Source organism: Pinus tabuliformis, chromosome Q (assembly GCF_031772625.1).
Source record: "Pinus tabuliformis cultivar Carrire ecotype Pingquan chromosome Q, CPIR1, whole genome shotgun sequence".
Lineage (NCBI taxonomy): Eukaryota > Viridiplantae > Streptophyta > Pinopsida > Pinales > Pinaceae > Pinus > Pinus tabuliformis.
Genome location: NC_142296.1, coordinates 80,601,078 through 80,673,166, shown reverse-complemented (window position 1 = coordinate 80,673,166; position 72,089 = coordinate 80,601,078). Strand labels below are relative to the sequence as shown.

General features: G+C 40.0%; 1 protein-coding gene across 1 annotated transcript; it reads right to left on the bottom strand.

Moving 5' to 3' along the window:
- Nucleotides 1–13,014: 13,014 nt before the first annotated feature.
- Nucleotides 13,015–64,872, bottom strand: LOC149218359 (brefeldin A-inhibited guanine nucleotide-exchange protein 2-like). Its single transcript, XM_089383915.1, is given in 12 exon segments — nucleotides 13,015–14,222; nucleotides 37,311–37,987; nucleotides 38,125–38,497; nucleotides 38,660–38,981; nucleotides 39,084–39,589; nucleotides 59,658–59,931; nucleotides 60,026–60,200; nucleotides 60,203–60,317; nucleotides 60,436–60,858; nucleotides 60,986–61,325; nucleotides 61,627–61,944; nucleotides 63,307–64,872. Coding segments are annotated over 12 exon segments (5,316 nt in total). The 5' UTR covers nucleotides 64,488–64,872; the 3' UTR covers nucleotides 13,015–13,610.
- Nucleotides 64,873–72,089: the final 7,217 nt, after the last annotated feature.

Here is a 72,089-nt window from a genome sequence, read left to right as displayed (position 1 = left end):
CTTATCCACATCATTATTACATTTACCATCCTCAATTACATAGGTGAAAACATCATTTTCTGAGATGAAAGTCAAAATTACAGTGAAAATTCAAAAATATCAGCAAATGGTCAAGTCTACCATTTTTCTGCCAAGTGCGCCCTCACAGTGTCAAGTGTTCCCTCGCTAGTGCAAGCTGATTTTGACTGAGTTGTAGGTGTCCAAATTAGGCTCAATATGGCTTGTTGGAAATCCCTTCAAGTCTAATTTATGAATATGCCTCCAGTTTGCAAAATGAAGCTGATTTGACCCCTCAAAACTTCATTCTCCCAAGACTTCTCAGTGCGCAGCGCCTAGGCCAAAATTGAGGCAGAAACATGATTTTTTGCTTTTTTTTCCCTTTTTACCTGTTAGTTTTGCAAACTAAGGCTGGGAAAGTGGTTTTCTTAGATATATTGGTCATTTGGCATCCACTAGTGGTCTTCATTTTCTCAAAAAGTGACTCAAAAAAGTGTGCAACGCTAAGGGTGTTGCGTGTTTGACCATTTTGTTGATATAGCGTTGTCCAGGAACACAGAAAAAGACAGAACTTGCAAAAAATGATCCAAAATGCTTCAAAATTGGTGAAGTGGTTGATGATGGTGTGGCTAGGCTTGGAGTGAAGCCTCTGCAAGTATATCAAGTTTCTTTTTCTTTTCTTGGTGAGTTAGGGCTTCAATCTTTGCATTTGCTGCCTTGAGCTTTGCCCTTGCATTTCTTTCTCTTTTGGCATAGTGTTTGGCCATTCTCCTTTGAATGTTGTTGTCCTTTTTAGATTTCTTCAACAACTTCTCCAAGTGATCATTGATGGCCTGAAGCCAACCTTCCTTGTCTTCTTTGATCATATCCAAGAATTGATCATCAAGCATAGCTTCATCAACTATCTCTCTTTGCCTTTGCCTTTCAAGTTCCAAGGCTCTTTTCAAACCTCTGGTTCTAGGCCTGCCTCTTGGTGCTTGTTCATCTTGCTCTTCAAGCAAACCATGCTTCTCAAGTGTCTCTACTAACAATACCTTGGATTTTTCTACCTCCCTTTGAGCTATGATGTATTTTACCTCATCAATGAATTGCTTGGTCTTCAATTGCTTATTCACCTACTCAAGGAAGTTTATGACAAATTTGGCCCTGTCAAGATTAGTTTGGAGTTCTCTAACCTTGGCATCCTTTCCTTTCATGACTATACTAATGTTCTCATCATCATCATGCTCACTTAGGTCAACAAGCTCAAAATCCTATTTAGTCTCATGGAGGTCCTCCTCATGTCTGATTTCTGCCTCAATCTGTGCCTCAGTCACCTTTTGTTTGCCTTTGTCTACTTTCTTTGCTGATGTAGAAGGTAAGACCCTTCCCACTACGTGTGGAGAAAACACATGCTTGTGACCTTTCTGGTATGTTCTTGCCAATGGCTCAACCTCAGCCACATTAGCCCTCTTAGGCTTACTGACCTCAATCCTGCTAGGTGATCCAATTTCATGATGAAAAGGTGATGAGGGTGGTGAATTTGGTGAAGGAGACTGATCTAATGAAGATGAATGTGATGTGGGCTAAGATGGGGGAATGGAAGTGAAAGGGTGAGATGATGATGAAGGAAGATTTTGTGCATGATGAACAGATGGCTTGGTTAATATCTCATTGGCTATTAAGGTACTCCATCCAATGTTCAATTCTTTGAGATGATAGAGGACTATGATTTTGATGAGGTAATGATGGAAAAGACTTCTCATTTGATGTTCATACTCTCTTTTATGGACAATAAATTCCATCTTATCAATGCTCCGGAAAAGGTAGTAGGGTATGTTGAGCATCTTTACCCTAGTGAAATGCATTAAGAGTTGGATGTGATAGGTATAAAGTCTAGAAAATCTACCTTCGCATAAAAAGTAAGATAATCTTCATCATTGGGGCATATCCGTCCATGAGGTAAGAAAAAGGAAAAAACCTCTTTTTCTCATTCTTGTACCTTGGTTTTATGAAAGATTCATAGTAATGTTCCTCCAGTTCACTTTTCTTGAACCATTTCTCCCCAACATTTGGGATCCCGATGGTAGCTTATATAATGGCAGTGGATATAGTAAAAGTGACACCAGCGAGAGTAACTTGGTTGTCATGGAGGTTAGATATGAAAAGTCTGGTCAACATGGCATGGTGTTGGACTTTTTGAATTTGCTCACAGAATTCATAACAACCAACATTTTTTAAACATGTCACAGCCATAGGAGATGCCAAGAGTTCCCTAATATTTGTTGGCTCAAATCTTAGTATTATCCCGCCTTTGTGTGGTCTCTTCACCTTTGTTTCTTCTCCCTCACTGTATGGTTTGTTTTCTTCTTCTTCCATGGTGTCTTAATGTCAAAACCCTAGGGAGGTATGATGTTGGTGGAATGTGGTTTTTAGGAATAAGGAATGGGGAAGGGAAATTGAGGGAGATGGTGCTAGGGAAATGCAATTTGGGAATTGAGAGTGCAATGGTGATTTGAGGGAGATACTAGGGTTAGAAATGAGTAAAACACCAAATCTTTAATGAAACTTTCAAAATACCATAAGGAATGATTGTAGGAGGAAGAAGAATGATATATTTAACTATCACTCACTTGTTAGAGGTTGAAGGCAACGTTGTTGAAGCTTTGGAGGCAATTTGTCGAAGTCTCGAAGCGTTTCTAGCATGGGCGAGTGCGCAGCGCCACAAGCAAACATGCCCTCTCTTTGGTAGGTGTGCAGCGCCAGAAGCAAGTGCACAGCACCACAAGCAAACGTGCCCTCCCTTTGGAAAACGCACAATGCTTGCTCTATTTTTTTTTTGCAATTTCACCCAGGAACTTGAAAAATGCTCTCTTGGAGTTTGCTCAACGATGGTAGGAGACAAATGAAGTTGAATTTGATGCTATGAAGGCTCTTATAGTTAGTGAATTTGATTTTTTTATTTTAAAACCCACTTTCTAATGTTTCAATTCATCTTTGAAATTTTGCTAATTACCCTTTACACTTTGATTTTCTTCTTTGCAGATTGATGATGCTGGAGTTTGGCACTCTTTACATTTGACTTTGCTTTGATGAAGTTGGCATATAGAGTTTGAGTTGGCAGCTTAGGAACAGTACTTATTACATATAGTGAACATAAAATTACATTAAAAAAAAATACATCTCTTTTTTGAATGAAATTACACTTTGGTATGAGAATCATACTTTGAAACCAAAATTACAACTTTTGAAAACCATTTTTACATACTAAAAAATCTTCTTCAGATGATAAAGAAATATTATTTCAATCACTCTCACACTTTCGCTAACCTTATGAGATGAAATGGAATATTATTGAACCTTGGAAAATGAAACCTAGTGACCTCATGGGACCTTGAATGCCCAGAGTCCATGTTGACTTGACTGACATAAAGACAACATGAAATGAGCTTCTGATTGATGTATGCTCAGTAAGACATGAAGGTGGGCCAACAAGTATTGATTTTTTAGGAAGAGTGAGGTTTTTTTGAAATGAGGACCTAGATGGAATGACAAAAATTTCCGAGTGAGACCCTAATATGAATATGAAAAGAGGAGTTTTGATCACTAATGGCAATATGCAAATACTGACTCTAATAGTGTCTACAAAAGTTTCAATTAGAGCTAATAAACTTGTTTTTACTCTTTATATTTTAAGAAAAGAAAGTGATTTTCTCCGAGTGATAAATTTTTTGCGTTCATGTGTTCACATGTGCTCAATCTCGAAAGGTTAATTTTGTGATTTGTTGATGGTTAAAAATTGGTAAATTGACTAAATATTGATTCACCCCTCCCCACTTTATGTATTTCCAACAATTTACTCAAGGTATAAGGCATTGAAGGTTTGACTATTATTATTTTTCATGGACATCTCTTCGCTTATGTCAAAGCAACAGGTAGTGATCTCCCAGGATTTTTCATTGAACCTTTAAATTGGTAAGTTATCTCTTCCATGTTGTTTTCTTAATCTTTGGTGCTCTCCCTCAACGCATCCTTCGGGTGTCGTTGGCTTTGTTATCACTTTCATATGTTGGTATGTTCTAGTGCTCCTTACTTGGCCCGCTCAAATGGGTGGACACTGGTTTATCCCTCCTATATCGATTTTTCTCATAGCAACTTCATCCCTTCACATCTTTCTTTGGTTATTTCTTGCTTTCCTAGAAGCTCTCGTGGCCTGAACTCCTATTCACCTTTCCTCTTACTCAAGTTTTTGCACCCCTTTCCTCTTACTTCCACCACTATCATATTGCCTCTTGAGGAACCTTTTCCTTCCCCTGTTGTTGATAACAATGCCTAGACAGAGTGCTAGAATTGGGAGACAGGTAGGTTACTACAAAGGTCATGGAGGTTTGCACACCCAACAATGAGTAGAATCTTAGGCACACATACTGCACTCAAATACCCTAGCGTATACAGCATGAAATTGTTGAAACATAACAAGACATTGCAAGTAAGCATGGTTATCTGACTAACTCGGAGGTTTCCAGAAAGGCTACAAACTAGCTGCCTATAACAAGGCATAGGAAAAGAAGACTCAATCAAGACATGCACACCATAGACATGTATTGGCATATGAAAAAAATTATGGGAAGAGTCTTATTGGATAGAAATGAAGCCAAGAAGGAAATCCTCCAATCCTCCTCATATAAGCTGACTTGTAGTTATCCCTAAAAGCTTTGGATAGACACGTGAAACTTATTGATGATCCAAAATAGATTTTGGATAGACTTCTAAGTCCAAGTGTTCCTCACAGAGGAAAATGAAAGTCCAAGGATTCTCCTGGAAATAGTCACATTGCGTAGATATTTTCATTCTGAATCTACTGCAATTTGAATGGGCTAAAATGGACTTCGGATGCAGAAGTTATCACAAAAAGAAGGTTGTCTTTGTCCTTTGAAAAAGGAGGCATTTCTCCTAAAAATGGCATAAAAAGCTTTATAAAGGAAAATCGCATCGGAAGGGTCAAGCAGAGGACTTAAGGGAAGGGCGGAAGGAACCTCCGATTGCGACCTCCGACTTATCGCATCAGAGGTAGGCCTTCGCCCGATGTCGGGACCCTGAGCTATGCGATATGCGATTTCCGATATCGACGTCGGCGTATGCCATAAGGGAAGGACCCTTGGGCCAATACGACATGCGATTGCCGATTATCGCATCAAAGGATCGGCGTCGGCGTATGACATATGAAAAGACCCGGGCCATAGCGAATGCGATATGCGATAAAGCAATCCGCGGCATGCGATCTCAGCCGTCGGATCGGAAAAGGAGATCAACGACTAGGACTTAATCGGCTGTGGGGAGATCGATGATCCCTGACACAAAGGATTGATGCAATAGCGATATGCGATGCGATATGGATCGTCCGATCAGGGATCAAATCAACGGTTCAGATTTAATCAGTGATCCCCGATAATAGGGCCAATGCAATTGCGATAGCGATAAGTGATAAAAGGCCGGACCCGACGAGATTATAGACCCGATTCTATAATTTTTGAAGTCCAGGAAATTCGGATTTTTCAATGTATTCCTGTGTATTTGGGGTTTTGGCCAATCCACCTATGCGATGCGATATGCGACTAATGGCGGACCCGATAAGGTTTATAGGAATGATTTAATGGAATTTGAAGTCTGGATTTCACGCCCGATAGTGTATTTTCCGAAAAATCTCTGTGTATTGGAATTTTTGTCCATTTTCGGGTCTTTGCCTAGAAAAAGGCCCCGATCCCTTTGTAACAACCCCTAATCATTGAGCCACGCTGCAAGCGGGAATTTTGCAGACAATGATGCATTTGGGAACGTGCAAAGCCACAGAGCTAGATGGCCAGTCGAAGAGACAGAGAGCAGAGAAGCCGCAGAGTCACAGAGGGATGATTACACGCAGAGAAACGGCTGGGGAAGCCATAGAGCCGGGAAAATGCCTCAAAGGAGTCAGAGAGCTCAATTGACGAGGTCGTGGAAGATTGTTGTAGCTAACGTGCAGAGAACTGGAGGTCGCTAAAGGAGAGTTGTTAGCTGAGAGAGAGCGAAAAGCCAGAGAGCACGATTGACTGGCAGCAAAGCTGCTAAAGGTCGCTGGAAGGTTGCAAAAGGTTGCTTGGAGGTTGAGCAAACCATTGATGCACGCAGAGGCCGAGAGAGAGCTCAGAGAAGCCAGAGCCGAGAGCCAGAGCCAGAGCCAAAAAGCCGAGAGCTTCAGAGCCAGGGATGAGATGGTGTTCTAAGCCCATTGTGTTCTGTGTAAACCAGTGGAGTTGAGCGTGGAGCTTGTAAAAGAATTGTTGCCATAATCCCAGAGAGCCTAGTCGAGTTGACTAGAGCTCAAGGAGACGTAGCCCAAGAGTTTTGGGTGAACTCCAAATTAATATTGTTGTTATGTGTGTTGTTTTATTGCTGCATCTTGCTGCTATGCGTGTGTTTCTTATTTGTTGCTTTACTTACTGTCATATGTATTTTATACTAGCATAAGAAAGTGAACTTACAGCACATAACGGTTTTAAAACAAATATAAGCATACACCTATGTTCAAGCACATTATTAATTCCACATTGGTTAATCAATAAATCTTGGGAATATTTAAACTTTGGAAATGGGAGAGGTTCTTGTAAGCTCACAAGAAGCCTTTAGTGCCCCATTTTCATATCAGGTGGTATCGGAGCCTGAGATTGATTAACCTCACCTTCAGGAAGGTGATATCAACGCTGATTATACCAGAGCAAGTGGTATTGGATCAGAATGCTTGATTGACAGAGCAAAGATTGCTTCTCCGAAAGGTGTTTAAACAGTCAGAGGTTGATTGTATTCTTGTTTGCAAACTGACTATTATTTGAGTTTGCAGAGGTGAAGGGAAAGCTATTGATAGCTCAGTCCAGGAAGGACAAGAAGGAAGAAGCGCTGAAGGCATTCTTCCATTCCAAAGGACCTAAAGGCAATCCTTGAAGCACAAGAGGTTTGTTGCAAAAGGTTGCTGAATAAGCTCTTTATTAATCTTGTTTGAAGTTATTTTGTTCATTGGCATAATGACAACTTCTACAAGTGAGTCCTCAAATTCCTCTTTCGTCACAAGATTATTTGATGAAGACATGAAGCAAGACTTGTTCATCATGATGGACAAGGTGAGAGAAATGTATGAGGATGAAAGGAAGAGCAACATACTTGGAGAGCAGTTGAATTCCGTGGAGGAAGAGAAGCAGTGGCTTTCTGACAAATTGCAGGAAATGGAGAGGCAACTTGATATTGCAAATATGAACCTGAGAATGATGCATGAGTTGGAGTCACAGCGTTTTGTTGCCAAAGAAGCCTTAGTCAAGTATCAGCTTAAAGAAGAGGTAAACCATTCATGTTTGTCTTCAAATTCTTCTAAGAATGCTTGTATTGGTTCTTTTGAAAAACACACCAGAGGGATAGGTTCCAAGCTAATGTCCAAGATGGGCTATGAAGGAAAGGGCTTGGTCAAACATGCACAAGGTATTGTTGAGCCAATAATAGTTGAGGAAAGGCCTAAGTATTTGGGTCTTGGCTATTAACAGTCTTATGGAGAGAGTTCCAAAGCTGCCATGAAGACCATTGAAACAGCTCCAAAAAGGAGTTGCATTGCAAGTCTTCTACCTCAAGAGTGTGAAGATTGTATTCAGAAGGAATGCAATAGCTTGAAACATCATTTGCAGGATGCAAGGTGTTCATAAGCATGCACTCGAACCAGAGAGTTGCGGAAACTCTGAGAGCCTTGAAGAGATTGATGGTGTTGCAAAGGTAGCCACTTCTTCATTTGATTCACCTCCTCATGAAGGCAATAAAGGTAAAAGAGAAAGGTATAAATCTGGTTCTAAACATTTTCCTTTTGATTATGTTCAGCTTGATAAATTCCCATGTAAGCATTGGAAAAGAATTGCATGTTCATTTTGTGGTTTGGATAACCATAACGTTTCTAAATGTTGGAAGAGAATGGCCACATACAAGAAACTTTTGAAGGAAAGGAAACAAGAAGCCAAAGGTCCATTGGGCAAGGCAAGTCATGATGTCAAGAGGATGCACATGTAGTGCACTCACTGTCATAAGCAAGAACATCTTGCTGTAAAGTGTTGGACTCTGAATCCAACAATGCTTCCAGAAAAGCTAAAGAAAGTGGAAAGAGAAGATGGCAGAAATGGAAAGAAAGTTTCCATGGATGATGTGTTTCAGGATGATTCACATGTTGATGTTGATGTGCAAACAAAGGCAAGACCTTTGAAATGGATTGGTAAGAAATGGTTTGAGTTCTTATCCAATTAAGATTGCATGTCTATTGATGCATCTATTTGCATTTCTTTGTCAATGGAATGCAAGTTGCAGTATTTTACCAAGAAGGTGAATGGAAAAGTTGAGTAGGAGACTCACTTTATTGTTGCAACATTATATTTCATTTCAGCTTCGAAAGTACAGTATGCTTAAGCGAAGGTTGAAGGATGAAATGCATGCATGAGAATGATATGCATGAACACAGGGATGTTGATGATTTCCTTGTATTTGAACATGTATGTGTAATTAACTTGAAGAGATGGTTGCTTTGGCATGCATATAATGTTGACTTGGGAAAAGTTAGCTTGGTCTCCAAGATGGAGATGATGATGAAGTGGTTCATCTTTTGAAAAAGAGTCCTAGAGGTCTTTTTCTACATGCTTGACTTGAAGGGTCATTTATTGTAAAGGCATGTTTTGTGGGCTTGGTATCTAGTCCATCATTTGTATGCAGATATAGGACATGAAGGTGTTCACAAGATGTGAAAATTTGTTTCTTTTGTTGAAGCAGGAGTTTAGGCCATCCAGTTGTTGTCTGTATTTCTGTTGTTGTTAACAGTTATTGTTGACGGCTTGTCAAACAGTGACAAATGAAAATTTTGTGAAGCAGATGTCACTTCACATTTGTTTGAAACACCTTGGATCAATGATCAACGCAGAGAAATTCAAACTACCTTATGTGACCATTTCAATAGGAGTTTTGCATGAAGTCAAGGAGGAAGACAGTTCTTCCTAGGAGAACAAGCACATCCAGGAAGGGAGTGTACAAAGGTTTTGGTTCAGAGGCACTAGCCATGCAAGCAAGTGTATGAAGGTTGAAAGAAGAGAGTGTTATACTCTCATCTACTGTTCAGATCAGTGTATCAAACTTTTGGGGACCAAAAATTCTTTTAGTGGGAAAGCGTGATCCAAAATGAATTTTGGATAGACTTCTAAGTCTAAGTGTTCCTCACAGAGGAAAATGAAAGTCCAAGGATGCTCCTACAAATAGTCTCATTGCGTAGATCTTTTCATTCTAAATCTACTGCAATTTGAATGGGCTAAAATGGACTTCGGATGCAGAGATTATCGCAGAAAGAAGATTGCCTTTGTCCTTTGAAAAATGAGACATTTTTCCTAAATATGGCATAAAAGGCTTTATAAAGGAAAATCGCATCGAAAGGGTCGAGCGGAGGACTTAAGGCAAGGGCGGAAGGAACCTCTGATTGCGACCTTCGACTTATCGCATCGAATGTAGGCCTTCGCCCGATGTCGGGACCCCAGGCTATGCGATATGCGATTGTCGATATCGGCGTCGGCGGATCGACGTCAACGTATGCCATAAGGGAAGGACCCTCGAGCCAATGCGACATGAGATTATCGATTATCGGTGTCGGCGAAGCGGCGTCGACGTATGACATATGAACAGACCCAGGCCGTAGCGAATGCGATATGCGATAAAGCGATCCGTGACGTGCGATCTCAGCTGTCGGATCGGGAAAAGAGATCAATGGCCAGGATTTAATCGATGGTCAAGAGATCGATGATCCCCGACACAAAGAGCCGATGTGATAGCAATATGGACTGTCCGATCGAGGATCAGATCAACGGTCCAGATTTAATCGGCGATCGGTGATCCCTGATAATAGGGCCAATGGGATTGTGATAGCGATTGCGATAAGTGATAAAAGGCCAGACCCGACGGAATTATAGACCCAATTCTATAATTTTTGAAGTCCGGGAATTCGGATTTTTCAATTTATTCTCGTGTATTTGTGGTTTTGGCCAATCCACCTATGCGATGCGATATGCGACTAATGGCGGATCCGATAGGGTTTATAGAGGTGATTTAAGGGAATTTGAAGTCCGAATTTCACACCTGATAGTGTATTTTTCAGAAAATCTATGTATTGGAATTTTTGTCCATTTTCGGGTTTTTCCCTGGAAAAAGGCCCCGATCCCTTTGTAACAGCTCCTAATCACTGTGCCATGTTGCAAGCGGGCATTTTGCAGACAATGATGAGTTTGGGAACGTGCAGAGCCACAGAGCCAGATGGCCAGTTGAAGAGACAAAGAGCAGAGACACCACAGATCCGGAGAGGGATGATTACACGCAGAGAAACGGTTGGGGAAGCCGCAAAGCCAGAAAAATGCCTCAAAGGAGTCAGAGAGCTCAATTGATGAGGTCACTGAAGATTGTTGTAGCTAACGTGCAGAGAGCTGGAGGTCGCTGAAGGAGAGTTGTTAGCTGAGAGAGAGCGAAAAGCCAGAGAGCACAATTGACTGGCAGCAAAGCTGCTAAAGGTCGCTGGAAGGTTGCAAAAGGTCACTTGGAAGTCAAGCGAACCATTGATGCATGCAGACGCCGAGAGAGAGCTCAAAGAAGCCAGAGCTGAGAGCCAGAGCCAGAAAGCCGAGAGCTTCAGAGACAGGGATGAGATGGTGTTCTAAGCCCATTGTGTTTTGTGTAAACCAGTGGAGTTGAGTGTGGAGCTTGTAAAAAAACTACTACCATAATCCCAGAGATCCTAGTCGAGTTGACTAGAGCTCAAGGAGACGTAACCCAAGAGTTTTGGGTGAACTCCAAATTAATATTGTTATGTGTGTTGTTTTATTGTTGCATCTTGCTGCTATGCGCGTTGCTTATTTGCTGCTTTACTTACTGTCATATGTATTTTATACCAGCATAAGCAAGTGAACTTACAGCACATAACGGTTTTAAAACAAATATAAGCATACACCTTTGTTCAAACACATATTAATTCCGCATTGGTTAATCAATAAATCTTGGGAATATTTAAGCTTTGGAAGTGGGAGAGGTTCTTGTAAGCTCACAAGAAGTCTTTAGTACTCCATTTTCAGATCAATTGAAAACCACCTCGATCTACCTCTGGTTCAAAGAAGTTCACGTGACAACAGCAAGCTATCGATCATTGGGAACTGATCAAATTCCTCATGTGCATGACTAGTCATAGTTGTTCTGGCTACTTTAGTTCTCTCTATTGGTCTTTTAGTTTACATGTTAGATAATAAAATTACGATGTATGGGCCTACAAGCCAACAGTTTTTTTGATATATTTTTTGAACTGCATGTTTGGATGTTAAAGAAATTACGATTTTGTCACTGGCTTGGTTTTCCAAATGGCAGAATAAAGCAAACTAGAACTAATTATAATATATCTTGTTAATGAATGAATAGAAATGAACACAAAATCCAGAATGGAGACAGGATCCAGATAATAACCAGTTTAGTTGTTAACTACCACAATTTCTATAAGTAACAAAGATCAATCACATCATTTGTCGAGTAATATTTTTGCTTGCACAATATCTTTATAAGTGTACAAAATAAAGAGAAGATAGGCTTCGTCCACTAAAATAGACAAATATTAACCACTATAGTAATAATTAGTTTATTTTTATTAGCATTTCGTTATGTTAAAAAAAAATCAGGGGCAAAACATTTACAATTATAGCCCTCTATTTTTGCCCAGGCTCATCAAACTAGCCAATTTCCAAGATCGTACCAAGTTATTAAATGTATACTTAGGACTGAATATTTATAATTATAGCTCTCTACTTATACCAGGTTGTAGGGTCATGACGCTAGTTACATATACCAGGTTGTAGAGTTCATGACACTAGTTACTTATACCAGGTTGTAGGGTTCATGACAGTAGTTAATTTCCTAGCTTATATCATTTTATCCTAGATTAATATTACGATGAACAATAATACTACTACATGATAAATAAACATATCTCCTAGATTTGGTGATTCGACTTTTGAAGTTTTCATTCACAAAGGTAACGTATTTTTCAGAGTGCAATAATAATACACGTAAATTGGGCATCATGTGTCAAATTCATTGCTCGGCCAGCATATTATTTTAATATTTCCCACAATCGTTACAGATGGCCAGAGTTATGACCACTAAAAATTTATAATTTTACATAGCAGAAAGCTTGTGATAGATATCTGAAATAACTAATGAACGGCCTTTCCTGAATGTTTTGGTATTGCATTCTTGAGTGTCTCTATATTGTTCAACTGTTAGATGTTGGCAAAGGGGCAAATTTAAGGAATCATAACGCCTCAAGTACACATAAAAGCACTCTATTCCTTCCCAGTAAATTTGCACGTGTTCTGCTGCAGATATGCCTATATTCTTTTGACCGAATTATTACAGCCAAATGAAATGAGAAATGAAAATAATTTCCTGAACCAAATTTTGAGCTTCAAAGATAGCGAAACATGCCATTTCAAATTTGAACATTGTTTCAGAGATATAACCACTGAAAATTTACAACTTACATAGCAGAAAACATGTGATAGATACCTTATGATTTCTATATAAGATAACTAATGAATGCCCTTTTCTAAACGTTTTAGCGTGGTATTCTTGAATATAACTATGTTGTTCAAGTGTAGGGTACGACATTATATCACAGGTCCCTGAATAATAAATCTTAGCAAAGGGGAAGAATTATGTGGTTATATCACCTCAATACAAAATTTGAATTGTTCAATGCTTTGTTGCAGATATGCCTAGATATTTTTACCAAATTATTACAGCCTAATGAAGCAGATATAAGAAAATTGATATTATTTCCTTACAACCAAATTTTGAGCTTAATAGATTAGAAATTGCAAGCTACAGATCACCTTTAAACTGAAAATTGAAAGAATCCACAAAATTTGGGAGAGAATATACTGTTTACACCCCCTCGAGATTGTCACTCAAGTATATGATAAAAATTTGCAAAACCATGTTTTGCATAGTACTGTAAATTAAAGTAACCACCATCAAGTTCATTCAAAACAAATGCGAAGATCTTATGCAAGTAAAGTGAAATCCATTGAGAAAATAGTGATGGATACTTGAGAAGATTCAAAAACCGTTCAGCCTATACCCAAGATGGAGTACAAAGAATAAACATTCAGTAACCCTACAGCAGACTCTCATTTACTACGACCGAATTGCAATTCCATATTAATCGGATTCACATATACGATCTACTGAGAGAACAACAAAAACATAAAACAAAATTACATGCAACTTTAAAATGTGCAAAAATGAGAACTATCATACACGAAAATGATGAACTCAAAGATCCAATTTGTCGACTCCTGCTCCAAATAGCTCAACACAATCTGAAACAAATATCAGGTATAATCAGGAGCTGCCTGCAATCCTCTAGTATGTACCATATGGCCAAGAAAAATGCTTATCAATAGCCAAATCCTCTTCAGAATTTAAAACTAAGTTGAGAATAACCATCAATTCCCCACCTAACTGGTTCAACACTAGTGGTACAAATGCTTACTTGTTATAGATATCCATCAAGCTTTAAGCAAAATTGGGCCCACCCAAGAACTCAACATGTCACTCAAGGCTAGTTGCACTTCTCTTGACCCATGTTCACAACTGATTAAATTTGCCATGAGTGGAAAAAATCGAGATAAGGATCTCTCAAATGAAGAGTCCTTCAATCCACTAATAGCTTGTAAAGAGGCAACAACTAAAGGAGCACGTGAGGCTAATTCCCTCCTCTTTGCAGAACCTAATGGTATTATCCAATGTGGCTTTGACTGTTCACTATGAGATTCAGGAAGTGCTCCAGTGCTCGCAGTTTCTAAATATACAAGCAAAACTTCTTCACACAATTCTACAAGACGGGCCTCTATTTCAACCTCTTTATTATGTATAGATTTATCAACTATCAAGTTCTGCAGCAAATTCAGGGAGGCCTGGTAGGACTCGCTCTCCAGTCGCAGTAGAGGGGGATCTGGCATTTGTGATATGGTACCAAGTTCTTGAAGCTTTGACCGAAGAGCATGATCACTATTTATTCTATGTGCATGGCTTCCAATAGAATGAAGAGACTCCACAAGTACCATCGTGTTAGCTACTGACAGCTGTTCTCTGTGCATATTATAGACCTCCATAATAGACTGCAAAAAACGAAAACAAATATGACATAGTGAGAAGCACCTTTTAGAGTCAATCCATATGGACTTGTATACTATACATTACCTGAAGAAGGTTTAAACAAACTTCTAAACAATCTGCTAGCATATACAAATGAGTTTGCAACTGGATGTGCAACAGGTTTGTCTCCCTGCATTTAATTTTCAATTCATATGGAGTTCAGAAGACACCCACTGAATATAACCCCCTTACATCCATTCAAAATGATCCATGGTACACAAAAAAAGAACACTTCCATTAAGGGTTTCTTCCATCACATCATTCATAATGGACATTCTCTGCCTCTGTTAGATAACAAACAACTACTTCCGAAATCCATAATCAACTAAATGATCTGAACAAAACATGTGGAAAATAGCCACTCATTGTATATCAATAAGATGTCATTTTTTACAGAAGATTATCCGCAACATGACAGGTAAAAATGCAGGAAGGCATTAACTAAAGAGATGCAACAATAAGAACACCCCAAAAATAACATGTAATCAATGTAAATTCTCTATATGAATTAAGCTTGCATTCTAGGCGATTGTTTGGATAAGCCCTTTTAATTCAACCAACATCGGAGAAAAGGGTACATCTACTTTCGGTGCAAATTCCATCACAGTACAAGTTCATTTTATCACAATCCCTGCATTCATTCTTTTGCAGATTATACCGAAAATAGTGGAATTTGATCTAATTGTTTCTTCTATCACATCATTCATGATAGGAGATTCTCTGATTCTGTCAGCAGACATTATTTTTACATCATAATTAATTAAACTGACCTGAACTGAATATGTTGATAATAGCCACTCTTTGTAAATCACCATGATGTCATTTTCAACAGCATGTGATCTGCTACAAGAGATGCCTTGTATAAATACCTCAAAATTCAAAACCTCCACCAAGATGATTTGAAGATCAACCTCTAGACAACAGTTTCCGTAAACCATTGACAGTCAACAAACACCATTGGAAATGGTATGTATACATGATTAAGTGCAAACTTATTAATGTACATTGCATTTACTTAACTGCAACCTCTGCATTTGATTTTTTACAGCCTTTACCCAGCTCATACAAATATTCATATTAAACCATAACTTTTCACATTAAAGGGACACAACCACACCTGACAGAAATTTATTTTAGCTTTATGCTCATGGAATTGCTAAAACGATTCAAAAGGTTAAGTAGAAAAATATGTGGTATTAGAAAACCAAGTTAAACTATAATACTGCCACAATGAACAGAGTAGAGATAGTTCTGAATAAAGCAGTAACTGTTAGGATTTTAGGTACAAGAGTCGATCCAAGCATTCCCTCTCTGACTCTGTCACATCTGCTGCTTGTCGTCTCACATTGACTTGCCCACCAGCTTTGGCACAAGGAAATAAGGGAGACTTAAGTGGCTACTGCTATGCCCAATAGTGGATCTGGCAATCCATCTATTGTGCTAGTTCAGCTTTCTGGAATTGAACTGTGTATAAAGTTCAATTCCAGAAAGCTAAACTAGCATGATGACTGACTGTGAAAACCTACATACTCGAGTCCATCAATTGTTGGAAATGGCAGCAAGAACCCTGTGCCTGATAGCAGTGGTTCCACCCAAGGCATCAAGGGAATTCATCCCCAGTGTCTATCACAACCTAATCTTGACATTGAGGAAACACCTATTGATAGTTCTATTTCTGAGTATGAAAATGTATGTTATGCATTTCTTTAGGTATTTTTGTGAGTAGGATTCCCCCCACCTATCAAGTTTCCCATTAGGACGAGTTAAGGAGGTTTGGGAACCCATGGGTGGTGTTACTCCTCTTTCAGCATGGGCACATATATGCACTTTTCATTTTTGACAGCACCATTGTAAGCCTAGAGAATCCATGTCAAAGCCTTGTAGGCCATGTGGAGCCTATGTATTATGGTATCCTAGGCCTGTCATGGTCAGGCATGGCTGGTTCCATTAGTACCCACTCTTAAACTCCTTTCATCCTGGATATGATTGAAGGACTTGGGGTGGATCTCAAGGGACTCACGGTTTAGTGGAGCCGTTGGTTTTGTAGTGGTGATCACACTTTGTAGGGCCAATCCAGCCCATGTCTTGAGAGCACCTATGTCACACATCATAGTCATGGCAGTCTCACATTTTCCAACATTTCACATTTCCCAAGGAATTTTACAGATTCCAATGCACAAGATCCCAAGGGTCAAAAGTCAACCAAGAATAGATTGTTAATTTCTCCCTGCCATGCCAAGTAGAAATTTTGTCAAACTGTCAAGGCATCCAGGAGATATCCTCAGTCAAAGTGTACTTGTTCTCTTTTTGTGGCATGTGTGGACTCCTTTTGAACATGTCAGGGTCGATCCTTTGTCAAATGAGGCATGTGAATATCAAAATTCATCTACAATTCTTTTTCAAGCAAACGCATATGTTCAAAATGGCAAATCAATCAAGGCATTGGAGACCCAATTTTCTGGTTCATTGAATTGGAGACCCAAAGCCTACAGGTGTGAGGCTTTGGAGGGCTCTCCAAAGGGTTAAAAGTGATTGTTGGCCATGTAAATGAAAGAAACGTTAGATTACTCAATTGAAAAACCATGTGATCAAGCTAAAGGGTGAAAAATCATCTCAAAATAAATCAAAGGACCAAGTCGACCTCATAAAACAAGTTGTGGGTCATCTCAAGTGAGAATTTGAGGGTTTTAAGGCCAAGTCAAGGAATCTTGGACCTAATATAGATATTCGAAGGTTCCTTTCAAGTAACTCAAGCCAAATTATGTCAAGCGAGCCTCTCTTCAAGTCAAATCAAGCATATCAAGCCTCCCAAAGCTAGTTGTTTGGCTTATTGTAGCACATCAACCACCTTTTGCGGGACATCTTTTATGTAAAGATTTATTTCTCATTGTAAAAAGTTTGGTTTCCTGGTTGTGGATGACAAGACTTATCATTATTTTCGAAAGAGGGTTTCAACTTGTCACTAGAAGCAAATTATATAAGGTGTTATGAAACCAGCTCAAGAAAAAGATAGAAAAGATAGATCAACGCCTTAAAATTCAGCCTCTTCGAGGGGGCAACCTCTTTTACATTACATAAATGAACAATTCTTCGATGATTCAAATGACAAAACCTCATTTCTATATATAGGAGTCTAAGGAGTCACAATATAACCCATCCGACCTAACAATAATAATATAAAGCCACAAAAATAACAATAGAGGGATTCTATGGGGCACGCTAATAACAATATGGGGACCACAGGGGCACAACAATATTAATAAGGGGTACAACTACAATAGTAATGGGGTAATCACTAGTATTATAGGGGCCCAACATGCCCCTCCTTCAAAAAAGTGTTGTCCTCAACGCTTGAGTAGTTCTGGATGCTTCTGTATAAAATTCTCATCCTCCCATGTGGAATCTTCAACAGATAAGTTCTTCCACTTGATAAGATACTCTGAAATTGATCGATTTCGTAGCTGTCGAGTTCTTGTTTCTGTGACTGCTTCTGGTTCCAATATAAATTTTTCCTTCCTCGTCAAGTTCTGGCAATATTGTTTGAACTAGGAGCTTATCGCCTATAACCTTCTTTAAACATGAAACATGGAAAACTGGGTGCAATCGAGAAGCTGCAGGAAGCTCCAATTTGTATGCCATAGTACCAATCTTTTGCAACACCTTGTACGAACCATAATACTTTGGTGATAATTTATTATCCTTCTTAGCTTGCTTGAGGGACATTTGCTTATATGGTTGTAGCCGTAGGAATACCCAATCACCTACATCAAAACTTCTTTCGCTGCGATGTTGATCTGCCTGTTGTTTCATTCTATTTTGTGCCAACACGAGGTTATCCTTTAAGAGTTGGAGGACTTGTTGTTGATGTTCGATGTGATGTTCCACTACTTGAACCTTAGAATTTTCTCTTAAATATGATGTGATGGATGGTGGTTGATACCCATAAAGTGCCATAAATGGGGTCATTTTTGTTGCTGTATGGAAGTGTTATACCACCATTCAGCCAGAGGCAACCATTTGACCCATTGTGTCTGTTTATCAGATACAAAGCAACGAAGATATCCTTCCAAACATTTGTTTACTATCTCAGTTTGCCCATCAGATTGAGGATGATAAGATGAGCTATGAGCTAACTGAGTACCAAGACAAGAAAATAATTCTGTCCAAAAATTTCCAGTGAAAATGGGATCTCTGTCACTTACAATAATCTTTGGGTTTCCATGTAGCTTTTGAATTGTTTCCATAAATGCAGTAGAAACTGTACTGGCTTTAAATGGATGTGATAATGCACAAAAGTGTGCATACTTGGTAAGTCTGTCAACTACCACCATGATGACACTCTTTCCCTCAGACTTTCGAATAAGTGCCCACACTTCTTCGTCATTCTTCCATTCCTCCCTTGCTTCGTTTATCCAATCTGGTTGGATAATAGAAATGGCGCACAACAATGCTTCCACATGCTCATCCTTTCTTGAGAGTGCATCTGCCACCACATTTTGCTTCCCTTTTTTGTAGATGATTTCAAAGTCATAACCCAACATCTTTGTGACCCACTTTTGTTGCTCTTCAGAGGATAATCTTTGTTCTAAAAAGTATTTAAGGCTATCATGATCCGTTTTTACCTTGAAGTGTCTTCCCATTAGGTAGGGTCGCCATTTCTTAAGTGCATGGAGTATTGGACGACTTTCAAAAGCAATGGGTCTTTCATCTTGCATTAAAACAGCACCAATTCCATTCCTGAAGCATCACATTCCACAATAAAGTTTTTTGTGAAGTTCGATGTAGCTAAGATAGGTGCTTGGCACATTGCTTCTTTAAGATGTTCGAAGGCCTTTGTTGCTTCTAGAGTCCATGAAAATGCATCTTTCTTCAATAGTGTTGTTAGAGGTGCTGCTATTCTCCCATAATTCTTAACAAACTTGCGATAATACTCTGTCAACCCGAGAAATCCTCGCAGATGCTTTTTGGATGTGGGGATTTTCCATTCCTTAATGGCTTTAATTTTGCTAGGGTCTACCTTAACTCCTTCATGAGATACAATATGACCCAGATATTCCACCTCTTGTACTCCAAAGAAACATTTGGATCTTTTTGCATATAATTGTTTCTCCTCTAATAGTTGTAGCACCCTATCAACATGTTCAACATGATCCTTCCAAGACTTGCTATAGATTAGTCTATCATCAAAAAATACTAACACAAATTTTCTAAGGAATGGTTTGAAAATTGAATTCATCAAACCTTGAAATGTTGAGGGTGCATTGGTAAGGCCAAAAGGCATGACCAAAAATTCATGACCCTCATGAGTTCTAAATGTTGTTTTCGGAATGTCTTCAGTCTTCATTCTGATTTGATGATATCTTGAACGAAGATCCAACTTGGTGAAGTAAATCGATCCATGCAATTCATCCAGTAATTCATCAATGACAGGAATGGGAAACTTATCTTTAATAGTGAGCTTGTTGAGCTCCCTATAATCCGGACACATGCGTCATGATCCATCCTTCTTGTGCACCAATACTACTAGAGCAGAGAGGGAACTTTGACTTGGTTGAATTATACCAGCGTCTAACATTTCTGCAACCATACGTTCAATTTCACTATTTTGGGCATAGGGATATCTATACGGCCTGATGTTTGGAGGAACACTTCCTGGAATCAGATGAATAGCATGATCATGATCACGAATAGGTGGGAGACCTTTGGGAGCCTCAAATACCTTGGAATGATTGTCCAAGACTTTTTGGAGATCTGGAGAAATAGATGATTCCGATGTGGAAACATCTAGCGAACATAATTGTGCAATTACGCCTTTTCGTTCCTTTTTTAAAAGTTTTGTCATACAGTTAGAGCTTATTATCTTTCCCGGTTTCCCTGCAATACCCCTTAATTCAACTTCCTTTCCTTCCACAGAAAATTTCATGAAAAGTTCTTGAAAATTAAAAGCTATTGTACCCAAGAATTGTAGCCATTGGACTCCTAATACAACATCAGCACCTCCCATTGGAATGGAAAGCATTGGGCTAGTCAATACATATTCTCCCATGGATAGCTTGATATTATGGCACTTTCCAGAGCAATTTATTGTTCCTCCATTTGCAACCATCACTTGACACTCTGGTGCTGGATATAAGAAGCAATTCAATTCTTTTGCTACCTTACAATGAATAAAATTGTGGGTACTTCCTGAATCAATCAACACTATTACCTTTTTCTTCTTGATTTGTCCTTCTATCTTGATGGTTTGAGTGGTAATTCCCGCCAATGCATTACAAGATATGGTCGGATTCATTTGTTCTTCATCTAGGCTTTGTTCCTAGAGTATATCCTCTTCTTTTGACCTTTCTTGCTCCTTTTCTTCTTCCTCTTCACAATCTATGTAGAATAATTTCTTCTCAGCACACTTATGACCTTTAGTGTATTTGCTATCACAACTATAACAAAGCCCTTTCGCTCTTTTTTCTTCCAATTGTTGTGGTGTCAACCTTATAGGTTGTGGAAGACTAGCAGCAACAACACTTCCGTCTTTATAGCTGTGAGTGGTATGCTTCCTGATTGCCATAATTTTGCTTTCCATTTTTCTTGCTAACCTGAATGCCTTCTCTAATGAATCAGGTTCCCAAAGGCAAACATCATGTTGGATATTATCCTTTAAAGACCCTGTGAACACATCAATCCTATGCTCCTCTGGAATATTTTTTACCCTTATGTTCAATTTTTGGAACTCCTCAATATGCTCCATTATTGAACCCTTTTGTTTGAGACTTATCAATTGGCTAAAAAAAGTGTTGCTTTTTGTATCCTCATAATGTGCTATCAATTCTTCCGTAAAAATTGCCCAAGTGATATGTTTACGAGAGCAAAGCCATTGATACCATACAAACTGATTTGGTTCCAAATATAAAGTTGCAATACGTACCTTTTGTGTGTTTTGCACATTATTGAGATCGAAAAATTGCTCCATCTGTAATATCCATGTTGCGGGATCCTTTCCATCAAACTTCCTCATATCGATTTTTGGAATATGGTGCGTCTTCGATCCAACATTAGAGTCTATGAAATCATGATTAACATTTGCTTTGTTTGCATCATGAGTTTCCTTTCCTCCCCTTTCACCATTAGTAAGTATTTCTTGGAGAAAATTTGTCAAAGCTACCTTCAAATCTATCTTCAAATCGTTAATCTTGGCTTCCACGCCCTTTATCTTAGATTCCACTCCATTTATCTTAGCTTTTGTTAGCTTTTGTGAAAGTGAAATTTGTTGCACTTGGTCTTGTAATTTTGATATATCATGTAGCATTTCTTCCTCTTCTTCATGAGTCATGCTAGAGCTTTCAGATTGCTTACTAGGTGTTTGCATTTTCTTTCCTCGGGGCATCAGTTACCGATACTAATGCTCTACTATGCCCTCTGAATTGCTTCAAAATAATTTTTCAAACCAAGCTTAAGCAAAAATTTTAAAAATCTACACACCTTTTTTCACTTTGTAGGAGCTCGATATTGCCTCTGATGTATCTCTGTAATTTCGGATCATCCAATTCTGAAATTGCGACCTGTGGTAGCCCTCTGTGTCCTCTTTCCAATGCCACCAGTCTGAGCCCAATTGGATTCTCCAATGGAGAGTTATGGTAAATCTCCCACAGTGACCTGATTATAGACTAATTCAGTAGAGCGAACTTGTACGACGTGCCACGTGTCCCTGTTTTGACCTTTGGCTCTGAAAAATATATACAAGAAACTACAGTTCGTCCTCTTTCTGTACCTTCTTACAAAATTTCAATCCGATGCTCAGAGAGAAAGTTATGATGATTTTCCCCAGGTCACCTGTTTGGAATGTAATTCAGGAGTCTGCAAAAAGACCAACTTCCTCAGATCATATCTCCGCAAATATAGTGCGAAAAACTCTGAAATTCGGACCCGAGCTTCAGCACAATGTCTTCTCAAATGGGTTTTTTTTTAGCTTCTGAAACGTCGCAGAAAAAAAGTTATAGCGAAAATGCCACGATGACCTATTTGGAGCAGCGAAACCCTAGAATCCAAAGCTCTGATACCAAATGTTATGAAACCAGCTCAAGAAAAAGATAGAAAAGATAGATCAACGCCTTAAAATTCAGCCTCTTCGAGGGGGCAACCTCCTTTACATTACATAAATGAACAATTCTCTGATGATTCAAATGACAAAACCTCCTTTCTATATATAGGAGTCTAAGGAGTCACAATATAACCCAGCCGACCTAACAATAATAATATAAAGCCACAAAAATAACAATAGAGGGATTCTATGGGGCAGAGTAATAACAATATGGGGACCATAGGGGCACAACAATATTAATAAGGGGTACAACTACAATAGTAATCGGGTAATCACTAGTATTATAGGGACCCAACATAAGGCTAGTAACTACTTCCCATTTGGTGTGTTGCAAAAATGTAAGATCATTATGCCATTATAAGAACCTCATTTGGGGCAAAAAACTTGTCTTTTGGATTCATTTTTCTATTCTCTTTCTTCATGGACATCGTTAGATATTATACTTTCATAAGATTTGTGTAGGTTATTCCAAATCACACAAAGCTTGCGGATCGATCCATCCATTGAGGCGCTACATACTCATGGAAGAGGAAGGCCACACTTCCTATTTGTTGGATTAAGGTTTTCAAAGTCTCGTTGGACACACTTATCAAAGTTTTCTTCTTCAAGGATAATATTTCAACAAGGAAATCGTCCCTAGTTGGGTTCTGACACCTACATATCATCTTAGACAAAAGTGAGGGTGACTGGTCCTAGACTCCAAACTCACTTTTTTGTCCAAACATACAACGTTGGTTTAGAGAGAGTTGTGATCACAATCTGGCACCGGAGGAGGTAAATTGCAAAGCAAAGGTAAGACTCACCTCACCACCATTTTATTCAAAAAATCTAAAACATTGTTCCAAAATTTTGTTTGTAAAAAATATAAAAATACAAAAATATTTCACTAGCTTAAGCTCAATAATATATTCTTCTACTAGTTTATTCACTTGGGTTGCAGTTCAATCTTATCTAATTGATCCAAGGAAGGTATAGCTTGCTTGCTGAGTCACTGGATTCGCTTCCCCCCATGTGTCACAAATTGAACGTATCGAACACGATTCTCAAGGGACATGTATCTGATTCGAGGCCAGAGCATGTCACGAAATAGCGATTCATGTCCCACAAGAGTCTGATTCGCTCCCACAGCAAATCGCAATTTTCAAACATGTGACTAGCAAAAAGGGACCTATGGACTTGATAAAAGCTAGAACTGGGCCGCTTTTCCTCATTCGCAATTGTGGTTTTGGAGTTGTGGCACTGTGGGAGAAACCAACAAAAGAGATAGGCATGTTTTGGAAGTGATTCAAGCTACAGGTATGTGGATCTCCCTTCCATTTTTTCTTGTTTTGCTACAGCAGTGTGCCTGTCATGTTATTTACATTTTTTTTTATTTTTACAGCAGTCATGGTTCAATCAAGGGCAATAGGGAAGGGGCCAAAAAAGGGGAGGAATATCCCCATTGGTAATGCCCCCACTCTTTTAATTTCATTAGGGCATGCTAGTGTCCCATCTATTGGAAGTGGGCCTGCAACAGCGACTTCAAATGTTGAGAGAAACATCAATTTAGCAAGACAACAAGCTCAAAAAAGTAAATATCCCTCGTGGAAGTATGTTATAAGAGATCAAGGACCATGTAGCAAGTTAAAGGGAGGAAGCAATGGTCTTTAGAAATGCAATTTTTGCAACAATCAATTCAAGAACACCTATTTCCATGTGAAAGCACATTTGTTGGGCTTACCATGTTTTGGAATTGGAGCATGTTTAGCAGTGACTGCATCTAAGAGGAAAGAATTAGAAAGAGAGGCCAATGTTGGTGTGGCAATGGTGGCTGCATCCTAAGTCACCATGTTTGTGTTCGTGTTCGAGTTCGATGATCTTGAAATTTGAATAAAGTTCGGCACCTAAAATTTTGCTAATAAAATTCAACATATAGAAATTTGAAAAAAAAATATGTATATATATATATATATCTTTTTATAAATTGAATCAGTTAAGATTGGTGAGAAGATAACTTTGGTGGTGTACCTATATAGTAGCAGCATTGACAGAAAAGGATCAATTTTCCAAAATGAAGTGCGCGCTCAGGTAAATTAAATCATAAAATACTGGTTTTCCGTTTGAATAAAGGAGACTATCGTATTTCCATAAAATTAATCGAAAGACATTGGTTGCATATGTCATTGGGTAAATTTAGTCACCAAAAGACCGCCCTCGCATAAAATTAATCACAGAAGTCCTTTGGAGATCATCTCGTCGGCTAAATTTCAAAAAAGGAATACAGCAGCGAGATTAATTTAATCTTTTCGTATGTTTGAAGTTTGAATAATTAAATCTTTTCTTATGTTTGAAGTTTGAATAAAAATATTAAATCTTTTCATATGTTTGAAGTTTGAATAAAAAGGCCGAATCTTAGAGAATGATGTAAATACCTACGTTTCCATAAAATAAGGAAAAGAATTGGTGTTTTAGGAAAGCATTGGTCGCACTCGGGCAGCTTTACCCACCAAAAAACCTAACCCCGAATTTAAATTTTTTAACTGAACCTAATCGACTTTTTTGCCGAATTTAATTTTTTTGTTTGAATTCGCCATTCTATTTGGGTTCGAATTCGTCATTGGGTTCGAGTTCAAATTCGCCATTATGTTCGGCGTACATAATTGAACTTGTTCAAAATCGTTTGAGGTTCGGCAAATTTTGAATCTCAAGGATAAAATTCGTAGAACCCGGTGAGTTAGGCTGCATCATCTAATAACAACAAGGATGAGGATCCCCTGCCATTCATGATGAAAAGCAGTGCTAGTTGTCCATTTGGGAGTTCTGGTGGGGGTGGAGGTCAAGCAACAAACAGGAGGGCACTTAGTCCAATGCACAAGATATTTCGGCAAGAGAGACGATGAGATTGATATCACCATTGCCTTCTTTTTCTATCTCAACTTCATATCATTTAATGTTGCACAATCACCTTTATTTATTGAGATGTGGCAAGCTCTAATTCAAGGGGCTCCATAGGGGTATGTGCCTCCTAGGTCAAAGAGGCATCCACTCATCAACTTCATGGTGTCTTCCTTGAATGGACCAGTTTTCTTGAAAGCAATGGATGCTCTTGGAAAATACAAGGATGCACAATATATGGGTGAGTTGTTCATTAAAGTTATTGAAGATGTAGTTGATGATTTTTGTGTGCAAATCATTACAGACAATGCTCTTGTTTGCAAGGATGCTGGCATGATTGTGGAAGCTAAATATCCACAAGTATTTGGACACCTTGCATTGTCAATTTCTTGAATTTAGCACTTCAATCTATTGCTTTTGATGTACCTTGGATTGGAACTCTTATTGAGGATGCATGACATATCCGCAACTTTGTACAAAATCATACCAATGCCCTCATAATCTACAAAGGGTACACACATCTATCATTGTTGATGAATGCAGATACACGGTTTAGCTCTGCATTCATCATGCTAAAAACGTTGAGGGAGGTCAAGACCGCTCTTGGGTCCATGGTTATTTCAGATTTTTGGTCTTTTTGGAGAAAGACAGATCAAGTAGCCTCAAAAAGAGTCAAGGACATAGTATTAGATGATGCTTGATGGGAGAGAGTAAATCTTATTATTAAGATCATGGACCCAAACATTGCTTTGTTGTGATTTGCGGATACATACCAACCCATCCTAGTAGAGGTTTATGAAGGGTGGCATTCCATGATTAAGTCCGTGAGGACCATTATTTTTCAAAGTGAGTGCCCTGAGTATGAGACATCAGTGGAGGTCGTCTTCACCACCATACAGGATATTCTTGTAAGCAGGTGGGACAAGAATTGCACACCTTTGCATTGCTTGGCTCACTCATTGAATCCAAAATACTACAACCATGAGTCGAGGAATGGTGGATCTTCACGCAGATTCCCTCCTCACATGGACGGTGAGATTTCACAGGGAGGAAGGATGCATTGAGATGGATATTTCAGGATAGAGCATCCCTTGATGACGTGGAGGAGCCTTTGCAAAGTTTTCCACTGGCACTAGGTAACCTGCAAGGTATGATGTTATTAGAGACAGGGGGCTAAGATTAACTCCCTCAAGCCCCTTCTTATATCTTCTTGTTGGACAACCAACAACCTAGATTAACTCCTAATCAAAGGCCCAGATCGATTTGACTTGATCTCTGTCTTTTTCTAGAAGTTTCACCCACAATTAGATTAATACCCATTAATTATTTAATTTCCTAAGTTTAGACTTAGGGTCCCATTAAAAATAATTAATTATTTTAATATAATCGTCTCTAGGTGGAATTTCCCAAAACGGTTTCTGGGTTCTTTGGAATGCATGTGCACAAGCCTCCTTGCAAAATTTGAATCCTAGAGCACATCTGATGCTTACCCAAATCAACAATGGGTAGCCCCACCGTCCACCAAAACTAACACGCATTGCCCCTGTACTGTGCCTTTGATCCTTAATGTCAAATACTTCAAAACTCCCAAAAGTGAAGCAATAACTCCCCCAATAGGCAAAAGCAACCCTCCTCCCTTCAGTGGTTGTGATGTTGGTGGTCCACCTCCCATCGACTGGGGTCCTCCATCTCTTGCGTCAACCTCCTGCTCCATCTCATCATCAAGCTCACTATCTGAATACACCTCTATGTAATGGGCCTTGCCCTTAGTGCACTTATGCCCCGGTGCCCATGGCTCGTGGCATGTGAAGCACAATTTCCTCCTTCGGAGGTCTCTCCTAGTCTCATCATTAAGCTATCCACGCCCATCCTCTCTATGTATGTCTAGTGTCTCGTCCCCCTTGGGGTGCAACGTGTCTAACAGGTATAGGGGCCTTGGTCTTCGGCAAGGCATCAATCTTGTATTTGGCTCTAAAGATGGCATCATGTAATGTCGTAGGCCTATAAGCCCTCACCCATGAACAACATGATCAGTCAGGCCTCTCAAATGTCTGTAACAATCATGGCCAATCGCTGGAAATCTAATATTTAAGCCTCGGTACTACCAGTCTGCCTTAGATTTGCCAACTCCCTGAAGTGCAACTCTAGATCCTTCGTATCAAACCTCTCAACCAACCTCCTGGTGAACTCAGTATAGGTAGTAATGTGTACGTGTCCAAGAGTGATCAAGTCATGATACCACCACTCCTGCACATCTCCCTCCAAAGGCAGGGTGGCCAATCGGATAGCATCAATCTCTTGCATGGGGTTCAAATGGAGATAAGTGTCCAGCTTCTGGACCCACGCTCTAGTTGAGCTCTTGGCTAACCCATCAAAGTATGGAAGTGTGACCTTCTTTGCTACCTTTTGCATCTCTTGGTTCGAATGTCCTCCTCTATGTAGTGTTCCAGCTCCGGTCTTGCTTCTCTCCTTGAGGTGTATAAACTCCCCAAAAGGCATGACCTGTCGAATCTTGGGGTCTAACCCCTCATACTCATCAATCCATGACTTCACAAAGTGCACCCAATCCACAACAGGATCTGGTTCCCTCTTTCTCTCTGTGAAGCCCTAATTTTAACAATTAATAGATTTTTCCAACATTTATACTCAGAATATATAAAGCCCTAATTTTAACTAGACAGTGACATTTTAAAGCAGAATTTATCAACTCATGGGTGGGTACTTACTTGAAATTTTTGTCTAAAGATGTTTCTGGCACTACCAAATTGTCTCGACCTATCTGGTTCCCAGATCCAGAAAACTTCAAAATGGAGATCTTCTAGCCCCTGTGCCCATAGTTCCCAGAACAAATAAGGCTCAATGCTACTCTCTATCTGTGACTTCCTCCAAATTTTCTTCTCTAACTGTGAGATACTTTTCTGCCAAAAAAAACCTTCCTCTCGTATGCCTCCAACCTCCCCTTATATTATAAACATCATTGTTTTTCAACCCTCTACTACCCCGGCAATGAGGCATGGTTTCTTTGCCTTCAGTCTGTTATGTGGCTCCTCACAGCGTCTTAAAGAGGTGGTCATACTTTATACCTTGACATTCACCACTTAATATCTCATTCAAGTGATATTAACTAAGTTAAGTAATACCTTTTATTAAACAAATGTTTAATATTTTATTAATTTATACCCTTTTTAAAGTTTAATTATTTGGTTAAGATTTATATGGTTTATAATAATATAGTTTCTCCTTTTTTCTTTTCTTTTAATAGTTAGTTCCTTCCCTTTTAATTTAATAATTCAATTTAAAACTTATATATTTATATAGCTAGCTCTTTTCATTTGATATATAATATATAATATATAATTCCTTTTAGTTAATCAAATCCCTTTTATTTATATATTTTTGAATAATGTACTAGTTATTTTATGATAGTGGTATAACAAATACTCCACAACGTATATTCATTAGATTTTGGTACGTTGGCATTGACTTACCATTTTGATAATTAATTCATTACTTTATACTCGGACATTTTCCATAGCTAGTTAGTACACATACTAGTGCAGTACATGTGATAAAAGCATATGTGGCTATCATATGCATGCTAATATTTCTATGTTCTTGATAACTCGAGGTGAGTCATTACACTCTCTGGCTCATCCATGAAATGTGGCATAGTGGAATGGCTAGCATGGCCATGCGTAGGAGTATGTCGTTGTTGGAGTGTATGCTCCTTTGTGTGACGACTTCCACCTCCCACTTTGGAACCTCCATCACCATTGTGTTCATGCTCAGGTTGGTTCTGCACTTGAAGGCCCATCATCTGTTGCATCATATCCATCATTAACTGACCCTGCCTCAACATGAGATAATTTACCCGCAACAGCTCCCCCATAACTTGGTTCTGCACTCCTTGCCTTGGTTGTTCGTTTCCTCCATTTCTATCTCGACCCTCCATGCGTTGTCAAGCTCTGTATTAGAGAAATGGTCAGGTTATTCTCCTCTTTCGTGTCCTCTTCCTCTAACTCTGGCTCAAGTACGATAGACCATTCCACCAAAAGGTCTAGACATCCACTGCTCTTGTGCCCATAGCTGGCCAAGAACATGCTCTAATACCACTGTCATGTCCCAAACTGCGAAATACAACGAATATCAAAAACATGCACTAAGCTACAGCAAAGAAATCCAAACATGCAAGCACAAATTTACAAAAGCAAATATAAGTCAGTAAGCCATGAAATAACAGCCATAAATCTGAGCCATTTTATTAATTTTTCAACTAGAGTTGAGTACAACAGAGTGGAATGATAGAACACGGGCTTGCTAATGTAAGCATGCAACACCCAGTTGAATATCTAAGCAAAACTCCAACTGAGATAGCTCAATCTATCCAAACACACTGCCCAAAAAAAAATTGTTGCTATTGTTGCTTCTGGAGGCAAACTATAAAATGACCCCTAAAAACTACTCCAAAAATTCTGAATAATTAGGAGAAAGCTCCTCACCCCCAATCCAACAAAACCCAGAAATAGTTTGGGTTGATTCTAGCTGTGACCCGAAACACCCAAATTTGGATAAAATTCCCACCCGAACTATCTGCTGCAAATTAGCTTTGATTTCCTCTCTTAGTTGCTAGAATTTCCTCTGCAAAATTTCTCTGGTAATGAACAAGAATTCTCAGCTCAACTCATGCACAAAATCTCCACTTCAATCTTTGTGTTGTAGATGACACAGAAAAGCCCCTACGCATGTCGTAGTGACAAAAATTCGGCCCTTCTGATAGCAATGTTCTCAGCCTCTGAAAATCTCCAAGAAAACTCATCCTCCACTGAAGAAATTTCCTGCAAATTCCCAGCTCTGGAATCCACCAAATGCTTGCGCTCCTAAATACCACGAATTCCACAATTATGTCATCCTGGGACTTGCACAAGCTAAAAGATCTCTGCAAATTGGCCCTCCAAATACCCAACTCTACTCACAAATTCTCTTCTAGAGTGACACTCAAAGTTCACTGAAGAAGAGTTGGAATTCCCGCTTGGAACCTCCTTGTGCTAAACAGCACTGGTTGATTTGGCTAAGCAGCTCAAGCAAACTCTCAAGTTTTGACAATGAAATGCCAAAATTGGCAAAAATGAGGCTCTTCCCTTCCTTTTATAATTGTTGCTCACCCCTTACTTGTGGACTCCACCAATTCAACCCCCTTTTCCTTGTGGTTCAATTTTACTACGGAGTTCAATTTCCCTTTCTTGAGTGACCCCCACAACTTAATACCACTTTAATTTTTCTTTTTCCTAAGTTGAGCCTTCCTTTTTCTCCAAAAAATAAATTAAGCCTCCACAACCCACTTTTCCTAAGTTATTATGCAAAAATTATTTATTAATCGCCAAAATTGCAAAATTGAGAATTTCCCTTGGCAAAATTTTAAATGGGGACATGACATAGCTATGCTTTAATCTGCATCCATTCATTGAATCAAGGAAAACTCAAGATTCTTCTCCCAAGTCTGCAACCATCTGCATCACAACAACTTCAAGCACTTCTGCACCGCCTACAGCACCAGCAACATGATCATGTAAATTAGATTGCAAGGTGGAAACTAAACAGAGATTTCATGGCTTGGATATAAGCTAGGATAGTGCACTTCTTGTAAATGTTAATTCATCATAAAACATATGTAAGGTAATGATAATATTCAAGTTCAATGGAAATAAACAATTCTCCAGATCTTGTATGCCATGTATTTACTTCTAAACCACTATAATCATCCTTACAAACCATTGTAATCAGCCTTACAGACCACTGTAATCAGTCTTACAAACGAAATGCATTCACATATCTGTGAAACAGGGGTACGCGAACCCAGGGGTGGGGTTCGCCTACCTATACCTGATTTGCACACCCAAGCACCAGAAACGGGTTCAGGTTCTTCTCAAATGCACCCTTCTGAACCTGGTTCAGGAAAGGAGAACCCAATACTTTGAAATTTAAAAATGGGTTCTTTTTTTGTGATGGGTAGTTGGTACCCTGTAAAACAGTGTGTAGTTCCCCGAAAACAGGTACATGGAGTGTACGCCTACTTAGTAAGCGATGGTTGATGGATGGGCAGGAGCCTCCATATGAGAGTGCCTCCCTAGAGAGCCTGTTGCCTGATGAGCTTTGTGATGTTGATCATCATGACATGAATGTTGATGAGTGTTGACATGGCTTGAGGAAGCCAAATCAGTTATCTTGAGACTTGTTTATTGTTCAGTTTCACTTTTTTTGGGTATTTTCTATTTCATGTGTGGAAATGCCTTGAGGCAAATTTTGAATGTAGTATGACAATGGAGTCCTGGACATACAATATATATCTATTATCATGATTCCTATCTCTCTGCTTGATATTATATTTGAAATTTCAATGTGAATGTTCAATGTTTTATTTTTCTTGTTGTAAATTGAAATATTTCAAAATTGAAAACTCATAATTTGAATTTCATATATATATATATATATATATACACATACCCTTGACGAACCCACGAACCTTGTTTCAAAAAGTGATGTACATGTCCTCGTACCTGAACCCGTGTTTCCTGACAACTTAGATTTATACCTTCTTGTGTTCATTTATATTGAAGCCGCAGTCATGGATAAGGATCATCAATTACATGTTTTATATTGGCCTTCATAACCATTTGACATCAATGCCAACACTACTAACAGGTCATGTTTGCTACCAACACTACAATTGTGTCCCACCAGCCCTACCTATTCCTATGACTGGATTCTTCGAAAGTTGTCCTTGGGCACCCTCCCTCTGGCAACTGATAGCTATCTATTGCTGGTGGCTAGCTTACAAACTTGTTTCTTGCGCAGCTAACTCACCTAATGAATTGCATGACTACCCTTTTCCACCATTGTTTCTCACTTCGTCGCACCAAGTTGCTTTAACAATAGTTGCGATGTGCTTCTATCACAGTATCACCCCCATGACTCCACACTGGCGGCTTACATGTGGGGCTTGCGGCACCTGCTCTATTGGTGGCCCCACAACTGTTGGTACTTAACCCCCACAATAGGGTTATCTAACTATGCCCTATGTTGGAAACTAACATGATGGTTGCGACTGTCTACTGTCAACCACTTCCTTCTTTATTTCTTTTTATTTTTCTCCTACCCCAACCATTCCTCCCCCCACCAACCCTATGCCTCTATCGCTAATATTACTCATATGATTTTTAAAAGCTTTATCTCAATTATGCTACACCCTACATTGCAGTTTACCAATCAATCCTCCTTGTACTCTACTCGTATGACTTCGTTCAATTGTCGTACGACATATGGTTGTACTCTACCTAGACTCATCACTCCTATGTGCAATTCCTCAGAGATCAGTAAATCAAGGGACAAAGCTCTAATACCATGAGAATTTTCCAACCATAACAACCTAGCCAATTACTACCTAGTAGATTTCCTTGTTGTAATAATTGATTATTATGCAGATCTACAAAATAAAATACAGTTTGAATTTTAAATACCAATACAACAACCTAGACTTCATCCAGCTGATCAAACCCTACACATTTGAATCGAAGCCCTCCAATCACTTACATCTCACTCTCAATGTGTATTGTGCTCAAGATGTAATGTGTCTTCTCACTTAGCCTAACTTTACTTTTATAAGTTTGAGCCATTGGCCTACCAGACTAGGCCGAATGGTGGATTACTTGCACTTAAAGGCGTTTTCCAACCAATATAGAGTCCCGCCCAAGTTCAAAACTAGGATTATCATACTAGAATGGTTTGTGGGCGGTTGTGTTAGCCTCAGGACTATAGTGGCAATCCCACTTACTCCACCCCAGGTCTCCTCGGTCAAAAGAAACAAGTCTACCAATTCTCTCGATAAAGATAAATAAAAAGAAGTTTGAGTCATTGACCAAATCCATAACCCTTGAGTCATTGACTATTGAGATTAATCTCACCTCACTTGAGATTTATGTTGCACTAATCTTCAAGACGAGGTAACAGTCGGGATGGAGGGACGCCTCCCCAAGAAAGCTAGAGCACAACCCCAAATTTTTCATGAGACAGTGGGTTACGGATGACTATAAAATATATATATATGAAAAGAATATTACAAATTTAGAATTCACCATAAACATTTGTAGTTGCTTCAAGCTTCTAAGCATAAAAAGCTATACCACATAGTATTATGCACAGGCCTTACCCTTGCCACTTATGAAAAAGCTCAAGCAATTCCAAAGAGTGTCATTCTATTATTGGCCATTATACATGAGCAAAATACAAATTAACTTTAGGAAACTTAAGTGTAACTATTTTCAATTTGCAATAAGGTCCAAGAAGTGTCTATGAGACAGAGAATTGTCTCTATGGCAACTATTCTTCCTTGTATTTCTTGTTATTGGTGATTATGTTAGAACATAAAAGGAATTATGTTCTCAATAGGTTTTGAAGACTTTTACAGTTGTGTTGAAAACCATTATAAAACACTTTGGTTCTGTAAAGAGATTACATTCATATATCATATTCAAAAAGCGATTAAATAGGAATTTATTCAAACATTTACTACCCAATCCAAGTCACTACTATCTAATTGTTTTCACGATGCTTGAGGTTGGGACGGTGGGAACAGTAGACCTTGAATGACTCCTGGAAACCCATGTACATGTAAAAGCTAAGATGACCCAAAAAATGTGAAGAACAATAGCAAAAACGACAAGCATCAAACCTTTGAATGTTGCATTTCCTGTTTACTTAACATGGAGGCTTTGCTTGTTGCAATGTTGTTGCTGAAAATACAATATTTAAATTACCCAAAACTCAAATTGAAACCTATCATACAAAACTCACAATTTAACTTGCAATTTGTAGTTTGTACAACAAATTTGGATTCACTGCAATACAAAAATAATGGATGGCAAAAATGATCATATTGTCCAATCATCAATGCCTATGCTTCTCAAAATGGAAGATATATGCCCAAAACATCCCTAAAATCTACCCAGAAAATCCCTGAAATCTGCCAGAAACATCTCTGAAATCTGTCCAAAACATCACTGAAATCATCATGGAACATAACTAAAATCAGCCCCAAATGTTTTGGGGACGACCAGCAAGACCCTAAGTCCCTGGTGAAGTCCCCATTAGTTTGGACATTTCCTAAGGGTCCATAAGTCCCCAAAACACAAGAACACAAGGTACATGGGCTTTTTTAGGGGAAGTACGTGGATTTGTGCCTCTATAGCTTGTTGAGGTGACCTTTAGTGCAATGTTGGCACATAACCACTTAAAACCCATCTGCAAGCTTATACTTGGTGAAGCCTTTGCTTTATACCCCTTCCAATCTTGTGATTGGGCTTGTGGGGCGACTTGAAGGCCTAGTTTTATAAACAAGGAATCTGGGATTCAATTATAGCCTTTGTTAACAACGATTTTTTGAGAGGTAGAGAGCCTAGGAGTTCAAAGACCAAGATGTACATAATGTGGGAAATGTAAGCAGATCAAGCAACTTTATTTTCTTTTGCCCTCTTGTATAAATCTACCTAGGGTTGGGCCTAGTCCTTTCATGTTCCACTCAATATTAAATGCACAATGTTTGAAACCTTGTTATAGAACCTAAAAAGATTTATTTACAAGATCACTAGTTAAGGGAGGCCTACCAATTGACATGGGACTTATTCACATGGACATTCAAAGACCTATATCATAGATGTCAACAATGTAGGTGACCTTAGTGTTTAACTCAGTGAACTCAAAATTGGACTCAACCAAGTTGACCCCCAAGTGTATTAACTAGACCTTCGAACCGAATTAGGGACCAATTAATACCAAACTAATCTAACTTGGACAAGTTCATACCTACACGACCGAGTCAACATTGATTCAATTCCTTGTTGGCCAAGGCATCCTTTCGGAGGCAAAATGCAATTACAACAAAAATACATAAACACTAGATTACCTCACCCTAAACCCTAAAAGCACACTTACATAGAGACTACTTCCTCTGTTTGTCTCACACCTCTCACATTGAGCATTTGGAGTTATTGGAGAAACATTCAAGAGTTGTCCTTGAGGAATCCAACAAGTCCAAGGACTTCGAGCTAGAGGATGGTCATGCACCTCATGCTAAGGATCCCATTTCTAGCAATGGTGATGAGTTTGATGATTGATCATGTTGATCAATGATATGCAATATATAGATCAATAGTATGTAGCATTTTGTTTTTGGGACTCTAAAGGCCATTAAGAGCCTTGTTGATTATGTATTTTGCTTCAGATATGTATTGCACATAGTGCCATTTTGATATATCCACCCTTACATGGTATATACCATATACATGAGTAGACTTTGCATATTCTCTCTCTAATGGTTAGGAATAACAGCTTGGAATCTTTAAAATATTTGTTTTCATTTAAATCTTAATATTTTATGTATTTCTTAGAAAAATGATTTATAATATTCAAATATGTCTAATTCCTAATAGAGTTGAGTCAAGTCCAAGCAGACATTAGCCAATTCCAAGGCCAATTAAAAGTATTAAACCATTGGAATACCTAATAAGTTTGAGCGCTGTTTTTTCACTCTATCCCGATGTCAATTCTACCCAAGGTTGGGTCGACTCCTTCTGTGATCAACTTCTCCCCATCTCCATACCTAAGAGAGTTGCTCTCCTCGAAGATGCGCTATTTGGGTTGTTGATTTTCAAACTATACCTATTCATGTGGAACCTTTGTCTTTCTTGTGAAACAAGGGAAATGGTGTAATATTTAATAAGAAAGAACCTGCCAAATCCCAGACCATTTACATGGTATATCATCTCCTCAGAAATCATTGTACAAGTGCAAAAGTCTAAAATGAAGACGCCCCACCTAAGCAGGAGGCACACCCTAACAACATATGGAAGTCACATGGACTTCCCCTAGGGTTTGATCCCATTGTTCCTAGATATACAAGATAAGGCATATCACCAAGCTGCCATGCTACGAGGGAGAGAAGACACAGCTAGGCTACTCCTGTGCAGAATAATGGCAAGTTTCCGACTTTGGCAGTCACAAATTCAGAGACATAAATGTCCTAAGCCAAGCAATGATGGATGGAAGATCATGGAACCAAAGTTTATCAAGCTAATTGTTGTAATGATGCTTGTTTCTAATCTTCTGTGGAGGCTAAAATTTGAAGAATCGAATCCAGAACTTGATCCACAGTTTCCATTTATAGTCGACGTTCAAGTCCAAAACAGGACACATCATCAGGAAAGAACGGTTGAGAGGAGGAGAGGGGAAGACGTATAAATATAAAGAAAGGAAGGAAAAAATAGGACACAAGCTGGTGGTTGGAACCCTAACCATAATAACACCTAAAGACTAAAAACATAAAAAGCCTAAAAACAGAAACGGATAAAAAAAAGATGATAAAGCCAGGTTAAATAGTACGGAAATTACATTAATAGATTATGTATTGATACATTAATAGATTAATACATAAGAAATGATGTATTAATATTAATGTAATACACTAATTTATTAAGGAAATATATTAATAGATTATGTATCAATATTAATATATTAATATTATAATAATAGGTTAGTATATTAGTATTAATGTATTAATATTAATGTATAACACTAAAATATTAGGGAAATGTATTAATATAATATACTAATAGATTAGTATATTAGTATCAATGTATTAATGTTAACGTAATACAACAATATATTTGGGGGCCAACCCCCAAAGATTGAGACAATCCACTGACCAATGTTGGGATACTCCCTGCTGCAGCCTGATGTTCTTATGCTTAGGCCTAGGGCCATTATGATTTTATGTTTCATGAACCATCTCTTATATCTTTAAATGTATCCTTTATGGCAGGAGTTAAGAATTATGAAAATTTGGTAGTTGCCAGCCCTTTTTGAGCTGTGATAGTGCTTGTGATAGCCGTGTTTATGAGCCCTTTATCTAAAAAAGGTACTCTACATACTTTGAAAACATAAATAGACAAAGAAAGCTTTTAAAATAAAAATCAAGAAATTAACAAGAAATTTGTTAAGGAAGAGCTAAAACAGAAATAAACAAAGACTGTGGTACCTGAATTAGAAGAAGTTGCACTGCTGTACGACATTTGGCATCAGTGATTAGAAGCTGTAACTTGTTTAGTCCTTGTGCTTCCATTTCTTCATTGGAAATTGAAGTATCAGCTGTTGTATTATGCTCTTCTGTGGTTCCTGCCATATCAATATCGTCCATGCCATGAATAATCTTCACAAAATCTGGCAGTGTGTCAGCAGCTGCTTCCTTTAATGATAATACAACTTCTTGCCATCTCTCATCAGAAAAAAGATCTCCAGCATTGCTCATCAAACGAACAAAAGCAGCTACGCCAATGCCAGCCAAGCTTTGATGGGGCCGCTTTATAAAACTAATTAAAAGTGTCAGTACTTTCTTTAGTAGAGGATTTACTGAATCATAGAACTTGACAAAGAGGTCTACTGCAAGTTGCAGGGCCAATGTGCATGTTTCATAAAGCCAAGCATCTTCTTCAGTATCATTGAGTTCGTCTTCCAGATCATCCCCATGTACCCTCCGTCCTGAAGGATCAATGGCATGTCTAACATAATCAAATAAGGGAAAAAGAACTGAGTCATACACACGCTCCCATAGAGCAGGGGAGAACAAATGCCCATGGTTGCGAAGTGTGTCAAAAAGCACTTGCAAAGCACTTTTTCTGATATCTGGCCTGGGATCAAATGAAAGTTCAGATAATCCTGCAACATAGAAGTCACCAAATAGTGTTATAAAGGATCCACAATTTGCCATAATAGCATGCTCTCTAGTGTCCCTAATGCCACATAGAAGAACAAGCTACTGGGGGCATAATCCTTACAGATGAAACAACAGATACCTGCCAATAAAGGGAACCAGAAATACAAATGATCATCTTTATCAGTGAAAGTTGGACTGACTGGCTTTCCATCCTTTCCCGCACCAGTTGATGGAGAAAGTGGCTTCCCCTTTTCCTTGTTCTTTGCAGAAGAGCCAAGTTCACCCTCTGCAAGTTTTAGAGCACAAAACCGAAGAAATGCAATTGCATTCAAACTAACATCCTTGTTGAATCTGCTATTTGTAAATGCAATCAAACAGTTCACACAATCTGTGAATGTTGTCGTCTCTGTTTCAGTTATGTAAGGAAAATAGTCCCGCACTATTTTTTCAATTGTTTCAAATGCTAAGAGTACAATATTCTTGTGATCATCATAGGCTGCTGTTGTGAACACCTGGAACAGAAATCAAGATAAGAGAGTATAAGAAGAAAACATGCCACCTCTAGACCATAATCAACTCAGAATAATGTATATACGACTTCTTATAATTTAAATAACACAAATGAAGATGCAGAAGTGGAACAGTGAAACAAAATAATGGACCAAGACGCATACCATGAAGATGATTTTCCAACCTGATTTCACCTGATTTACACGAGCAAAAACCATTTGAGAAACACATCGAATGATTAGTTCTCTAATTTCTACAGAGCTGCTCTTCCGCATTACAATAACAAATGGTTTCATAAATTCATTCTGGAAGTTGTAATTCACCAACTCCTCACGTTCTAGGAACTTCATAGCAAGTTGTCGTAGGGAATCCATTGCAAAAATAGCGATGGATAAATTTTCAGAACATCCAATTGTAACGAAGAAATCAGAAAGCACACTCCAAATGTGAGACCAAATTAGCCTAATGCGGTTCATGTTATAGTGCCTGCACAAGCAAACATGCACTGTGAAACAAAACTTTGCCCCATATAACAAAACTTTGCCCTGTGAAAAAAGATTTAAGATTCAAATCAGGCTATATACTTACGCAATCTCAACAATTTTAGTAAGGCTAAAAACCCGAGGATCAGTTGGGGACCGTAGCTCCTCCATAGAAACTTTACAAAGTGCCTTTACAAAATCAACGATTGCCTCACTGTTCAACCTTTGGCTTCGTGTGAATATGCGATTCATTTCAGAGCTGCCAATCTGTTCAAGCATGTTTAAATTGGTAACCAAATTGTTCATCTGCTCAGTTGTAACCACTCCTGAAGCATGACCCCCAACACCAGCACTATCATATGATCCCCGTCGAGCAGCTGCAGCTGCATATTGCAACCGGCCAGGCCCCTTCCTTTTGAGAACTGGAAGAATGGGTGATTTGGGTTGCTTTATCTTCTCTGATTCATTCTGAGGTACTGCAAAAAATGTAGCATCTGGAGGAGCGCCCTCCCCTAGCAGGTGCAAATGCTCAAAACGTGAAACACAAGTTAAAATGTGCTCCCATGCTTCTTGTAAATAGTTACCATCTTCATCAGCAATGGTGACAATTGCCTACAAAACAAACAACTACTGTAGATAAAGGAGAAAAAACAACATAAGGAAACATCACATCTGCATAAACACTCTGCAACAGAAAACAAGCACATGCATTGTAAACAAATACTTTTTCTAAAGTTTAGCAATAGTTAATTTCTTAAATGATACAGATAAGTATGACAATAATATCATCAATCGGGTTTATCCCAGGTGGTTGGGAGGAATGACTGTTATCCTCTACATTCAGATTCAATTCCCAAACATGATGAACTTTTGTGTACTGGCTTCAAGCCTTGTTGATTCTGAGCAGTCCCTTGAAGACCGAAACATGTATATTCTTCATATGGAACACAAAGATATTTCTCATGGTAAAAAAAAGGGATAAAAATAATATTAAAATTAACTTTCGAACAAGGGGATCAACTTAATGCCTACAATATAGCCAGTACAAATGATACAGATAACCTGTGGATAATATTACAAACAAACTCTGATTTTTGCACAGTAGACATGTGGCTAACTTTAAGAAGCAAGTTTGAAGATAACTAACTTGCAAAGCATGTTGAACAAATATTGCCTCTATCCAAAACTACTATAAAGTTATAGTCCAGATATGTTTGGCAAATTTTCAAGCCAAATTCAGAGAATACGGTGAACAAATCAAGAGAAGAAGCTAGGAGTGGGGAGAATAGGAGACGAGATGATAAAATAAGATAATTTTATTAATATCCAATGAATGACCACAAAGGTAGCTAAATGGGACTGAAGAATACATCCAGTATGAATACAATGTGGGAGTGCAAGAACAGCTCCTAGAGAATGCCAAAATAACATAAAGAAAGAAACCTGCAATAGTACAGCCTCAAAACACATGTATATAATCATGACAAAGGTACAGTGATACAAAATACTAAGTGAGTTTTTCCAAGACTAGAAAGGTGGACAACTCAAGAGGCTGTCAAGAGAGGGAGATGATGATGCAGTTAATGATAGGTCTCCTAGGTCTAATGGCCGAGGAGGAGGGGGGCAAATTGGGCACCAACTAGCTGTCGGAGACCTCTAGAACCATCAGGGGCTTCAGCTGTATGATCCTGAGGGGAATGTAGAAGCAGGGGATACCCCAAACATTCGAGATCAAAAGAAAGAAACTCTGGATAGATCTCTAGCTGATCTTTGGTATCCGAGGGGTAATCTGAAGGATGGGAGGTGCCCTGCTCCAAATCCATCTGGATTTGATCCCTCGGATACTTTGAAGATGTATAGCTTGATGTACAATTCGGCACCTCTGAACCAGTCTCGATTATATCATCAATCTCCAGGAGGGGGAGGCTAAGGAGAGACTCAAGGTCTCACCAATCTACTATCTAGTGCACTCTGGGACTCTGTTCATCACTTGTTGCTCCAATCTAGTGGAACTAAGATCTATGGGACTCTACTCGTCGCTTGTTGCATGCAAGAACAAAGATCTACGGCTGAAGATCTCCCTAATGAAGAGGACTAGGCATCTTTGGTCCTTGTTTTGGAAGAAAGTAGAGAAGGAGCCCCCTGAGTCCCTATTAAGGTGCATCTCTATCTCCAACTCTTGTAGATGGTACACCTAGCAGATCCTATCAGACCATGGTATATGGTAGTCCATCTTAATTCAAAGTCGATGAAAACCAAATTGAAGCTATCCCAAAGGGATGCTAAGCGAGTGCATCCAGAACCTACGCATATAAGGGGGTGAACAATGATTCCATCCCAGAGCTCCAAAAAGTCTTCTAAGTAGAAGGACATCTTCAAGCCCAGGCTTGTCAACGGTGAAGTCCAAGTGACCTAAATTTACAATCATTAGATTGTAATGTCCTCTACGAATTGAGGACAAATAGGACGTAATAGCTTGTCCATCCCCATAGGCTGTAGTCCTCCATGAAGGGGAAAAAACCCAAAATACCCATTGTCGGGCAATTTTTGGGTCACCTGGGTGAAAAAAACCCAAAAGTGGGGTTTTGAGTAAGGTTCACTCAATCAATTAAAAAGATGAAACCCCTTCGAAAATCTATAAATAGAGGAAGCTTGAATTCGTTTTGAAGCATCAAGTGTGGATCATTCATCTATTTTTGAGCCTTCTGAGGGTTCAAAAACCCTTCTCTCTTGTCAATTTCGGTGGTGAAAAATTCCACCCTAGTTGACATCATTCCATTTTTTTTCTCTGTTTGGGCACAGGATTATTATTTGGAAACAGCGAGTCCCTTTTGGGCAAGGTTCCTTTGTTTTGGACGCAAGACTATTTGGAATTAAAGAACTTTTTGTTGGGTTTGGTTTCTTCGTTCTAAACACAAAGAATCTTCTAAGACTGTGAAAGGATTATTCGTTTGGTGACTTGGGCACAAAGACGTCTCATCTAATTATCTGAATTAGACGTAGACTTCTGTTTACCGAGCCTTTCATGCAAATCAGCGAAAGAGTCAGCTTGAACCCAAGCAACGCATTAGGAAAAGATATCCCCATTGTCTTAACCTTGCTTGCTTCAGAGAGCTTCCAGATTAGGGCAGTGAAAACCTACAAAGATCGTAACTCACTGAGCCAACACAAGAGGTAAAGCGAACCAACAATTGATCAGGTGTCATTCTACAAAGCGAACTTTTTGAGGAAAGTCCATTGTATGCAAAACCGAACGTCTCATGATGCGAAGACAAGTTTTCTGAAGCCCACATCCAGTCACAAAGGAATTTGAGAAGCAACGCAATGGGCCATTTTCACAGATCTACGTTGGTTTGACCGTCAAGACTTAAATTAGACCTCTTTGTTGTTAAGTCATTGTAATTTGCTGATTGGTTGTAAAATTGTAAACTATTGTGTTAGCACTCCATAAATTTCCCTAGGCTGAGGAAAGAAATTCCAAGGTAACCACAAACCACTTTTAGGCTAGAATCTAGCCCTTCTAGCCTTGGAGAGGGCTCTCTCACTTAGGTTGTTTGAATAATCTGATATTAGGCTAAGTATAGAGCTCAATTAGGTGTGTTTTTCAAAGAGTTGTTGGTAAGAAAGGAGACAAATCCATTGGGCATGGAGCCATGTCAAATTTATTATTAGTCCAGTGATATGATGAAGAGAGAGGGTTTTTTCCACAGGGGCAAAGTTGGCAGTCTTGGTGATGCAATCAAATTAAATCGTCGTAGTAGGGTGAGTGTGAGAAAGGTGAAAACAACACTTAGAGCATTAACACTATAAATGCTACTTTAAGAGAAAAACACAAGCTACTTCGGAAAACTAAGTCAGAGGACCATTAAGATGAATTCTTAATTAAACACCTGGTTCTTCCAAGCACAAAGACATACATTCAAGAGATGTAAACACATAAGACAAACTTACAAGTAGAAAGAAGCACAACATCATCAAGATCTGACACATGAATCCCTGCAAATCACCTTTTGTCCTTCATTCACTAGCAAAGATATTCAGAAAATACAATGCACTCAACGAGTCTCTCTCTCCAATCTGACCTTGAGCACATCCCTGGACTTGGGGGTCGAGCTCAACCATTTCCCCAAAGATAGAATCAGTTACATTAAATTTAGGATACGAATTTTTGGAAAATAGGGACCGGATTTCTGAAAATAGCAGTCAAAGATTAGATCATATCTCTTGATTCATGATAGTTGTTACAAAACCGAAGGAGGTTTTTGTAGATAATATTATTCTTGAGAGAAACCTCTCTCAGTTTTCAAAAATTCTTCTCTAGCTCCTCGGAATATGCACCCAAAGATAATGACTAAAACAGGAAATAACAAAACCTAAAAAATAGGTTGTAAAGATTCATCTGAATCTTCCAATCTATGACACATGTTACAAAACGGAAGGAGGTTATTGTAATTTATCTCATTTTTGACAGAAACCTCTTTTATGTTTTCAAAAATCATCTCTATTAGGTCAGAAACCGATTTTGAAGTGAAATTGTCAAAAACGCAGCGTCTCCCCTGCCTCCTTTACACAGCGACTATGTTTTTATATATCTCCCAAACAGAGAGTCTGATGGAGCTGAAATTATTATAGCAAGTTAATATCATCATATCTCATCTCCAAAACAAAATTGAGTCAAATCCGACTCACAGATGTCGAGAAAATACAAAAATAGTTGTAGGTGACAATAGCTTGTTTCTCGAAAACCATGAAGCATTTTGGGTTGAAATTAACTAAGTTTATCCATCTCACCCTCATGCATCTACTGTAAAAATTCCAGTGCAAACGGGTACAAGGTTTAAGAGACATGTTGAAAATACGTTTGTGCAGCACACTTTCGCAGCGAATTCTCTTTGCATCGCTTTAATCACATGCTTGAACTTTGGCTGAGCAAAAATGGATGATTGATGATGTTGCCACCCTTGTAAACCCTTTTTAAGTTCCCACACACAAAAATAATGCCAAAATTTTGATTTTTAATTAAACCCTAATACTTTTCACAATTTCGCAGCAACTTGTGCAGCATTCCAAGTTCTGTATTCTTGCAGCCTATCTCTAACAAAATGAAACTGATGGGTCATCTTGGAATGTCCCTATGAAGCCTATGAACCTATGAAACAGCCCAAAACTAAAAGCAAACCTCCAAAACACTATCTCCTTTTGTTATCAGATTTGTGACAACTTCCACAACAACTTGAACTTGCAGATATTCAACGCTCTTCCTTTCAACCTCAAATGAATAGAAAGACTGAAATGACAAAGATTCCTATAATATAGGACCCTCGCATATTGGATCGTTCATGTTCAATTGGTGTGTTGATATACTTGAGTGGAAATCGTGGTACTGTGGTGGCTTGGATTTTATGTTTTCACAGTTAAAAAACCTGTGTATTGCTAGATTCGAACTCTATTATTATAGATTGTGGTCAACTGAATTTCGTATTGTCGTTTTTTGTCAAGTGTATTATGTTGTTTTTGGGAAACCATTAAATTATTTGTAAATTGTATTAACATTACTACTGTAATTGGAATAGAAGGATTGTTGCTACAGGAAACCCTTGGACAAAATTGCCCTAGCATACTACAGTGGTATCAAAGCCCAAAGCATTTGGCCAGCTGTGAGGATATGAGCCTTGTATGCTCCCTACAGATACAAGCAAGGTCACAGTAAGATGTAGAAAGAACACCCATCATTCCACTATGGAGGAAAGGACAGGGCAAGGTGACCCACCGAGGCAGAACTGCGCCCCGTATGGATCTGCCACCGATCCTTCAGCAGAACCGCAGATCCGACACCGATCCTTCGGAGAAACCGCAGATCCGAAAATTGGATCCGCGGTTCCACCATTTTTTAGCAATTCCTGGAAAATTGGATCTGTGGGAGCCCGATTTGTGGTTCATGTTGCTCAATCCGCAGATCTGGAAAGAATTGGGTGCAGATCTGTGGAGGTTTGGGCATGTATCCACCGCATATCGCGAGCGGATCCGAGAGAAGGTGGACGGTTCACACAGTTCCACGGGGCTCTTTTTGTTTTTTTTTTTGGAAATTTCGAATTGTTATGTGACGAACTACACTTTCTGAATGCTCCTAAGGTGCCCCTTGATGCTCCCTATATGCTTCATAGATGCTCCCTAATGGTAATGTTAAATTCTTAAAGTAAAAGTGACATTCTCCTTTATATTTCATTTCCATCCTTTTACTTAAATTTTTAGCATTACCGTGAAATGACTCGGGATGTTTGAGGTGGTTCCAACCTCATCAGAGTTCATATGGAGAAAATAGAATTTCATATCCCATTCAAAATTCAGCAAACTTAACAGTTTTCAAGATCAATGGGATTGCGGCATTTCATTGGATTATATCATGTATGAGGGCATGTGATTGGCATTTAATCAAGAGCACCAAGCCCTATATGTTGTTGATTGTTGAACTCCTTTGTCATGGCCTTAGCAATTATGTACCCCTCACTCAAGTCAAACTCATTGATCAGACATGTTAAGCTTTCTCTACCATATTATAAGGCTTGGATTAAGTTGTTTGATCAAAATTAGGCAATGTTGACTAATATCTCTATAGAATTGAAGTAGAGACAAATGCTAGAAAAGAGGAGGAATCTAGATTCTAGATGGTTGATGCTGGAATAATTAATCATTGATGTACAATGGATGCCATATCTATCTTGATTATGTAAAAATATGCATGTTCTCATGTCTTCTACAACTAATTTGGTATTTTGGATGTTTCTTAAATATAAACGCAAAAAAAAAAAAATATATATATATATATATAATAGACAGTTTCGAGACACTTTGCTTCCTAGATTTTTAGGAAATGACACTTCCACGTCCCCACTTCCAAAAAACATCCCTGCTTCATGCAACGTTGATCCTGCTACATGAATTAATATAGGGTCAGCAACAGACGAACCAGCAATTGCATCAACAAGGGCAACAAATGCTTCAGGGTCAACGAGAGATAGCCCAAGTATTGGCTCAAGGATAACAACAACTCGCTCAACTAATCATTCACCTTATAGGGCAACAAAATGTTGTTGCCAACAACCGAACCACAACTAAAGGAAGTGGGAACCATAGTCCTAGACCGCCCAATACCCGAGCGAGCAGTGGAAGAAGCAGTCGATCGTTACTCCCACAATTCACAAATAATCAAGTACCAACAACCCAAGAAGCAGTTGAGCCAAATCAACTTCTTAATGAGTATGTTCGAGATTATGCAAAATTGGAGGGAGACACTTGAGCGGCCATGACCTTCGACGAGTACAGCAACTTCTGATACCGGAATAGACCTCGGAGACAACCTAATGGAGAACTGGCACGCAAGGTGAGTAAAATCCTTTTAACCTCATTTGATGGGTCATCTAAATGTACAGCAAGGGCTTGGGTGCAAAATTTCGACACCAACTTCAGGCTCAATCCTATGGTTGAAGCAGACGCAATCCAATTTGCCATATTACATTTAGAAGGGGAAACACATGAGTGGTGGTATCATGGTTTAGTAGCTTTGGGACATGCCAACATCACTTCTTATGAATATTTTACACAAAGGCTGATAGAAAGACTCGATCAAAAGAACCCAAACATTATTCACTTCAGAGAACTGGAACTACTTAAGCAAACAAGATCACATGAAGAGTTTATTACAGAATTTGAATGCACCACAGTTATGGTAACAGATATATCTGAAGAACGATTAGTTATGCTTTTCACCGAAGCATTAGTTGAGCCCTTACAAGGATGGGTCAAAGCATTCAATCCCGCCACTCTTCAAGAAGCCATCAAGAAGACTCGAGACATAGGAAATGCAACCGCTAGCCTGCCTGCTAGAGCTAAGGCTCCATACAAACCTTTCATTCATCCAAAAGATAAGGAGAAGAAGTCTTTCCAACATGATAGGCCCAAAAGGGACAGACTAGATGAGGAAACTCGAAGCAAACTAAGGAGGAAAAAGTTATGTTTTACTTGCAGAGAACCATGGGAACTGGGACATCGTTGTTTAGGAAAGGGAAAGATTCACTACATCGAAGTGCTCTCTAACGACGAAGAAGATGAAGAGGCCACTCCAAGTACTGCCACCGCAAAAGAAAGCAAAGGAAGAACTGCCACAAGAGGAAAGGCCCAGCGGAGAAAAGAAGACACGACCACAAGTTAAGATTGCAACCCTTTTAAGCACGCCCAAGTATTACACCTTCAAGTTCAGGGGATTCGTCAAGGGACAATGCATCACAGCCCTAATTGATGGAGGAGCCACACAAAACTTCATTGATGCAGCACTAGTGGCTAAAAGGGGACTTCCCACCGAAGAGTTTGAGGGCTTGGATGTGGATACAACTTGGATTGCACACGAAAGATCCCAGGTATAAGTGTAACTCTCGGTAACTATAATTTTACCATTAATTTCTATGTAATAGATCTTGCATACCTCAACATGGTATTGGGAGCTCAATGGTTGTATTTGTTGGGCAAACACACGATGGACTACCAAGCCTTGGAAATGGAATTTAGAGCACCTAATGGCAATAAAGTCATATTAAGAGGCATGTCAAAAGGTGGGTCACAAGTCGTTTCACCCAGGAGGATGGAAGCCCTATTCAGGCATGGGGATATAGCATAAGCTACAAAATGTAAGGTTATGACCCAAAGGACTCCCGGCCATGATTACACAGGAGGAGGCTTTCTCGGGAGGAAGTCGAAGGTGTCGAACTTCAAGATTTCTGGAGCCTCTGTTTACTACCATGTCTGCAAAGAATCAAGGAGTAAGCTAGAGCCAACAACATAATTGGGGGTATTTGTGGGTTAGACAGAAACTCCACACAACAACTGTATGTACTTGCCATCCCTCAAAATGACAGTTGCACGAAGGGATGTAAAATTTGATGAGGAGAAAGCCATGCGACGCTCTCTTGAGAGGGAGCTTCAGATCCCACTAGAAGAGGAGCTTTTAGCTCCAAAGGAGGAACCTCAAGAAGTTGTGGAGCAGCCACAAATTGAGGAGCAAAGAGTGGAGACAACTACTCAAGCATAACCATCCAAAGAAGGCAGAAAAAGAACTAGGGAAGTTGAGGACTTGTGCAAGATGCGAGCAAGAATGTGGGTGCTCCCTCAAATCAACACAGGCATAGAAGGTCATCTGATCAGTACACTGGCTACATAGCTCTAATGACTGAGCTTGTAGAGACAAAGCCATCTTCTTTCGAGGAAGCAATAGAGCAACCTGTATGGATTGATACAATGGTGGAGGAATATGAATCCATTGTAAATAACAGTGTTTGGGAATTGGTCCCAAGACCAGCAGATAAATTAGTTGTGGGTTCAAGATGGATCTTCAAGGTAAAGCATGCAACAAACGGAAGCATAGAGAAGTATAAACCCAGATTTGTGGCCAAGGGGTACTCTCAAGTTGAGGGGATTAACTACGAGGAGAGATTTGCTCCTATAGCAATGTACTCATCCATTAGATCAATTGTTGCTTTGGTTGCGTAGCTAGGGTGGAAGATTGTTAAAATTGGCAACTAGAGCCAACTTCCACCTTAGGACATCTCATATGATAGAGATGGTTATTCCATTGGATTCTTCTTTTCAAGAGGTACAATCTTGATATAAAGATCATCTCATTATGACAAGCAAAAATGGAATTTTGAATTTCTCATGGACAAATTGTCAAGGTCAGCCTTAGTCTAATGTAGGCTCAAGAAGCCCAATGGATGTGTCCCCTCACCCTCAACAAAGTGTATAAATAGAAGTGACCCTTCTCTCATTTGGACATCACTCACCTCATCACATCTTCTTCTCTCTCCTCTCTTGATCGGTTCGTACAATGTGAAGGCTCTCTACTTCACGTGTGGAAGAAGGCAGATTTCTGGACTGGTTTTGGAGGCCAAAAATTTCAAGGATTTGGGCATGCGTTGACCAGCATTGACTTAGAGTATTTGACTAGCGTTCACTTTTGTTTTGTGGGCATAATTTCGATTTCTGCAAGCCACACTCTTTGGCACGGATTTTGAGGTGATTGGGGATTGTTTGACCAAGTTAACTATTGCGTTGACTTTCTGGTTTGACTGCAGAATTACAGCAAACTTTGATTGGGTTGACCGAGCTAGTTTTGGGTTGACTTTGACTCCCTTGGCAAGGCACATTCTTCTATTGTTGACCGAGCTACTCAGAGAACATTTTGGCCTTGGGGCAGCTTTGACCACCGTTGTGATCCAGGTGGATATTGGTGGCCACCCACCTATTCCACTTGGACCCCCACCATTGTTTCTTTCAGTTTTTCAATTTCCTTATTTGTAGCACAATTTACTATTTTTGGCAGTTTTTCGGGTCTTCAACTTCCGAAGTCGTTTTGGGGCCCTAAACGGCGTTTTTTGGGAAAATCGAGAGCAACATCGAAGTTGTAGTCCTCGAATAGATCTTTCTAACGAGGTATTGTGCACGTCAAACGGAGATCGTATGCCAAAGATACGACTCTAGGAAGTTGATGTACTAATTTACCCTAACGGGGCCCATAGTTTGGCGCTTCATCTCCTAGGGTTAGGTTTTTGGATGTTTGGGGTTTTCTATTGTTTCTCAAAAATAAATAGGCCTTCGAGCCTCATTGTAACACAGTTCATAGGCATGTAGCCGCCACATCTCTTCTCAGAGATAAGCCACCATCGCCCGAGCTAGTCTTATTTCCATTCTGTTTGTAAGCATAGTCCAGTATTTGATATTAATGAAATGAAATGTTATCTCCACTGCATCTTTGTATTTATGGTTATATCTGTAATTTGTTGCATTCCTGTTTAAATCCGGATCAGTGGTATCAGAGCGGTCTGCTCTTTCTCTGTTTTTTTTTGCATGTCCCCAACGAGGTCAGGATATAAGGAGTTAGGGCTTGAACTGGTCGAACCTTTGCAAGACCAGCCTCGCAAATCCCGACAGCCTCCCATGGCGGATGAAAAGAAAGACGAGGGGGTAGGAGATCATATCAAAATCTTGCTTGAAGAAGCCCTCGAGCGACAAAGGAACGCGATAATGGACAACTTTGCCCAGATCCTTCAGCGGCTACCCAAGGGTGACGCATCTACTTCCGGCAGCTACTCTGGAAGCGCCACACCCTTTAAGGTACAAGTTAACTTTGACATTCCCATATTTGAGGGTCAGATCGATGTAGACGTTGTAGATAAATGGTTAGATCTACTAGAACGATATTTTTCCGTTCATGATTTTTCCAGCCGAGAAAAGATCACTTTTTGCACTTCTCAAAGCAGCCCCCCACGTCAAAGACTGGTGGGAAACCTATTGTGAGCAGAAGGATGAAAGTATGAACTCACTGTTTTCACCGCACCCACTTGGAACTCGTTCTGGGATGCCATCAAGGAGCACTACTACCTTGTCAGGAGCTATGAGGATAAATACATAAAGTGAACAATGCTGCGACAGAGAAGTGACCAAGATGTGTCGGAGTTTACCAATGTTTTTCATACCCTTCGCACGAAGTTGGGTATCAAGGATTATGAGAAGCATTTGGTTCTCAAGTATTGCGCCTGCTTGCACAGGTACATCCAAGACAAGATGGAATTTCTGGACATCTCCTCACTTGGCACGGCATACCGATATGACGTCAAGATCGAGCAAAAGTTTAAACAGAAGAAGTGAGACTTTGGATTTGCAAATCCGAAGCAATGGAAAGGTGCCCCCAAACCGCAGAACAAAGGACAAAGCCAAGGCGAGGCGGCCCAGGACAACTGGCCAAAGCCGCAAGCAAAGAACAATGCCACGAAGCCGAAGAAGGACACGGGAAAGTGGTGTGAGTTCCATAAGAGCTCCACTCACAACACAAGTGAGTGTCGGGCCAAGCAGTCACTGGTGACCGAGCTAAAGGCTTCGGAATCAAAGGCATGTTCCGACTCTGAGTCAAAACCCGACAAGGGGAATCACAAAGGGAAGCGAATTATCGATGCAGAGCCCAACGCCATCGTTGCCACAACGAAGATCCAGAAGGAAGAACCCAAAGATCCAGAGGAGGAGGAGTGTCTCTTCCACTCCCAAATGTGGGTAAAGGGTTCCCCGCTACAGTTCATTGTTGACAGCGGGAGCCAAAAGAACCTCATTTCGACAGAGATCGTGAAGCGGTTGGGCTTACCGACCACAGCACATCCACAACCGTACACCATCAGGTGGCTTCACCAAGGATGTGATCTTCGCATGAGCCAACAGTGCCGCCTTCCATACAACATCAAGCCCTTCACGGATGAGGTATTATGTGACGTTGCTCCCCTTGATGTTTGTGATGTATTATTAAGCAAACCATACTTATGGAAGCGACATGTTGTGTATGAGTCAAGACCTCGTGCTGTTATTGTTACTTTAGGAAATAAGTTGTAAAGGATACTTGAGGTAGCACCGCCTACCGCCATCTCTTTGGTTACTGCAAAACAATGCAGTAAGCTCATTTCCAAAACTGGGAAATTTGTCTTCCTGATGATATGCCCTCAGGGAAAGAAGAAGATTGTGGCCACAACCTCCATACAAGGCCCCTCCGCACGGCAACAATAGATGGGCAAGGTCGTGGAAGAGTATGAGGACATCTTCACCTACCCCACAAGGGTGCCTCTGCACTGTCAAGTCAAGCACTCCATCGATCTAACCCCAGGTTCGCCGCTGCCCAATGGACCAATCTATCGGCGCTCCGTTCTGGAGAACGACGAAATCAAGAGGTAGATTCAGGAGCTGCTACAGAAAGGTCACATCCATCCAAGTTCATCGCCCTGTAGGAGCCCAATCGTGTTGGTACAGAAAAAGGATGGGACTTGGAGACTTTGTATTGACTATCGGGCGCTGAACAAGATCACTGTCCGGAATAGGTACCCGATCCCACGGATTGATGACCTTCTGGACCAACTGAAGGGGGCAAAATATTTCAGCAAGATCAACATGAAGTCCGACTATCACCTGGTACCAATCGAACCCTCTGATGTGTGGAAGATTACCTTCAAAGGCAAGGAGGGCCTTTTCGAATGGTTGGTTATGCCTTTTGGGTTGACGAATGCTCCTGCAACCTTCATGAGGCTGATGGATGACATCTTGCGGCCATTCACCAACTCATTTGTAGTGGTATACTTGGATGACATCCTGATCTTCAACCAGAGTTGGGAAGAGCACCTCCACGACATCCGACAAGTTCTCCAAACACTACAGCAACACAAGTTGTTTGCCAAATTGGAGAAATGCACTTTTGGCATCACCCAGGTTCAGTATCTGGGATACATTATTGATGAACGAGGAGTGCATGTGGATCCAGCCAAGATCCAAGTCATTCAGGATTGGCCAGCCCTAACCACTCTGACATAGCTCCATAGCTTTCTGGATCTTGCCAATTTATACTGTAGGTTCGTGTTGGGATTCTCTCATATCACTTGGCCCTTGAGTCAAGTCACCAAGGGAGAAGCGAAAGCAAAAATTTTTTGGTCTGAATCTCAACAGAAGGCATTCGCAAAGTTGAAACATCGCCTCTGCTCTGCACCAATATTCACTTTACCAAACTTGCAACAGCGATTTGAGATCGAGACAGATGCCTCTGACTATGCTATTGGGGCAGTCCTTACTCAACAAGGGCATCCAGTGGCATATCACACTGAGACACTTTTAGACACAGTCCGGAAGTATCCCACTTATGACAAAGAGATGTATTCCATTGTGCAGGCCTGCCGACAATGGAAGCATTACATTTTGGGGAAGGAAATGGTCATCCACACAAACCACCGACCCCTGCAGTTCATACAGGCGCAAGGAAAGTTGCAGAATGATCGCCATCAAAAGTGGTCCACATACCTGTAACAATTCCATTTGAATATCAAGTATAAGAGGGGTAGCACCAATAATGTTGCAGACTGCCTCAGCCAACCACCGATCATGGCGTTAACCACCGTGCTCAACACTTGTGGGCATGAGACTTTTGATTGGCCACTTCTCTACAAAAGCGTCCCAAAATTCGGCCACATACCAGATGCTCTTGGAGGGTCAGCAAGTTCCAGATTTTCACCTCCAGGATGCCCTGCTATGCTACCTGAGACACCTTTGTGTTCCTTCAAGTGAGCGAGCCAAGATGATTTGGGAAGCGCACTACAGTCGGGCTGTTGGGCATTTCGAGGTCGAGAAAACAGTGTCACTACTGCAGAAGTATTTCTATTGGCTGAATCTTCGACAGGATGTTGGGAAGTACATCAGATCCTGTACTGCTTGCGCCATTTTGAAACCGACCATAAAGAAGCAAGGCCTCTATACTCCGCTGCCTACCCCTAGTCGGCCTTGGGAATCCATATCCATGGATTACATGTCGGGCCTTCCTTCTACCAAGCATGGCAACGACTGTGTTTTTGTGGTCGTCGACAGATTCTCGAAAATGGCCATTGTGGCAGCCTGCAAGAAGAATATCACAGCAGAAGCCCCTGCTAAACTCTTTTTTGAACGAGTGTGGGTACACTTTGGGATCCCACAGTCTATCATATCAGATCGAGACAACATGTTCCTCAGTACATTTTGGTCCAGTCTCTAGCCGATGCTGGACACCAAGCTCACTAAGTCCACAGCTTTCCATCCCCAAATTGATGGCCAGACAGAGGTCGTCAACAGGGTGATCATACACATTTTGCGCATGTACAACTCAAAGCATCCACGCAAATGGGATGAGAGCCTTCCCTATGTCCAACACAGCTATAACCGGGCTCTCCACAACTTGACTAGCCACAGCCCTTTTTAGGTGGGCTTGGGATTCCAGCCACTATGTCTATTGATGTGGCCATACCATTTGCAGCTACTCGGGCATATTCGGCTCATGTCCAGTCAGAAGCCGATAAAGCAAACAGCTTCATTGAGCACATCCAACATATCCGCCAGCAAGTCCATGACATTCTGGCGAAATCAAATGCCAAGTACAAATAGCGACATGATCAACATCGGGTGCCACACAAGTTTCAGGTGGGCGACAAAGTCTGGTTGCATTTGCAGAAGGAACGCCTTACCGGAGCCTATCGGAAACTCAGACCACTCCGATATGGTCCTTACACCATTACCAAGGCTGTGGGCGACAATGCATTTGAGCTCAGCATTCCCCCATTCCTTGGCCTACACCCAGTGTTCAATGTGGACCGCCTTCGACCATACTTCCCACCATTGTTGGACACATCAGACATTGCAAAACAACTCACACCTACAGAGTTAAATCCAGATTGCATGGAGCAAGCCACAACTGATCGGATCATGGACACACAGATCAAGAACACTCGACAGCAAAAGATCCAACTATATCGAGTTGTCAAAGCAGGCCAACTCCTTCACCAGGGCAAGCGGCTCACCAGGGACCACATTTAGCAGAAGTTTTCTCATCTCATGGAGGAACTCAACACAATGTGGACCATTGCTTCCTAAGGGGGGAGGAATGATCCAGATGGATATTGGTGGCCACCCGCCAATTCCACTTGGACCCCCACCATTGTTTCTTTCAATTTTTCAGTTTCCTTATTTGTAGCACAACTTACTATTTTTGGCAGTTTTTCGGGTCCTGAACTTCCGGAGCCGTTTTAAGGCCCTAAACGACGTTTTTTTGGGAAAATCGGGAGCAACATGGATCGTCGACCGATGTTGCTCACTCAGAAGTTGTAGTCCTCAAATAGATCTTTCTAATGAGGTATTATGTGCGTCAAATGGAGATCGTATGCCAAAGATACGACCCCAGGAAGTTGTTGTACTAATTTACTCAAACGAAGCCCATAGTTTGGCGCTTCATCTCCTAGGGTTAGGTTTTGGATGTTTAGGGTTTTCCATTGTTTCTCAACAATAAATAGGCCTTTGAGCCTCATTGTAACACAGTTCAAAGACATGCAGCAGCCACATCTCTTCTCAGAGATAAGCTACCATTGCCCGAGCTAGTCTTATTTCCATTCTGTTTGTAAGCATAGTTCAATATTTGATATTAATGAAATGAAGTGTTATTTCTACTGCATCTTTGTATTTATGGTTATATCTGTAATTTGTTGTGTTCCTGTTTAAATCCGGATCACGTTGACTTTCTGGTTAGGGTTGCATTGACTGTTGATTTGGCATCACTGTTTTGGGCTTATATTTCTGATATTTGTACTCTCTCTCTCTCTGTTGAACTATTGAAGAATAATAAGAAGATTTGATCAAAGGGTTTCCCCACATTGGGGTTTGTCCCTGGCATCCACCACATCTTGTGTCCTCTCGTCTTGGCTTGTCTTCTGCATATGTTTTTTTATGTTCTATCTGCATTTACTATCAATGTGTATAAGTTAATGTGATTGCCACTAAAGATAATTGGAAATTGTCATTGGGTTGATAAGAAACATTGAAATAGCAGAGCAGAGCAGTGCAAGGCACTGATGGCAGAGATAATATAGTTGGACATATGGATCAACAGATGGAGTTCTCCCTAGTTGATAGGGAGTGTTAAAATTGGCAACGAAGGCCAAACTCCATGTGGGTCATCTTATTAATGGCAGCTGATATTTTTCTCGGATCCCCCTCATCGAGAGGTGTAGGATTGATGGAAAGATCATACTATTCCAATAAGTATTCATGGAGATATGAATTTATTTGTGTTATGGGACAATTCGTCAAGGTCGGCCAGCAACTAAACTGCACCCACTTGTGCTCCACGTTTTGGTATAAATACAAGTGCCTTGCAAGACATTTGAACACACAACTCTCTTGAGATTTCTTCTTCTCCACTTGTTTTGGGTTTTAGTGGAAAGAAGAATCTCTAAGGGAAAAACGCAGTCCTAGAGGATGATGCCCTAGCCACAGAAGGTGGTCTAGCCGCAATCCAAGAAGGGAGATCTAGCACGGTGAAGGAGGCCTAACAGCTGACCCTAGCCGTAGGTGTTATCATGCCCTAGCCACAAGTGTTATCATGCCCTAGCTGAACACAGCCATGCCCTAATCCTATACGCTGTTTTGAAAGGGTTTGAGACAGCCCTTGGATGCAGCAAAAAGGGATGCCCTAACCGCAGTCAAAAGAGGCTCTTAGCCGCAGCAAAAGACAGATCATTTAAGGGAGATCTATCCACGTTTAGAGGAGCTTATATACGCAGCCTAAAGAAGCTCCTATACGCTACCCAAACTTCCCTAATCCGCTGCCTAAAGAAAGCCCTATTCGCAGTCTAGAGAAACCTAATCCAAAGTCATCCATCCACAATCTAAAGACCCTATTTCGTTGTCCAAAAGGAAGCCCTAGCTGCAGCAAGGAAAGGACTGGACAACGTGGACATTTGAGGGCTATTTCAGGGGTCTGTTTAGAGGACAGTATCACTGATTGGAGGAGGTCGAGACAAGGAGGGTTTGCTGGAAGGTACAACTACTATTTGAGGGTGACAAGTCAATACATTAGCCCTAAATCTGCCCTAAAGGAACAGCGTGACAGCAACAGCTAGAAGGAGTATTCAGCGTGGAGAAATAAGGATGCTCTGAAGCTATTTCAAGAAGACAGTGAGGCTATCTAGGAGGGCAGAATTAGGGGAGGTTAGGATCAGATCCGTTGAGGTATCATTGGAGGATCAAGGATCATATTTGTGTTGCCTAAAAGCTACAGGAAGACTGTATGTCAGGCCGCAGGCCATGACACCACAGTCAAGGATTTGATGACCGTTAGATAGGACTATCTTGACATAATCAAGGCTGCCCTATCTGCTGTTAATGCAGCAAATAGATAATGATGGGCATCATGATGAAGTGTAGTGCAACATTGATAAATAAATGCTACAATGGGATGCATCATGATGGGCACAGTGAGGTTCAGTATGAGGCAGCACTGGTGGGTGTAGTATGATGATAAGGTACAGCTTGATGATGCAGCAATATGATGTGTGCAGCATGGTAATGAGGTCCAACATGATGATTGAGTGCAGCACAGTGAGGTGTAGCACAATGAGGAGCAGCATGGTGATGGAGTCACCTTGGATCAGTGGAAGCAGTATGCCTTCTACTCAGCTCAGATCAGCTACCTGATATGCTATCTTCGTAGAGAAGATCTCTGCTCTTATTTAAATAAGTCAATATGTTGACTTTTGATGTATATGTACTATCTCTCCCTCTGCTGAACTATTGAAGAACATATAAGAAGAATTGATCAAGGGTTTCCCCACATTGGGGTTTGTCCCTGGCTAGCTGTTAATTTTAGGTATGTTCTATGCTTAGAGCAATTTATTTCAATTTTCACAGTTAGCTCCATATCTTTTCCAGATTAGCAATCACATCAGCATCAAAGTAAACTGCAGATAGAACATAAACATAAATCGCAGAAGACAAACCAAGACAAGCTAAGACACAAGATGTGGCGCTAGCTAGCGACAAACCCCAATGTGGGAAACCCTTGATCAATTCTTCTTATATGTTCTTCAATAGTTCAGCAAAGAGAGAGAGAGATAATAAGTTTACAACAGAAGTCAACACTTTGACTTATCTAGATAAGAGCATAGGTCATCTCTAAGAAGATGATACATGAGATCAGTTGAAGACATGATGCTTCAACCAATTCTCCAAGGTGACTCCTTCATCTATTGTTGTGCTGCATTTCGTCATCATGTTGCACCTCACCACACTGCACCCATCATCACTATGTTGTTCATGTTACCGGCTGTTTCCGACAGTTCCGGTTGTTCCCGGCTTTCCGACAGTTCTAGTTGTTCCAGTAGTTCTAGCATTTCCGGCTTTTCCGACTTTTCTGACAGTTCTGGCTTTTCCGGCATTTCCGACTTTTCCTGCCGTTCCAGCTTTTCCGGCTTTCTACCCTTTGGATTAAGGCAACGTTATTCCTTAGGATCTCTCCTCCTACTAAAACCCAAAGACAAGTAGAGAGGGGAAGAAATCCCAAGTGTGTTGAAATGACTTGAAGGCCACCTCTATTTATACTAAAACGTTGAGCACATGTGGGGTTTATTTGGTTGCTGGCCGAACCTTGACGAATTGTTTTATAAGTTATAACACAAATAAATTCATAACTCCATGAATACTTATCGGAATCGGATAATCTTAAAATCAATCCTACACCTCTCAATGAGAGGGATCCAAGAAAAATATCAGCTGCCATAAATAAAATGACCCACATGGAGTTTGGCCCTAGTTGCCAATTTTAACTCTAGCGCCACATCTTGTGTCCTCTTGTCTTGGCTTGTCTTTTGCGATTTACATTTAGGTTCTATTTGCAGTTTACTTTAATGCTGATGTGATTGCTAATCTAGAAAAGATATTGAGTTCACTGTGAAAATTGAAATAAATTGCTCTAGCATAGAACATACCTAAATTCAACACTTTGGAAGTCAGCTAAGCATGTTTTACGATACCTCAAAGGCACTACCTAGTTTGGACTATGGTACAAACAGACAGAGGGAGTAAAGTTGTGTGGCTTCACAGATGCAGATTGGTCGGGGAGTCCATCAGACCGAAAGAGTACATTAGGTGGAATTTCAGTGTTAGGACTGCAGTTGTTTCCTAGTATAGCAAGAAGCAAAGATTTGTGGTGCTCAGCTCGGCAAAAGCAGCATACATGGCTGCAAGTCAAGCAGCATGTGAGGCAATCTGGATGAGAAAGATACGTGTTGGATTGTTTGGTCAGATGATAGATCCAACTGTGATCTACTGTGATAATTAGAGTTTCATGAAGCTCTTTGAGAATCCTGTTTTTGTCATTATCACACTTAGCTTCTTCAATATCTGTTTTGCATCTTTCTTTCCCTTGTCATTCTGTGTTATAGCATCAGTTCTTGTTGTTCAGGCATTCATTATTAAAAAGGAAGGATAAAGAACACAATCATTGTAGTGTAGCATATCCATGTTTGGTTAAGAACTTAAGACTCCTCTATGCTTCTAAACTATGGGAATGATTTCTTTCATGTGATGTATAAGAAACACCTTTGCTATATCCTTCTGTTGAAAAATGTAATCTTCAGTATAGCATCTACAGGAAGGCCAATTCCATAGTGGTTTGTAGATTATCCAATTAGGCCTTCACTGTGTGTACATCAGACAATGAAGCTGTATGTTTGCAACTTTGGTAATAGAAGAATCTGGATGTGAACCCTGTAGGGGCATAAATATGTAGTGAACACTATGAAACAAACTCCGAAAGGAAAGAACCACTAGTTAATTTTTAAATTTATGATTAGAAATCTTTTAGCTTGATCTGCTTGGTGGCCTCTAGGATCAGGCCAGCATGTTCTCCATGTGTCTCTGGATTTCTTATCAATATAGTTGATTAGTCCACTAAAGTCTTTGGCTTATCATTCACATCAACAGAGTGAGATATTACTGCATACGCACTAGCAAAAACAAGAGGCACACAGTGATTCCAGAAAGCATACTTGATTTGTACGACAGTTAATCAAGCCAAATCCATACATTTGCATCTATAAACCAACAATGTTTGTCGGATATAGAAATTATATAAGGATATGTATGCTTAATTTTATCTCATCTGCACTGAAGTCATTTTAGAAGCTCGCTACTTTGCATGAATACATGAGCCTCAAATATTTTTTTCCATGTCATGGATGAATTTCCCTAAACACCTGAAGATCAGATTCAACCCTTTCCAAATATGAGGAGATACAAGTAGATGAGTGGTACTAACCTTGATTGCATCAATATTTTTCTGCTTGATGTCAGCAGCAGAGTGCAGAGATGTGAACTTTGCCAAAGAAGTCACAAAAACATCTCGCTGTGTTTGCATAGACATGACAGAGGTAACATGAATTGCATTACGGAAACCTTCAAGGCACTGGTAGATAACCACCTCATCATCACTTTGGTCAAGTGGAACACTGAATGCTGCTAGCATTGGAGCCCAGCAAACCTCCACCATGAATCTTAAGATTACCACATCTGTAGCAGCATAATAGACAGACCTGCAGCTCCCACAACAAGAGTTTTGTTACATTTTATTCAGAAAACTCAATCTGGAATAGGTCATTGTATTGCAACATTGTTAAGTTCACTTACTCAGACTTGCTAGCTTTTGCCTTAAACTGCTCTTGCATGTGACGAATAAGATCATCACTCGTCTCCAGAGCTTTTTCTTCCCCCCTTTTACGAATTACAATATTTAGTATGCTATCTAGACCTAAAATTCTGTTTGCATTTGTGGGAAGTTTATTTTGTGGCATCAAATTATCATCTTCATCTTGATTTCATTTTTCACAATACGATCATACAAGGATCCCATATAGTCTTCTGGTAAATCTTTTCCATCATCTATACCTCGGTTATTCCGTATGAAATCTGCCTTTGACATCTGCAATAACACTGCAAATTAGGAAAGAGGCAGTTGGATATAGGATGATCCCAAAAAAGTTTAAATATGATGGTCCATCAGAACAGCCAATGATTTGCGCAGGATGAAAAAGGCATACCTTATTCTTCACCATTGGATTATGTGCATCAGTGTTGAGCATGATCACAGAGTATGCAAGAACATAAGCTGTGTCTGCACTAGTGAAAACCTTTGGGTTGCACTTACAATAGCGCTCTGCAAATTTTTCTGTGATGCGATCAATTTTCTGTGCTTCACCAGGTAATCTAAAGCCTTGCAAGAAGGCCCTTAGTGCCTCATCGAATTCAATCCCTTCAAAATTAAAGGAGTCAACATATGCATGCATCACCCTCAGAGAAAAATCATCCCTCTCCCCTAAATAGTCACCAATCAAGGTCTTGTCCAGACCAGATGCATTTCTTAGAAAAGCAGCTATCTCCTCAGGGGAGTCTCCAACCTTCTTTGCATTGACAAGGAATTCAATGCCCTTGCGTGGCTTCCGGTTGAAAAGGGATATACCTTCCTGTATCCAGTTCAATTATTAGTTTCCATAATTGTTTAGGGGAAAGTGAAACTCTATAAGCCATTTATAACATATGTAGAACACTTAAATACAGGAGAGGGAGAGAGCAGAAGGGTAGCATCTTGACCTGAAGTTCTAGTTTATAAGCACGGCGTTGTTCAAATGTAGCAACCTCTGACGTTTCACTACCTGATTCAGGATGGTGTTCCCTGCTATCCACGGACTCCTCCCCGCCTTCATTTGCCAAAGATGCACCATTTACATAATCTATACTAACATCTTCAGCTTCAACATTCTGTGAATCTGGAATCCTTAGTTGCCGATTCATCCAATCTCCCATTGATCTCAACAACCCTACCAAACACTTAAGGGCGTCAAGTTTCATGGCAGCATCCTGAGGTGGTAACAATGTAGTGGCAGAACCTGGAGGGACACCTTGAGCAGTTTTTAAAAGCCCATTGACCATCCTGTAAAATCCTGGTTTAATTAAACAATCACAATGCATACAGTAGATTGTTTGCAGCAAATCTGGCATTCTGTCATGTTCTAAACCTACAATAGCGTTCCTTGAAAAGTATAACAAACAGTCACCAAAAGCACCTGTAAAAAAATTTTACTTGGAGCAAAATACCAAAAGGATATTTCAGACACATATACAAGTGTACCAGGCAGCTGGGAAATAGAAATTGAGCTGTAAAAAACCTTAGCATAATGTTGCATTGAATGAAAGATCCCATACATGATGTGAGTAAAAGAGAAGAAAAATACCGCTCAAATATGTTAGATGACTCAACGTCACAATCATAATTGATAAATATGTCAACCAAAATTTGGGAATCTATACAAAGTTTGTCCAAGAAGCGAAGAACAATCATCTTCTGCTGAAAATTTGGCTGGGAAACATTTTCCAAAACTCGAAGAACAATCATTGGAAAAAACACTCCTATTTCAGCTTTCAATCCTGCCCTGAATCTGGAAACCAAGCTCATGAAAATGGAGCAAGAAAGTTGAAAAATGTTCATATAAGGTGATGCGCTGTTCTTCAAAAGTGATAGGCAAAGGTACTGCTTGATGGCCCCCAGAAACCTGCTTGATAACAAGTATGAACACAAGGACGATCAAATTTGATATCCTTACAAACTAATAATAAAAGAACAGCACAGGAACACATGTCAAAACCAAAAAATAAGACTTTGACAACTGAAATTTATATTGGATATATGTAAAAAAATATTGACCACCGAGTTTTATCAAAGAATAATGATAACATAAAGAATGAAGGGAATGTAGCGATTGGTCAAATTAGAGTACCATATTACCCAAACAATCAGATGCTATCCCAGAAAATAAATACAGATTGCATAGAACAGAATATGACAACAATCATTGAAAAAACAGATTAATTATAAAAGCAGTTGATGAAAGAATCATTGAGAGATTGCAATCTATTATACCAACAAGCCAAATTCCATACCAAGGCATAAATTATAGAGCAGTAAATATCAATTTTCTCTAAAAACCAGATATTACTCTGACCTATAAGATGCTACATCAAAAGGGACGTAATGGCCACAACGCAAATGGTACCGAAAGGGATAGGATTATACAGTTAAGGACCGTTAGAGAATAGAAGAACAGAAAATATAGTCCGCTGAGCTTGGAAAACAAGCAGTAACATCAGGTTTGGATTAACCTAAGCACCTTGAGCAACAAACAATAGTAGCATGAAAATTGGCCAACTATGAGTACCAATTTATGAGATCCAATACCTAGGCCTTATTTCATAAATTACTCTGTTGCATTAGAGCAAGCCTGGGGGATTTCCCCTTTGATGTAATCTTATCTTCATCAGTTATGTCTATTCATAGTTTATTCCCATGTGAGCCTTAGATCTGGATTTGAAGATTTTACAGCAGCCACTTACATATGGGATTGTTGCAACATTAGTTCCAAATCATTTAAAGGTGGACCAGACTTCATTTAAGAAAGCACTAGACTTTCTTGCAGGGGAATAGTATCTGTTTCAATTCAGTGACGTAACATGTTTTTTAGTGATGGCAGTTTATGGTAAAGAAAGTCACAGTTTTGTATTTTCATCAGTCTAAAGCTGTTTCTGCCAATCCGTGGGAAGTAAATAGTACCTACAACTTTTAAAAATACTATAACTGTAGAAAATAAGATTTTATATAATCTTCAACATATTATATATCAAAATGTAAATATAAAAGAAACTACTTGAAAGTAGCAATTGAACAGGATACCATGACAGACAGACGGAAATGGTAAATATTAAATGGACATATAAAATGCATGAAAAAAGTGTACTAGGGTCTTGGCTCAAGTTGTGGATTGTGATCAGAAATGAATTTAAATCCCATCTCAATCTCCATAAAACACAATGAAAGACCAAGGAATTGCACAATCTGGACAGAGCAACAAACTCAATACCTCTCACTCGTGCGGAAAACAGCTCCAGCATTTTCTAGAAGAATCTTCAATAGCTCCAATGCCACTGACTTTCCCCGCATAAGAAGCGGATCCGAAGTAGCTTCTTGAGGTATACTCTTCATTGAGAGCTTACACAATGCCCTGAAAACCAAAAACGCATCTCGTCGAAGCTTGTTGCTGATTTTAACTTCCAAATCTCCATCCCGTTCCAAATCCCCATCAACCAGCTCACCCTTTCTTCCTTCCAGAGCAGTCTTGTACATACTTATCTCCCAATACTTAGCATCCAGCATATCTTTATCCGTCGAATCAAGTAGATCAGTAGTATTTGTCGCTGTGACAGCAGTCGAATCAAATGCACCATCGTGGCCCCCAATTGATTTCAACGGAGAAGGATTCAAAACCACATCAATATCCTGCATGATTTTAGAAATAAAATTCTGTACAAAGAGGGTATTATTAGCATCAGAACTGGATTTCTCTGCGGGATCCATGAGATCATCTACAAAAATGGGTTGCAGGGGGATGGTCGACGAATCAGCCTCCATGCGGCGAAACACTATGACGAGCATTTGCGTAAGAGAGGCCTTAGCGGTGGTCTGATTAACCACGTTTTTGCTGCCCAAGTAAACATTATAGCAGGTCCGCACGGCCTGCAGCAGGCAATCTCCATGAATCCTTAAGCCCGTAGATGTAACCCCAGAAAGTAGGGTCTTGAGAACCAGGAGCTCCACATTCTCGTCCCCCAAATCGTGGCACTTGCAGACCGATTCCATGAGTTGAAATAGAAGCTTGCTCTCAGGGGTACCGTTCGCATCAGCCTCACCCCTGATGTGACCGTAGGCTATCAATTTCTGTATGCAATCCAGGGCAGGTTCTACCATTTTCACAAAACCTGAATCGCAGGCCGCAATTAGGGGCTGTAGTATGATTTCTGCATCAGCCAGGCTGAAGGAAACGGGCCCGTCAACAACAGGGGCGACGGAAGGACTTTCCGTCTGCTGTTCTTGCTGCTCGGCAGAAGGCTGTGCGACCGAAAGCTTCTCCAGCACGGCCTTGCATTCTTGCACAAGCTTGGAATGCTTGCGCCATGAGGAATTCTTTATGATCTTGTCCAGGGCAGGGCTTAATACGGCCCCCAGACGGGAATCCAAAGCTAGGGTGACCTGAGATTCCGCCATTGATTGATTTCTGAGACTTCTCCGTCTCTCGAAGAAATCTCTAATCAAAACAAATGTCTGTGTATGCCTCTTCGGATCTCAGTATTTCTTGCATTGCATTGCATTACATAGAGTTTCAGATTGAATTGCAGGGAGATCTACATGAACAACATCCAAAGACTCTGCAAATTTGAAGGCTTACCAGATTTAGCTTTTCTCTTCCCTTATTTGATGGTGGCCTCCTTCTCCATTGGACGTGATATATGTTTGTATATCTGTGATTTTGCGTCTGTTCTACTGACAATTATTCTTCTACTTAATTATTAGGCCAAGGTCACACGGTGGTGGTCTTATTGAAGTAGTCTATTTGGTGCTCGTTCCTTATGTGCATGATGTTACCAGGGTAATCTCCTTAATGGTGGTTCCTCGCATATTTAGGAGCTTGCAACAAGCCTTGGGACTCCTTTATGGAATTTCTCTCTCCATATTGAGTCCTTTATGGAATTTCTGTCTCCATATTGTAGAAATTTCAATTAATGATTTGATTAGTTTAGGCGAAGAGCAAGGAGAGGGTTGGAGAGATTCGTTAACAATAAATATTAAATTTGATCTGGTCAACCATAATCAGGGCAAATATATATATTTATTGAAAATTAAAGATTTCGTATGTAAATAAAATTTTAATAGTATATGTATGCAATTCTATGTGGTCAACTCCTTTTATCTAATATATAAATTTAAAATTTTAACAATTTTTAATTAATTAAATCGATGTGTTTAGTTTCGAATACTTAGGTAAATAGAGGTATTTATTTTGGAATAATTAAGGTGATAGGTGTGTTATTTTTGAAATAATATATATAAATTAAAGGTGGGTTTTATTTTTAGAATAATTATGTATTTTTTTAATTAAATTAATTAATTCAAAAAAATTGTCATATAAACTAGTTTGTATAATTTTTTTTTCTATTTTAATTTAATTAAAAATTTGTTATATAAACAAGTGTATAGTCTAATTAATAGATGAAATGGTTAAATAGTTATTTTAATATTTTGTTTAAAATCTGGTATAAATTTTTAAAAATTATAAAGTTAAGTTGTTTAATTTGCAAAGATCGAGTGGGTTTTTCAGTTGTTGAATTCATTTATGCATTCAAAAATATATTTTAAACAATAAGAAATCATAATCTAGCTAGAAATTGTAGTTGTATTCCGCCAAAATGTCATTTGGTCAATTAGTTAGACTACACCTATAAACAAGTGTCATATGAATTAAGATATGATTTGTTTGGCATGTGGTATTGATAAATTATGATATTGGCTCGTGTTATTATAACAAAGCTTATGTAAAGATTAAGAATCTCAATGGTAAGGTAAAGTGGTAATCCATGTCTTTTTAAATGTATAAATGTTTAATTTACATATTAATTCTTTTTATAATCAATAATAATAATAATAGTATTTTAATTATTAACAATCGCAACAGAGGGATAACTCTTCCATAGTTTAACATTACCAATTGAATTTTGACGCGCGCTCTGCAGCCTTAGGCTCTAAACCCTAAGGCCCGCATCTTGCGCGATTTGCAAGCAACGAGTGCGCCCGCCCTCTGCCGGTCTGACCCCTGCGGACTTCTGCATGCAGTGGTTGGGTTGATTCATGGATTGATCTGCTGGATTTTAACAGTCTCGATCCTGGGGATTGAGACTACGGAGGGGTTGGGCACTCCCCAGGCGGTTCTCCCGCCTCCTCCGCCGATCTCGCCTTTTGAGGCCTTCAATCAGCGCTTGGCTGGACTCCCAAAGAAGAAAAACACTGAAGCTGCGAAGTTTGTAAAAAAACTGGACGATATTCCAGTGATCTCCCTTCCTCCCGAAACCTCGATCCAAGTTGCTCTGTCTTTAGCTGAACGGGCTCTCATCGGCCAATTCACTGGGCTATGGCCGTCTCCAAAATCCACTGAGAGCTGGGTCATCAAAAACTGGGTGCCGCTGATCAAAGATAGTGTCACCTCCTACTTTCTGGGGAGAGGATACTTCCTCTTCGAATTCACATCAAAGGACGACAAAGATCTGATCTTCCAAAACGGCCCCTACTTCATGGGCCCTCAGGGTTTGTATCTGAACAATTGGACCTCGGACTTTGATCCGACAGTAGATGTGCCCAAAGCAGTGCCGGTGTGGGTCAAACTGCCAAATCTTCCAGTACATTGTTGGAATTGGGACTCACTGAGACACATTGGAAATGCCCTGGGGAAATTTAGAGACTGAGCAAATAATAAAGACCAATATGACTGTGCCAGGATCTGTGTAGAAGTAGATCTGGAGGTGGGACTACCAGAGGCCATCACAATAAAGGTCGGAAGTTGGACGCATTTACCGAAATTGGATTATGAGCAGCTGCCCTTCAAATGCCGGAAATGCCATGTTTATGGACACTTCGCCAGAGACTGTCTGACCAATAATGAGGCTGTGTAGGGGAAGGAGGACGGATGGAATCAACTCAAGCAATCCAAACCGTATCTCAAGAATCAGAAGTCGGGAGGCCCTAATGGCAAAGGGCCTCATCAGACCACTGCTCACCAAATCTCGTCCAAGCCTGCTCCAGAAAATAAGTTCGATCTTCTAAGCTCGCAAACAGAGGGCTCCCAAGAGGTCATGGTACAAAAGGAGACAGAAGTTACTCAGGAAACTGAGGTCCATAAAACAGCTCCTTCAGGCAAAGGTACTCCCTCAGCCTCCCCCAAAGGAGCCAATGTTGAAGACCCCAAAGGTAAGATTTTAGAAGAGGAGGAAGAAGAACAGGAAACGGACGAATCAAAAGAGGAAGGGGAAATAGGAGAGTCCCAAACCTTGGTAAGAAGATCTACAAGAAGCCGGAAAACTGACAGGGAAAAAAGGGAGCAGGAGACTTACAAAGAAAAACTTCAGGGCAGCCAACCAACTGTGGAAAAACTGCTAGCTCCAAAGTCTAAGATGTCGAAAAATCAGTCCCAAGGCTCCAAGGGAGCCCATCAGAAACACAAATAATGAAGGTCATCTACTGGAATGTACAGGTATGGGGAGTAAAGCTAAGGAAGAAGCCATCAGAAGCTTAATCAGAACAAAGACTCCAGACATACTTCTCGTCCAGGAGACAAAGTTGGAAGACATAGTCTTCCTTCAAGCAAGCAAGAAACTTTGGTTCAAAAGTGAAGCAAGAGCAATCTCTGCCCGAGGTGCCTAGGGAGGAATTGGCACTTTATGGAACACTAGCAAATTTGCAATCCTATTTGAGGCTAGGAATACTCACTGGTTGCTGCTGAAAATGCAGAATATAGACACCAAGGAAATTTTCTATCTTTTTAATGTTTACTCTCCTGTTAATGTCGGGGAAAAAGAGGACTGTTGGGATTCCATAAGGCAACAAGCAGACTTGACAAACCTGGAAAATATAATTATTGCTGGAGACCTCAATCTCACTCTCCATCCAACCGAAAAAGGGGAGGTAGCGTAGTACGAGATCCGGCAAGGGAATGGGTGGAGGACATTATGCAGGACTGGGACTTGTTGGATATCAAACCCTCTTCCGGTAAGTACTCTTGGTCTAATAAAAGAATGGGCCCTGGACATATTGCTGCTAGGCTAGATAGATTTTTTATTCAAAGTTCCTATTTGCTGCTAGGCCTAAAACCTAGAATGCATATTCTTGCTAACAGCATCTCGGACCATAAGCCCATAAAACTAGAGCTCCTCGCTCATCTTGATCTGGGACCTATCCCCTTTAGATTTAGCCCTCTCTGGACAAAGGAGCCAGACTTCATGCAAATTGTCAAGGATTGCTAGAGCCAGCCTATCAAAGATTCGCCTTTCTATATCTGGGAGGAAAAGCTTAGAAGGGTAAAAGGAGCTCTAAAAAGATGGGTTAAAACTTTGTCCAATCCAGCTACAGAAAGGAAATCCATTAAAGCCGCTCTTGCCTCCCATCAAAAGCGTATGGAGAATGATACAATCACAAAGGAGTTATTAGATCAGGAAGCTCTTCTGCAACAGTGCTTCCACAACGCTTGCTTAGATGAAGAAGAATATTGGAGACTAAAATCCCATAATCTCTGGCTCAAAGCAGGGGATAGGAACACTGCATTTTTCCACAAACAAGCCCAGGCAAGGAAATGCTTCAACACTATCTCTGAGATTAAAGAGGATAAGGACACTCATAAGGATTTTGAGTACATAAAGAAAGTAGCCTTTTCGCACTTTCAAAACTTATATAGTGAAGACAAGGATCCGAATCAATATACAGATCTGCTAGACGCTATACCCTCTGTAATTTCTCAACGTATAAATGAAACTCTTGAGGCCAAAGTCACTAAAGATGAAGTGAAAAAGGCCCTTTTTGATATGGATCCGGATAAGGCCCCTGGGCCGGATGGTTTCTCTGCCAGATTTCTCCAAGCTTGCTGGCCGATTATTGAAAAGGACCTGCTCAAAATGGTGCAAAAGTCTCAAAACATTCAGAAAATAGGAGGCAACACAAATTCTGCTTTCTTAGCCCTCATACCCAAGGAAAAAGGCGCCAACAACTTCAGCAGATTCCGTCTGATTTCCCTATGTAACACTGGATACAAATTAATCACCAAAGTAATTGCAAAGAGACTGAAGCTCATTCTACCTAAAATAATCCCTGAGAATCAAGGAGGCTTCATCCAAGGAAGGCAGATCGTGGACAACTTCATTCTCATACAAGAGGCAATTCATTCAAGTCTTCTCCGAAAAGAGAAAGGTATGGTGATTAAACTTGATTTAGCCAATGCTTTTGATCGAGTAAATCATAACTTTCTTTTAAATGTTATGAGCAAGTTTGGTTTTGGAGCAAATTTCATTAAATGGATCCAGGCATGCATCTCGGAGCCATGGATTGCTCCTCTAGTAAATGGAAGAGCCACTGATTTTTTCAAAGCTTCGAGAGGACTTAGACAGGGGTGTCCTCTATCCCCTCTGCTTTTTTTCATCCAAGCTTTTGTCCTCAGCTTCCTGTTAGACAAAAAGATGCAAGATCAAGATATCAATGGATTGTGTATTGCAAGAGGGGTCAAAAACATAAATCACCCCTTGTTTGTGGATGACACTTTGTTACTAGGATCTGCCACTCTCTCCTCTGCATCAAAATTTAAAGCGGTTTTGGATGAATTCAGTAAGGCCTCAGGCAACGCTGTAAATAAGAGCAAATGCCACATCTACAGCTGGAATACTACGCCCAGATTGCTATCTGACATTTCTAGATGTTTGGGCTTTGCAGCCTCCTCCTCCTGGTCATCTTTCAAATACTTGGGTCTCCCTGTATATCATAAGAGACCTACAAGCAAAGACTGGCTCCCACAGCTGGAAAAATTTAAGTCAAAGATTCAAGCCTGGGGCTACTCCTGGCTCAATACTGCTGGAAAATCAGTCTTAATTAAATTTGTGCTTACCAGCCTCCCTTTATTCCAATTTACTGGGCTTCTTGCTCTGGCAACCATCCTAAAAAAAATGGAAGAATACATACGGAGGTTCTTTTGGAAGGGAGGAAAACAAAAAGAAAACAAGATTCCACTTATCAGTTGGGAAACCATCTCCAAGCCACTGTGGGAGGGTGGTTTAAATTTTAAAAATCTCTGTCAGCAGAATGTGGCAATGGCAGCAAAGATTATATGGAAAATCATTGCACCCAATCCTAGCTGGGCTCAAGTGGCTCTCTGGAAAAATTATTTCAGAGGACCTCGCACCAGATGTTTAGAAAACGTTATTCAATGGCCTAACTCGGCATTCCTGAAACTGTACGCTAAAGCTGCCCCTCTAATTACTGCACACTCCTACTGGATCCCAGGTAATGGCAAAAAGGTCAGCATTTGGACTGACAAAATCATGAATAAGGATCCAATTGAAGACAGAGCCTCCATTAGAACGCTGCGTTGCTGGATGGACAGAGAGGGACTGCGAACGTTGTGGGATATTTCTATATGGAACAACTCTATTTGGGCAGGATGGAAACGCATCGAGGTGCCGGAACATTTGACCAATGAATGGGCCACGTTGCTTGATTGCTTGCATGGATTGGCGCCCACGCACATGAGGAAAAGAGACCTGAAAGGTTGGGGGCCGAATGCCAGAGGTTACACAGTCTCCTTGGGGTACGTCAAATTGAATGAGAGGCCATATGCCCCCCCTAACCCAGCTCCTTGGCGAGGTGTCTGGCGCACTCCTTCATGGCCCAAAATTGACTTCTTTGCCTGGCTTCTCTGCCACGGTAAAATCTTAACTTATGACATCTTGCAGAGGAAAGGATTCTACGGTCCCTCCATCTGCTCATTGTGCAGTGAAAATGCAGAGACAACAGTTCATTTAATTCTAGAATGTAACTTCTCCAAGCAGATATGGTTTTCCTTTATACATAATTTGGATCCTAATTTCATGCTTCCTTGCACCACGGCGGATCTCTTTTCAAATTGGGCAACCAGATACCCTGGCCCAGCTCCTAAAAACCAGATTATTAAAACTGCGTGGGCAGTCCTTCCAAAGATTATTTGTTGGCAGATATGGCTAGAACGTAACAGAAGAATCTTCAGAAATACAAAGCAGAATCACAAGACCTTAGAAATCAAGATCAAATGCCACATTAAGGAGTGCTTGACTAATATAAAAGATGACTCCAATCTCAGCCAACAGGACATCGTTTGGGGATCGATTCTAGAACTTCAATTTCAACCAGCAGTCAGAAATGCCCCTATCATTAAAGACTGGCAAATAAGGAAGTCTGAAACTGACTTTCAAGATTGGATCAAAACGCAAGCAAGACACTCCCTCTTTTTTGACGGGGCAGCAAAGGGCAATCCGGGCAAAGCTAGTGCAGGAGGTGTTGTTGTAAATCCAATTGGGGAAAAAATTCATTCCTATGCTTGGGGACTTGGATATTCTTCAAGCACTCAAGTGGAGGCCTTAGCCCTCTTTCAAGGCCTCAAGATCCTCAAAGATTTAAACATAAAAGAAGCTAATGGTGACTCCCAGATCATTATAAACGCAATGGCTTCCAAATCCCCAGCTCTGGGTCTTAAAATTAGCAAGGCTGATAACCAGAATCAAAGGCTTGGAAAGCAATTTTCAGAAATTGAATTACTATCATGTGCTAAGAACTCATAATAAAGAGGCGGACATTGAAGCCAACAAAGCTGCCCTCCTCTCTGCCGGAGTCAAGATGAAAGACGAAGAAGAATCATGGGAACCCATTCCATAATCTGATTGCTACCATGTTCTACTGTTTGCTATTAAATAAATTTGTATGTATCTTCAAGTGGGGGAAATCTCTGAAATTGATTCCATGGATTCCTTAGCAAGGAAGAAATCTCCAAGCTCCAGCTGCATCATCACTCACTGTAGTGAGAGGCAACAGGACAAAGAAATCTCCAATGTAATCAGAATTTCGACATTCAGGCCAAGATGAATACAAACACTCCATAACCGTTTCTGTAAAAAAAAAAAATAGTATTTTAAAATAAAGTTATAATTTAGTTTTTATGATTTTTTAATTTTAGTAACATGAGATGCATTTTGTAATAAGTGTTTTTACACTTATTAGCATTTATGAGTGATTTAGTTTATATGGGTGCAC